Source organism: Daucus carota, chromosome 4 (genome assembly GCF_001625215.2).
Source record: "Daucus carota subsp. sativus chromosome 4, DH1 v3.0, whole genome shotgun sequence".
Classification (NCBI taxonomy): domain Eukaryota; kingdom Viridiplantae; phylum Streptophyta; class Magnoliopsida; order Apiales; family Apiaceae; genus Daucus; species Daucus carota.
Genome location: NC_030384.2, coordinates 28,982,275 through 29,036,932, shown reverse-complemented (window position 1 = coordinate 29,036,932; position 54,658 = coordinate 28,982,275). Strand labels below are relative to the sequence as shown.

Below are 54,658 nucleotides of genomic sequence, written 5' to 3'. Positions count from 1 at the left end.
CGACCGCCCAAAAGCGACCACCAATTCGGTCGGTTTTATTTTGCACAAACGACGTCGTCTTAGCACTTAGCCAAAATAAATCAAGAAATAAAAATAAAATAATCAAAACCGATCGAAATCGGTCGGTTTTATAGTATGCAAACGACGTCGTTCTTCGGTGCCGCAGAGCATTCTCAAGACTTAGCCAAATAAACCGATAAATAAAACTAATAAGCACAAAACCGACCACCATATCGGTCGGTTTTCTGCACTTGATTATGCTATAAACGGTCGGTTATGACCCAATCGGTCGGTTTACTGAGTTACGGCAATGGTAACCTCGGTCGGTTATGACTTTAGTCGGTCGGTTTTGTCGCTTAAATTTTTAAAAAAATAATTTGACGGAACTGGTTTTATATCAGAAAACTCATAACAAACGCAACCATTTATTCACAAGTCGTCTGATAAAAACCAGTCCCGTCATTGATAACTCCCTAAAAAATTGTTTAATCTTCAAAATATTTCAAATTAAAATTTATGCGAACAACAAATTAAACTCACACGCTTTATAAAATCAAACTCAAAAAAATATATCAAAATCAAATCAAACTCAAAATCAAATAAAATAGATGAGTAAATCAAATTCAAAGTCCAAAATCAAATAAAATTAATCTTAATAATATTTAAATTTCAAAATCCTATCAAATTCCTAAGCAATCAAGGGGTATGAATATTGGGAGTGTAACTCATAGAATTCAATACAAGGTAATGGAAGGGTGACTCTTGGGATTGTAACACTAATACAATTCAATGTAGAGACTTTTTAGTTGCTTAACACTTGTGCTATAAAAAGGGCTCTAATCTACCACAAATTAACTACAACTACTACAATCACAATCAAAATTACAATGGCAGTCACAATCAACTACAACAACAACACCGTCACAATCGATGGAGTCTCCTATGGCATTCTCGACATCCCCGATGACATTTGGGTGGAAATGGATTGGGATTATAGAATCCCAATCATGTTCATGCAAATGGATCACTATCTCGAACAGGAGCGGTTAGAGGAAGAAAGGCGGGCAGCGCTACGCAAGCAAGAGTGGTTGATTCGCTTCGCGGGGATGATGACCGCGAAGTTGAAGCAACAAAAGAAGGACGAGGACAAGGAGGACAAGGCGGGCAAAGGCAAAGGCAAGGCGGGCCCTTCGGGGATTTGAAGTTGTTACAGTTGTTTTCAAGTGTTTTATTATGAATTTTATTTAAGTATTTATAAATATATATATGTTTATGGGTGTTCTTATAAATTATGAATATGAATGAAATGATTATATATTTTGCTTCAAAAATGGACTCCTTCTTCATTATCATGCATTCATGCTTACAAACTCGACTAAAAATCGAATTCAAAGAACATTCACAATTAAAGAGAAACTAAAAATCAAAATCAAACTCAAATTCAAAATCAAACTCAAATTCAAAATCATATACATAAAGAAACATATATATACATACATACAAAAACACATATATATATACATACACAAAATGCTAAAGAGAAACTGAGGGAGAGATCGATATACCTTTAAATTGAGATTGAACCCTAATTGAGATTGATATCCAAAATCCAATCGAGACCGAACGGAGTTTAAAATCCATATTCTTCATGTGCATTTTATTGGCGGAGAGGGAGAGATTAGTTGGCAGAGACACAGAGAGAGGGGAGTAGAGAGAGATTTTTGGGAAGAGAAGAGGAAGAAAATAAGTTGGGGAAAAAGAAAGATAGACTGGTGGGGGAGAATCATATTAATCAAAATTACGAGTTAAAACCGACCGGTGCCGGTCGGTTATGATATTTATACAAAAACGGCGTCGTAACCCCTTCCCTGACGAGTTTATGTTATCCATTTTCCACATAAATAAAAAAAATTATATGAATATATTAGGATAAAACCGACCGCTGGCGGTCGGTTTTCGTTTTCGCGATCACACGTCGTCGTTTAAACTCATAATTTATTTAAAAATCAATTAAATTCTTTAAAAACACATAACCGACCGAGGCTGTGGTCGGTTAAGCGTTGTACACGTCAGCCGTAAAACCGACCACTGTTTCCCCGGTCGGTTATAAAATGTCTGGCCTTGCCAGCAAGGCAAAACGACGTCGCTCTGCGACGTAACCGACCGATTTAGTCCGGTCGGTTTTAAGTCGACACTTTTTTTTGGCGGTCGGTTTTAGCCGGTCGGTTTTGTCCTGTTTTTTTGTAGTGTAGGTTTGCTCCAAACGTAGTTTAGTACCTGAACTTTAAACCATGGCAATATGCACTCTAAATTTAACATTCCCGTGCAAGTTGTAATCTATAGTCACTATAACGTCCAAATCTACCGTTAACTTTAACTGTTTGAGAGGTAACTGCGTGTATATCAGTTTCTAATAGCTACTTTACCCCCTGTGATCCCTCAAAAATTATGTATTATATTTTGAAATTATTTCTAAACACACACAACGATGTAAAAAAATTTAAAATAATTTTAAAAATATGTATCTAGATTTAGAATCTGAAAATTTATTTATTTTTAAATAAACGACGTAACTTATTTTAAAATTTTAAAATAAGTACATATTTTAAAAATTATTTTAACTTTTTTTACATCGTTGTGTGTGTTGAAAAATAATTTCAAAATATAATACATAACCTTTAAGGGGTCACAAGGGGTAAAGTAGCTGTTAGAAACTAATATACACACTGTTACCTCTCAAACAGTTAAAGTTAACGGTAGATTTGAACGAAATACTGACTAGGGGTTACAACTTGCACGGGAATGTTAAGTTTAGGGTGCATATTGCTACGTTTTAAAGTTCATGTACTAAACTGCGTTTGGAGCAAACCTAGAGGTTACAAAGTGTAATTAACTCGTCGTAAGTTTTGATGTTTGTTTCAAGAAATATAAGAACTTATCACTCCTTCTGTCTCTCTACGTTGTTTACGTTCACTATTTGCACGCATTTTGAGGTTCCTATAAAGTATAATTTCACAACTTTTTTTCAAAATTTTCTTTTTTTGAATAAAATTTTAAACATTAAACTTTTATTCATGAAAAAAAATTCTTAAAAATATATTATGAAACTATACTTTAAACGAGTCTTAAAAAGCGTGTCAAAAAGTAACGTAAAGAAATGAGGAGTACTACTCTTTTGATCTCTGAGGGAATTAAAGCTATAAGTCATCAATTAGTAAAAGTAATGAAAAAAAGGGTGTTGGCCCTGAATACCCGAATATTCATGATTAATGTCCTAAATATCAGAATCCAAAAAAATGTCCCCCAACTACCATTTAGTAACACCACATCGTCTAGCGTCTTGGTTATTTACCAAAAACTCTACACGATGTAGTGTTCTGTTAAGGTTCCGTTAGATTATCCAAACAGAATGCTACATTGTGTAGCGTCTAATTAGGTTAACCCTAATTAGAACGCTACATCGTGTAGCGTCTTATTAGGTTAACCCTAATATACGCTAAACGCTACACGATCTAGCGTTTTCATCCCAAAACCCTAACATTTTTTCCAACTATGTTATTTTGGACATTATCCAAAAATATTTAAGATTTGAAGCCATTTTTCTGAAGAAAAAAAAAGAACGAAAATAAAAATATAAAGGAGTAAGTTATCTTTTTCAGAGCGTCCACTCTGCTCTGTCAGATTTCTTTCTTACGTGATGTTCGGCAAACGCTTTTAACCCCACTTATGATTTTATAAGTTAGAAGCACTTATTCATACCGTTTTCGTAAAAAATGAAGAAGTATTTAAAAGAAGCCAGAAATACTAACTTTGTTTCATGACTTTTTTTTCCCAAACACTTTAGGGGTCGTTTGGTTGAAGAGAGGGTATAGGGTTGGAATGAAGAATCGGGTTGAGATGGTATAGGGTTGGGGTATCATTTTTAAGATCATGTGTTTGTTAAGTGCCGGAATGAGCATATCTAATTTAAATATTTTTAATTGATTATTGTAATTATAATTAATTTAAAAATATTCTTGAAATAATCTTTTTTTTATATATCTGTGAGTCAACTTCGTTTGGCACTAATAATTTGAATTTAATGACATAAATAAAAATAAAAATAAGACAAATAAAATTGATTCTTCAAACCTATATCCACCTCTTACTTTGGGTATGAAAATCTCATACCTTGTAGGTTTGAGGTATGACCGTATGGGTTTGAAGGAAAGAAAAACTAACCAACACCCGATTTGAGTTTAGAATGAACGAAACCCATAAATGATACTAGAAAGGCGTGAACCAAACGACCCCTTAATCGCTTATAAATTTAAACTTAATATTTAATTTTTACTTCACTTTTTTACCTTAAACAAAAAACACTTATTTTAAGTTGAACCAAAAGACCTCTTAATCAGCTCAATCTCGCATAAAGGCCTCTTAATGAGCTCAATCTCGCATTTTAGGATCATGCTTCAACTGTTAATTAATCTCATTTGCTGTGGCGGTGCCTGTGTAGTGTGTATATGTCCTAACCACTTTTTTAATTTTTTTTTTTGTGGGGTGGGGGTCCATAAAAACGATTAAAAGAGGAGACGTCTGAGAAATAAAATCGACAAAGTATAAACAAAGTAGGATTATTATGTATGGAGATTCTTATGAAAATAATTACATATAACATATCATATGAATAAATTATTAACCAAAAATGTATATTTTACACCGATAATCGTTTTCAATTTTCGTTACAAGATCGTTGATAGAGTAACAAGTGAGTATTTTACACGTAAAGTTAAGTAGCAGTGACATCATTAAACAAAAAAAAAACCGTAATACTTTAATAAATTACTCCCTCTGTCCCTCTCATTTCTTTAATGTTACTATTTTGGGATGTCCCTCTCATTTCTTTACGTTACCATAAATAGTAAGGTTTTTCAATCATTACACCCACTATCTCATATTTAACAATAAAAACTACTATTACACCCACTACTTTCCTCCACTATCTCAAATCTACTACTCCCTTGTCCCTCTCATTTCTTTACCGTTACTATTTTGGGATGTCCCTCTCATTTCTTTACGTTACTATAAATAGTAAGTTTTTCTCATCATTACACCCACTATCTTCCTCCACTATCTCATATTTAACAATAAAAACTACTATACACCCACTACTTTCCTCCACTATCTCAATTCTATTTATTAAATATTGGTAGGCCCCAACACTTTACACACTTTTCATCTAACTTTAATCATTTTTCATACATTGTCTTGGTCTCCGTGTCCCCCTCCAATGTAAACAATTGAGAGGGACGGAGGGAGTATTAAATATTGATGGGTCCCACCATTTTACTCACTTTTCATCTAACTTTACTCATTTTTCATACATTGTCTTGATCTCCGTATCCCCCTCCAATGTAAACAATTGAGGGGGAGGGAGTATGCTCCTAAAACGAAGCGAAACACAATTTAAAAGGTCAATTCAAAATCAGCGAAATTGGGCCGTTCGGATACCAAAGGCAAGCCCAAAAACCAAAGTCCCTAGTGTAGTAAAATCCTGAACCTAGATACACCGAGAATACTCGGACACAAACGTTAGGTGCTTCAACAAAAGCTTCAAACTTTCTTATTGGGTATGATTATTTCCTTCATTTTATTACATATATGTATGTATCCATCAGTTCAAGTTTGTTTCTTTAATAGGTTGTTGCTCAATTTTTCGATTAAATATTTTTTCTTGCTGTTTATGTATATTTTGGTAACTTTGCTGAAGGATTGTTCCTAATTTGCCTTAGAAGTTAGAATATATATTATTAATATGAATTTTAGACTTTTAGTTGATTATTTAGCATATGCTTTGATGGGTGTTTTGTTTTTTATCGAAAAGATTGTTTCTTGATTAGTTTTTAGTGAAGTACTTTATGTAGTGTAATAAGTTTTAATATGTTGAGGAAGTAAAATTAGTTGGTTAAGTGTTGGAAAATTGTGATTTTTGTTGATTATATAGCATATGTTATGATGGGTGTTCTGTTTTTAGTCGAAAAGATTGGTTCTTGGTAGTTAGTAACAGTGTTTTTTTATATTAGTATCTGTTGAAGTACTTATGTTGAATTGTTTTTTAATTGTTGGAAAGAAGTGATTTTGATAATTGTGGTGGTTGTAGCGAGCTTGGAAATGGTGAGACCTTATGGTGTTAAAGGGAGGAAGCGAAAGAAGAATCGTGAAGTGTACGATAAAGAAGAAGAAGAAGTACATGAGGAAGGAAATGAGGTTGTGGATGATGAAGAAAATGTGACGAAGAGAAGTAAGGCAGAAGAAGATGAAGATGAGGCGAAAGCTCAGCATGTTGCTGATGAACTTTCTGGTATTCCGATTGGCCCATTGGTCGAGGATGATAAGAAGAATGGTGTTATTTTTATTCTTGAAAGAGCTTCTTTGGAAGTTGCTAAAGTTGGCAAGGTTACTATTGTAGCTTAAACCCTTTCTTTTAATGAGATTTTGGAAGATCAGATCATGGGTTTGTGTGTACACTTACTGCTTTTAAGTAATGTTCTCTTCTGTTGACTAGTGCAGACTTATCAGTTACTCAACTCGGATGAACATGCTAATTTTCTAAAGAGAAATAACAAAAACCCTGCTGATTATAGGCCTGACATTGCTCATCAGGTTAGTTGCTAACTATAAATCCTTTTATTGTCATTGTTTCAACATGTTTTCTCATTTATATCCACAGTCATACATATATCTGAGAAATCAATTTCATCTATTTCTGTTTAAATGCGTCTTAGATATCATGCTACTAATTTTGTAGATAGTAGAAGAAATATTGTTCTTTAAACTTTCTTAGGTTTAAGCTTGGGGTTGATCTTACAATTTGCTATACATTATTAAGGTTGATTTAAAGTGATGGACTTTTGCTTCTTTTCTATGCATGAGAAGTATATGCGTTATAGAATATTCTTCATTATTGTATTCTACTAGGAGTATTAACCTAAATTACCAGTTTCACTATGTTCACTGAAGAATTATTATCTCCTTTGAGTGTAGTAAAAGTTTACCACTTCATTATCTGATTCACATGTGTCCTAATTATTACATGTCAGGCTATGCTAATGATTTTAGATAGCACACTGAATAAGGCTGGGAAGTTGAAGGCGCTATATGTGAGAACTGAGAAAGGTGTGCTTTTTGAAGTTAAACCACATGTTCGTATACCAAGGACGTATAAGCGTTTCTCGGGGATCATCTGTAAGCTCAACTGTCAGCCCTTGTCAATTACATCAGGGAACATGGTATACATTTTGCGTCGAATATTAACATGTTTGATGACCAATGCAGTACAGTTGCTGCAGAAACTTAGTATATCTGCTGTGGGCAAGCGTGAAAAGCTTCTGCGTGTCGTCAAGAACCCTGTAACCCAGTATTTGCCTGTAAACTCTCGCAGAATAGGTAAACAATCTCTTTTGCTCTTTTTTTAAATACTGTTCTTGATCCTTGCTATATCTCATCATTGATTTTCTGCGAATCAGGTTTCTCACATAGTTCAGAAAAGTTGGTTGACATTGGGGACTATGTTAATGCTGTTAGCAATGATGTGAACCTTGTCTTTGTGGTATGCTGAACTCTAATTTTTTTTTTTGCCGGAAGCTGAACTCTAATATTTGTTTATATATGATAACTCTTAAATTGATAACTCTTACATTGTGTAATTTTGTATATATTTAGTGTAAAATATGCTGAAGTAGAATTTAAATAAATTTATGGATTACAAAAAGTATAAATTGGCTTTCAGAGGTCAAAGGGTTGTTGATTTTCTTATGGGGGATATTCTGTATGACTATCATCTGTAAACAGGTTGGTGCAATGGCCCATGGGAAAATTGAAAAGGAGTTTGTAGACGATTTTATATCAAGTAAGTTGTTTTGAATTTGTATATTATTGCATCCTCTATGATTGGATTTTAATAAACTCATTTGTCCTTTTTTTTTCCTTATTAATTATATCTACCTTGGTTGTGCAGTTTCTGGCTACCCATTGAGCGCGGCATATTGTATATCAAAGATCACAAATGCTTTGGAACGGAAATGGAAAATTTTGTAATTCATTGATTTAAAAGTCTTGCAGTTTGGCCAAGATATAAGAAGTGGCATACACTTTCTATATATCCATTAAATTTTAGTTTATTGTGTTTTTTTGGCATCTGGATATTCGGCTGTTGTTTGCAATGCGTTTTTCACTAATTTTCTTTGAAACTTAGCTCCAGCCTATGATACTCATTCTATTCTCTCCCACCAAACTAGATAACAAGATCCAGACATGTGAGTTTAAGGGTGCCTTTCAATGGTATATACGTGACACATAAGCAAACTATTTGCTACAATGATCTTATTAGTCATTCTAAAGATAATACGACTAAAAACTGAAAATACAAATTACATTGGCCGTGTTGCTCTGCCACTGCATTAGATGTCTAAGACTCTAAGAGTACAGGGAGGACAAGTGATATACGAACTTATAACCTTTTTATCAATTCAGAAATAATTTCACCAAATCAATTCAGATAATTTTTCACCAAGTCTTTCCATTTTCTAAAGGTTAGTATCAGACAAGATGCAAGATTAAGTTGGAACATACTGTTAAAGAGATAAAGAAACCAGGGAATACATGTAGCAAATATGCTAAGTCAGACAGGGTACTTAGCCTAACTCAATCAGGATGTGTGGGTCTAAGAACTCGGGGTGAGACAGGGTCGACAGAGGATAAACTCTTAAACTATCCAACCGTGCTCTACTGATCTGGAACTTAATGCCATTTCTTCAATGTTTCCTCCAACATTTGGTTTAGTCGCCTCCTGGTTACTGACACCTGTTATGAACATATTTGACTGCTCTGCTGCCAGAATGATTGTTAATGCCTTGATAGAGAGGTATAGAAAGCTTGGTTTGACTAGTCGCGAAATTTTTTATTTGATTCTGGCGTCTTTAAACAGCTACAAACTTCTACCAGCTCTTCTTCAAAAACTACATTTTTCTGGCAGCCAGTGATGCACACTAGACCTTCCCTTAAAGTGGTGAATTTTCTGCTGATATAATTACATGATCCATTACCGCGACCATTAAGATGGCGTGGAGATAATAACAGTTCTTCTGTTTATCTTATACCTGATCAAGTCTTGTACTACCAAGATGATTACATGCTACATATCTTGTTCTTTACCATCACGGCCCTTCTTGGGTAAAAATTATGAGTTCATGTCTAAAGAACACTCAACCTTCGATGTACCATATAAAGCAACATTGAAGCCTGTATAACTCACAAGTTGTATCTTGGCAGAAAATGAAGAGAAACCAGTAGTGTGGTAGAGTTGGAAGATAGTATGGTTACCACTATAAAATGCTGCTGGTTAGTTAATGATAGCATGCTTCTATGGTTTTTCTAAAATTTGTTGTAACTTCAGATTTTTTCTTCTATTTTTATATTCAAATCATTTGTTTTAGCAACATCACATTTTTTGTTCTATTTTTATATTTGAATACATTGGATTGGATTTTCTTGAGTTGATATAGGGATTTATTGGTCACAGTTGACTAGTAATTGATCTTTTTATCTGTTGTATGAGTACTAACGATTGACTAGTGCGATAATTACTTAAAACTTAAAGATGTGATTCTCCTCTGCAAAATTTCTGATGGTGAATGTCATCTTGATATTCAAGTTCTGTACTCGCTCCTTGTTATGTGAGTCTCTTGACTATTACTCATTAATAGAATACTTATACTAAAAAGAGAATTTTAGTACTCTGCTTGGGGAGCTAAAATGGATATCTACAGCAGTGACAGACACAATTTTGTTGAATGTTCATTCACGCAGCAATGTGGGAATTGGTATTTTTGATGTGACATCTCTGCTAGGAGAGATCTAACTCGCTTAAGTTCACACTCTGAGTATTGTCCCAGATATTATTCAGACAAGAATTGTTGGTTAGCAGTCTATGTCAAATTTCTTACTTGCAGAGAGGATTACTTGCTGATTTTTTCTTCCTTCCTGATATTTTATGGCTCTTTTCAGGTTAATTTGGTCAAAAATGGCGGGGATACATAATTTGTTAGGTTTCTTGATAGTCTGTCCACAACAGCGCTCAATATGGTTAACAGTCATTGATGACGGACATAGACTAGGTGACGTGGATGGACATAGACTGGGCGACGTTTTCAGTACTGAAGCATTTCTAATACATGTCTGCTAAAATACCTTTGGAGTCCCACCGAAATGATGCAGAAGCAGAGCTTTTTTCTCAAGTGGTTGCCTCTCAGTCTGGAAAATCTGTGTGAATATATAATGTAGGAACAAGTTATAAGGTTGCAAGCAGATGTTCAGTTGGCCAGTCTATATCTGCACATCTGCTTCCTACTCTCTAAGGCCTAAGCCGATGAGCATATTTGTTAAATTTTTTAATAATTGGTTACATGATGATCTGTTAGAATATGAATATAATGGCTTGCTAAGGATGACTAACATTTCAGGTCAGAGATTCAGTTGTTTGTGCTTCAGGTACGCTGCTTAGCATTTGACTTTCTGGAGATGAGTACAATAATGATAATGAAAACGTGAGTGCTGAAATTATCAGTGTGACGAGCCTTTTTTAATGTTGCTTCAGATGAAAGTCCATTGGTCAGGGCAAAAATGAATGTAGGTATGTCACAACTTATGATATAATTATAGCTGATCTACAGTTGTTAAACCTTGCTGGTTAATAAGTAATTTTGACTTGCATATTTGATTGCAGTCCCATGATTTCACAACCACTCGTTTTTTTTGTTAGATTTTTTATTATTTATGTGTGGCTCTGGATTTAGATCCATAACTTATCAGAAAAGCCTCACAGTTTTCTTTTCGAGTTTGTAACAGCTTTGACACGCTTTGCATTTGTCCACAAAAAGTACCTGCTGCAATGTGGAAAACTCTGTCTAATTCTATCTAAGCTTCTTTGTCATCTTTGCTGTAAAAGGTAGATTTAGCGGCCATATTACTCCCAATCAGAACTATCTGCTGGCCCTTTTATGAATGATGGTACTCACAGCCAATAAGCCACTCAGTGATGGGAGGGACTCCACGAGTAGCCCCCTTGCTGCATCCGGAATAAAGCATGGATCCTCAGTATAATCAATTCATCTCCGCATTCAGAGTTAGGCAGAATCAATAATTGTAAAGGCACTGGGAGCCGTATGTGATCAGGACACCTTTATAATGCCTTGTATTTACAATGCGTGTCTGCAAATTGTACACTTGCCAAGTATCTGTCGCCACACATAGCAGCAAGCCCTGGCCAGCTAGTATTATCACTTAATGGTATCAAATAAGTAGAGGCAAAAGTAATACAGTCCACCGGCAGCAATACAAAGCCAGGCAAATCTATAACTCCTCAAATAACTATCCTTGTCGGATAGCTCTTTCATTCTTAGTCTGATATGAATGCAGGTAAAAGTCTTCTCATTTATTAGCTCATTTAATTAGCAAAGAAAAAATTTCATCTTATTCTTGGTTTTATGTTTTTTAATTCACATTTGCACTGCAATATCCGGTTACACCACAAATTAACTTCAGCAAACAAAGTGCTTATCATAGAAACAAGGGTCTTGCATATGCCTAAAGCTTATTATGTTTTAGTTGGAGGCCACAGTTTATGTTTGCAACATGTACTTATGATTCTTTTTAAATTGCCAGACTTAGACATCTGCCTTCGCCCTTCAATCAATCCTCCCATGCGTGACCATGCCTAGTCACGTGACGGCAGGCATGCCAAGAGTTTATTCTGGAATTCGGGCCACACTACAAAATGACTTCTTCAGAGACTTGGTTAGCTGGTTGCTCATCTATCTTATGATCTATCTTATAGCATGGTGCTTCTGGCATGGTGCTTCTCAGTGAAGTTGTCAACTCAATAGCTTCCCAGAGATAATAAAGAAATTGAAAACATGCTATTCACCTTTCTGATGTCCTTTTATGTATCCTATTACCTTTTCTTAATTCCAATAAATATCTTATACAACAGGAATCGAAAAATCAACCGATTAGTGTAGTTCCGATTTCTGAAATGTACACTCATAATTGTTCAAGAATTTAAGTAACTTAAGTTTACATAAGTGCCAAGATATAGTGGAATGTGACAATAAGTTTGTGTTGTCCCATCCTGTGTAGTGTGTAACATTTCTATTTCATTGGACCTCCCTCGCACAAGTCTTTAAAACAAAGGAGTACTCCGGCCTAAATGTGTTGTGTATTGTAACCCACATATTTTTGTGTATATTCTGTATCACAAATGGAGAATAAAGTGGTAGACTTTTAAATGGTGGGCTTGCTTTAGAACTTTGAGCTTTTGTAGCCAAAATGAATAATACATGAGATTGAATCTCATAATTTAACATGTGTGTGTTTTAGTATTTGTCCAAGGTAATTTTGTGACAAAACGAATGACGCTAGCATTTTCAAGTGCTGTTACGGAATTCAACCGTCACAAATCTAATCTATAGTTACATAATTTTAGAGAGTATTTTTTTAATATATGTTAAAAAACATTAGAAATCCTACTTTTCCTTTTGTCAAAAATATAGCTAACCAATTTTTTTAAAATATAATTATATTACTAACTAATATTTTACATAATTGTTGATAAACAATTATTTAAGATTTCTGGCATCGATCCTTTTTCAAATTCAATGAAAATGTAAGTTATACTGATATGCAAAACTTACATATAATAAAAAAATTTTAAATTAACTATATTCAAATGACTTTTATAATATTATTATTTAAAATATAAAATAAATTTACGCGGTTACAAGTTGTTAACTCCTTACTTACAAAAAGTTAAACTTTACAATATTTTAAGGAAAACTCATAATTTTAGTTACAATCTTGTCTTTTAGCTTAACAAATGTAAATTTGTAACACATGCCAGTATGCTTGACACGTATCAATGACACAACAATCAGTTTCTTTTTATTCTAAATGCTCATTCATTAAACAAAATTATTTACATTGAAATATAATGCATGACAAAAAACTTATATGAAATTAATATATTAATTTTTATTTTGACCATTTTTATTTTGACAACCTATAAACTAAAATTCATTTATGAATTTAGGAATCTTCTTATAATCTTATTTGTAATTTAATTCTTTTAGGTGACAAAAGGAAAATTTAGATAAATAAAAAATATATATAAAGCATGTGCCCACAGCTATAAATCAAGTAAAATAAAATATATAGATACAATACACACATAGCATAACACATTTTCGAGTCTCGTCTTCATCATCGCACACACCTAGGGTTTCTTTTAGGGTTTTCAGAGCTCATATATCAGCTACATACACACACAGCTATACACACATATCTGTATCTATACTTCAACTTGCACATCAATTGAGCTGTACTAGTGTTTAAACCTCTGTTTCTTTACTCCAATTGACTCGAAAAGCTTCGATTTTTTCGATTGGATAGGTAGGGTTTATGGATTGAATTTGTTGATCTTGCGATGAAGGTGCGGTTAGGGAAAGGCTGAATTAAGTTGGATTTGAAGGATTTGGAGCGGGGAGTGAAATCGAGTTGGGTTGAATGGCATTGGGAGATTTGATGGCTTCTCGATTCTCGCAGTCGGTGACTCTGGTGTCGAATCATTTGGATCAGTGTAGTGTTAGTGTTAGTGAGGAGGTGGAGGAGCGGAATGGTGGGGATTTGGAGGTGGTTGGGGGAGGGTTTGGGGATAGGAGTGTGGTTACGGTGACGAGTATGGCGTATTTGCCGCAAACAAGTGTGTTGTGTGAGATGAGACATGAGGCGTTTGAAGTTGGTGTGCCTGCGGGGCCGTCGAATACGGGGTTGGTGTCGAAGTGGCGGCCAAAAGATAGAGTAAGTTGGTGTGGTGGTTTTTGTGTGATCTGATGGTTGAGTTGCGTTTATTTCTTGTTTTATTGCACTGGAAACGATTTGGTTTTGTTTTGATTATATATGTTGATAAATTTAGTTGGTTAGTTCGATCTCATATAGCTTATTTTTATTTTAAAACTTCATTTTGGAGTGGTTTAGACATTTTATAGCACTTTTTGGAAATGGTTAAAAGATTCCATTTGACGTACTTTGAACCATCTGTTTAAAATTTTGGTAGTAATAAGTATAATGTCGAGATGTTCGCTAAATAACCCTTGTTTTTTATTCATTATGTTCTTAGCCTTGTGGTTTCTAAATCCTTGAATTTATTTATATGTTCTACAATCTGCATCAGTGAAATTATGATTGGGAGCAAAAAGGATATCTTAGATGTATTTTCTAGGAGAATGTACAATTTTGCTGAAACAACTTCATGGTGTACAATGCACTTTTAGAAAAGTGAACAAAAGAAACCTGATCACAGCGATCTTGTGGGGTTTGACATTCTTTGAAGGGTGAAAAGTTGATTAATCAAGCTACTTGCTTCATCATGTTTCTTAATGTTTTTCTTCTTCCATTAACTTATTTTTTGTTTTACGTAGAGTAGTTTCATTCAAATGTAGTTCCACCTTATATATTCTGTGATATCATCTTGCAGATGAAGACGGGATGCGTGGCTCTTGTTCTATGTTTAAATATCACCGTTGATCCTCCTGATGTAATAAAGATATCACCTTGTGCCAGAATGGAGTGCTGGATAGGTACATTCCATTACCTGGCCTAATTTATCTTATGTCTACTGTGTAGGGTTTTCTTGTGTATATGTATTGTACATGCTATTACTAAGGTTCCACCATGTTGCGGTTCTTTCCTAACATCTAAAATCAAAAAAAATTGTTGTTTCCCTCTATTGATTGTTTATCCTTATGTAATAATATACATTATACATACATGTGTGACTAAATAGCTACTATACACGAAGCTCTCAACTCTTTTAAACTTATATTAGAGAATAATCTCAAGTTATATTGAAGTTATGACAATTAAGTTTAACTCTTTTAGAAATTGCATCCTGAAATATCTGTTAATGCAAATACTTACATGCTTATCTTCCTTATCATCCTCTTCTGGACTTTCCGATCAAAACCGGTAGTTCTAATTTTTTTTCTAAATGTGTCCTAGTAACTTGCAAGTCCTATAAAGCTCCTGCTAAGTGTTTTGCACTTTTAGATTACTACATAAATTGACTTTTAGTGTGGCAAACAATAAGGTATGCAAGTTAATCCTGATCTACATCAATTTATCACAAATGTTTTCTACTTTTTGGTTCCATGTTATTTAATACATGTTGGAGTAACCATAATATATTATTTATATAAATCACCCTCCATCCCAAAGCATGATAAATCAAGTATTTCCGAAAGTTGAACAATGCCCTATGTCTCACTCTTCCTATTCCCATCTTCTTTAGGTAGTTTAAAGTTTTTATTCTGGTGTTCTGCGTCATATTCATTAATCTCAACATATCTCTAGCTTCATTTGATCAGCTAAACTTGTTGTTGCTAAAGGTTTTCTGTGTACTCCTTCGTTTTCTTTTCTTTTTAATTGGACAGCTGATGAGCATAAATTCTTGTTAGTAGTGTACCCTTCACTGTGCCGTGACTTTGTATTAGTTAACACGCTTCTGGTGAAATTACAGTCCCTCCTGTTTCTGCTGTCTTAATCTCAACATTATGTATTAAAGGGGGATACTCTGACTTGAATTATTATATCATTCTGATAGCCTTCTTTGTGATATTTTCACTTTTTTAAGCACTATATGCCATCCATATGCAGATCCATTTTCTATGGCACCTCAGAAGGCACTTGAAACAATCGGCAGAACTTTGAGTTATCAGTATGAAAGGTGGCAAGCAAAGGTTACTATACTGTTTCTTTCTTTTTTTTATCAGTTCTTAACTTTTACAAACTTGTTATTATCCAAACAATTGAATAATTAATATTGTCAGGCAAGATACAAGATTCAGTTAGATCCTACTGTTGAAGAAATAAAGAAACTCTGTAATACATGTCGTAAATATGCGAAGTCAGAGAGGGTATTGTTTCACTACAACGGACATGGTGTCCCAAAGCCAACTGCCAATGGCGAAATTTGGTTATTCAATAAGGTTTTTCTGTTGTTCTGTAACGTATTGCATTCTATTCGATTTTTTTTTTCTTTTATGTTAGACCTTGACGTCATTTCAACATATGGTGTAGAGTTATACCCAATACATTCCATTACCCATCAGTGAACTCGACTCCTGGTTAAAGACACCTTCAATTTACGTTTTTGACTGCTCTGCTGCTGGAATGATTGTAAATGCCTTCATAGAGGTATGGACAACTTGGTGTGACTTGTTGGATTATTGAGGTTGTAATGAAATGGACGTAATTCAATTTATTTTATAGCTCTCACAACTTTTTATATTTTACTGTTAACAGCTCCAAGATTGGACACCTACCAGCCCTTCTGCTGGAACTCCTGCTAGGGATTGTATCTTATTGGCAGCTTGTGAAGCCCACGAGACACTTCCTCAGAGTGTTGAGTTCCCTGCTGATATATTTACGTCCTGCCTTACCACTCCTATCAAGATGGCACTGAGATGGTAATGATCCATCTGTTACCTTTTTATTTGATTAGGTTTTGTAGCAATCAATCATGTTAATTGCTACAGGGTTATTTACCATTGTGGTCCATCATATGTGAAATTCTGTGAGACTATTAATTTATAAAACAACATTGCAACCCTTAATACTTGTTAAGTTCCGACTTCAAAAGTTGGAACAAAATTGGTAGGGTGAGTTAGGAGAAGATGGAACTATCTAAAATTGTACATCTTATGTTATGGTTAAATACTAAAAAATGCGACCTGGTTGGTTAAGTATAGTACGCTTATCTGCTATATCATTTTGTGTTAGCAGCACCCCGTTATTCAAGTTTGAACTTCTAAAAGACTCAATTGGGGTTTTGGAATTACTGTTGACTTCCAATATTAGGTTTCATTTAGTAACGGTGTTGTTTTTCTGATATTTGTTTTTCAATGACCTGTGATACAACTATATAACCTTAATGCGCTGATATATACCATCATATGCGACTCCCCTTTACAGTGTTTCTGATTTTCATTATGATCTTCAGGTTCTGCACCCGCTCGTTGCTTCACGAGTCTCTTGATTATTCACTGATTGATAGAATCCCTGGTAGGCAAACAGATAGGAAAACACTGCTGGGGGAGCTGAATTGGATTTTTACAGCAGTGACGGATACAATTGCGTGGAATGTCTTACCACATGGTACATGAGGGAGTTTGTGATTCGATGTGAGTTTAGTTGCCTATATCTCTGACTGGATGGTATTTTAATCACTTGAGTTCTCATTCTGCAGATCTATTTCAGAGACTGTTCCGACAAGATCTGTTGGTTGCCAGTCTGTTTCGAAATTTCTTACTTGCAGAGAGGATTATGCGTTCTGCAAATTGCTCTCCGATTTCATATCCGGCATTGCCTGCCACACATCAACATCATATGTGGTTGGTGGATTTTTATCTTTAAGAAGAATTGTTAATCTTTGATTTTCTATCTTTTGAACCTTCAAGTAATTGCAGGGATGCTTGGGATATGGCTGCAGAAATCTGTCTTTCTCAGCTTCCAGGATTAGTTGAGGATCCAAATGCTGAATTCCAGGTATCTATTGTTAATTTTACCTTTAATACGCGCTTGCAGAAAACAAGCACATAATTAGAATATGTCTAACTATGTTTACTTGATGCTTACTGTTTTTTCTGTATTTTGTGAGCCTAGCCAAGTCCCTTCTTCACAGAACAGTTGACTGCTTTCGAGGTTTGGCTTGATCATGGATCCGAACATAAGAAGCCACCTGAACAGTTGCCTATTGTTCTCCAGGTATTTTTTTCTTTTCTGTAGTCCACAGGTTCACTAAACTAGGTTATTATATGTTTCTTCATACGTTATGAATATAAAAGGCATTCCGAGGTCATGTTAACGATATGTATGTACTTGACATAATATCTGGCCCTTTTACTAATATTTAACAAGAAGCAATAAATTTTAGTCATATTTAATGAATATCCTTTTTGGTTAGACTTATTGGAAGTAGTACAAGATTAAGTTTCATCTTTTACGATGTGGGGTTTCACTTGTAATTGAGGTTCTAATATTTACTAGGTGTTTCTAAGAGTGGATGTACCTTCTAGTGATTTTGGTGAGGATTGTAATTATATATATAGACACTTCCATAGATTGTTCTGTAAATATATAATCTTATTCTATATTGTACTTATTTATTTCATATATTTTAACTGCTTGTTATTATAGTGATCTATTTTAATTGCAAATAAATAATAATATTTTGAATTTTTTTTTTAAAACTCTCTGTCCTGTGCATTTTGTCCACATTTCATATACTGTTTGCCTCAAAACTATATTCAACGTTTCGTTAATATGGTAAATTAAGTTTTAATTATGTTGATCTATTTGAGAAACAATACATTTCTTTGGTAACTATCAGCTGTATATAATTTAATTAAATAAAAGGTGGAATTTTGATTGTGGACAGGTCGAGTGTGACAGGATGATTAATTTTTTGTTAGTTTTTCAGGGATATATTAGATCTAGGCAGGATTAAAATCAAATCATTTTCTCTTTTACTCGTAAGTCGTAAAACGGTGCAGGCATTAACTTTTAGGACCTTGTCTGTAATGATTCTTTGTTTTAATTATATAATATGATAGAAAATTTAGTAGGGAATCAACAATCACATCTTTAACTTATTTTTTTTTCTTGAAATCCGTGGTATTTTTTGAAAGGAAGTTGTTGGTAACCTTTAATATATGGTATTTTATTTGACGGGGATAAAGCAAAATTGTATACCTCACCTATGAATCTTCAAGCTTCAGCTTTCTAGAAGCAGTTTCTCTTTTCTAATTCCCCTTGATATGTTGTATATCCCTGTATGCTTTATGTTCACTTTTAATGTATTAAGAGATTTTAGTGTTGCCTTTAGCTACAAATTTCCTGACTGTAATAATATTTTCGAATTTGAATAACCAAAAGGGATTCCAGACTAATTAGGAACACTATTTCAATATATTGAGCAAATTATGGCCTATGGGACATATCTTGTTGATGCTGATATTTTTTTTCTTTACTTTAATGAATTTATATGTGAACACACACAAGTATCATTTTGGTATATTAGACTTGAAATGAGACAACTTGAATTGATTTTATATATAGATAAAAATACACTTGGTTTTCTGTATTCTGTTGCTTGTTTCTTTTCCCGTTTCAATCCTGTAAAGTAACTCATATTCTGAGGTTCTGGTATCTGCAAAATTTTGGATCCTTTATCTTGTTTAATGACTTTAGGTGTATAGAATGTTGCTGAATTAACCAGTTATATTATGTTCCTTTTGTGCATCTTACAATTGCAAAATGGATATCACATCCGCAATTTTTAAACGATATACATGCGTATATTTTTAAGTTGACTTCTTTATCTTGTTTAATGACTTTAGGTGTATATAATGTTACTGAATTAACCAGTTATATTATGCGCCTTTTGTTCATCTTACAATTGCAAAATGGATATCAATTATCACATTATCACATCCGCAATTTTTGAACGATACACATGTTTAATGACACCTCACTCTTTCAGCTTAGTAAATTACGTATATGTGACCTGTTTAACTTTCCTGGTCTAAGGATTATAGGAAATTTTGATTTTTGATAGGAACACGGTTATGTGATTTCCATTTTTTTTTAATACAGAAGATTAAGAGATGCATAATTTCAAATCTCTCCTTTCCTTTTTTTCATTGACATGAAAAACATACATAAAATTTTGCACAAGTTATATAGACGGTGGTGCCAAGTAAAAAGGAAAAGAATGACTGTCAAACCTTCAAACTGAGCGTTTGATTTGTGTATGTTGGTCATGCACCATCGTGGAGATGAGTTAGGTCTTCAAATCAGAGGAAAGGCATTTATATAACTGTCAGGAATCATGGTGTCTTGTAATATTTGCTGCAAGATGCACCTATTCTGTAATTCCGTTGGAACAGAAATTAAGAAAACACTTGGAGCCTTCTTTCTTCATCTTGATTTCTGTCAGATTCTTAGGATATATGGGTATTTGTGTTTGGCCACCTTGTTTATAATTGTGTGGTTAATAGCTTACCATTAGTTGAACTCTTTGTTATTATTTAATCTCTTTTTGCTTGTTCCGATATTAGTGATATATGTTCGTCCTAATAACTTTCGATTTGTAATATATTTTTCCCGTCAACTTGTCATTGGCTGTAAATACTAATAATCATGCCAATGCTTAGGTTTTGCTTAGTCAGTGCCATCGTGTCCATGCACTGGTGCTTTTAGGAAGATTTCTCGATATGGGGCCATGGGCAGTTGATCTGGTAAAAACCTCTCAACTTTTACCTCTTTTTTCTTTTTTTAATAATTGGTTTATTAATTCTGAAAAAATATATGTTCTGGCAGGCATTGTCAGTTGGGATATTTCCGTATGTCCTAAAGCTTTTGCAAACAACTACTCCAGAACTTAGACAAATTCTTGTGTTTATTTGGACAAAGATCCTTGCACTTGATAAGGTCTCTTTTGTGGCTTCGTGAATTAAAATGCTCCCCTGGCTTTTAATCACAACCAAATCTTGAAAATGTACTTACTGAATTTTTTTGTCTTGATAGTCTTGTCAGGTTGATTTGGTCAAGGATGGTGGGCATACATATTTTATTAGGTTTCTTGATTGTTTGGAAGCTTTTCCAGAACAGCGTGCAATGGCAGCATTTGTTTTAGCAGTCATTGTTGATGGACATAGGCGGGGCCAGGAAGCCTGCACTGAAGCTGGTCTGATACATGTCTGCTTAAATCATCTTCAGGGTCCCACCTCAAATGATGCACCAGCAGACCCACTATATCTGCAGTGGTTGTGTATCTGTCTGGGAAAGCTGTGGGAAGATTTTACTGAGGCACAAGTTATTGGATTGCAAGCAGACGCCCCCGCTATATTTGCAAATCTACTTTCTGAGCCCCAACCTGAGGTTCACCATAATTTTTGTAAATTGGATTTTTAAAATTGATTTTCTGGATACGTATTAGTAGTTACTTGCAAAGTATCATAAACATTTCAGGTCAGAGCTGCATCTATATTTGCTTTGGGTACGCTGCTTAATGTTGGATTTGATTCAGCTAGAGATGAAGAGGGCGATGAGGATGATGATGAAAAAGTAAAGGCTGAAATTAGCATTGTAAAGAGCCTTTTAAATGTTGTTTCAGATGGAAGTCCATTAGTCAGGACAGAGATTGCTGTAGGTATGTAGCAACTCGTTATTTCTTTACAGCTGAACATACGTGTTTAAGAACTTTTTCCTCAGAACTTGCATATAATAAAATTTTTTAAATCTCCCCCCCTTTAAACATCATTGATTTCACATTTAACTGTGAAATTCATATTTCACTGCACCAAAGTTGACTTGATGTACAAAAATGGCATAACTGGTTACATATATTATATGTGGAATAGTGATATAGTTAAAACGTTAATAAGCATCATATTTTACTTTTTGGTTTTGTGAAATTATTATATTTACAGCTTTGGCACGGTTTGCATTCGGCCACAAAAAGCACTTGAAATCAGTTGCTGCAGCAATGTGGAAGCCTCAGTCTAATTCTGTGTTGAGCTCCTTGCCATCTTTTGCTATCAAGGGTACAGTTAGCGGCCATACTACTCCTAATCAGTATTCACATATTGGCCCTGTTATGAGAGTTGGTGGTGACAGCCAATCAGCGAGTCGTGACGGAAGGGCCTCTACCAGTAGCCCCCTTGCATCTTCTGGAATAATGAGTGGATCCCCAGTTTCTGATGATTCTTCTCTACATTCAGATTCTGGGATAATGAATAACTGTAATGGTGTCGGGAACCATATGAGATCAAAGCACTTGGATAATGCCTTGTATTCACAATGTGTGTCTGCAATGTGTACACTTGCTAAGGATCCGTCACCACGCATTGCAGGGCTTGGCAGGCGAGTACTATCAATTATTGGTATAGAACAAGTTGTGGCTAAATCCGTAAAATCAGCTGCTAGCAGTTCAAGACCAAGTGAATCAATAACTTCCCCTATCAATAGTCTTGCCGGATTAGCTCGTTCATCGTCTTGGTTTGATATGAATGCAGGTAAAATTCATTTACTGCTTGTGATTCTGTAGATGCAGTGCATAGATAATCTGACCAAACAAACGGTTTCTGATGTGAGAGTAGGACTTGAGGATGTCCGCAAATTGTAGTGCACATGCCTGCATGTATATTAGCTCATCATGTTGTGAAATAGATTTAGAAAATGAATAACATGCAGCATAATGCAATATATAACCTGATATCTTCGAAAATAGAAAATGATACATGAAGTGTATGGGTATGATTATTTGCAGACTTCCAGAAAATAACAGTACTGTACTGTTATTATTATTATCAGTTGGTTATCTGGTTAATGGATCTCACTAAATGGCATTCGTGTTAACTGCAGGACATTTGCCCCTGACTTTTAGTACTCCTCCAGTTAGTCCTCCAAGGCCAAGTTACTTGACAACAGGCATGCGAAGAGTTTATTCCTTGGAATTCAGGCCACACCTAATGTCTTCCCCAGACTCGGGGTTAGCTGATCCACTTTTAGGTTCTGGTGGAGCACCTGGGGCTTCTGATCGAAGCTTCCTTCCTCAATCTACTATCTATAACTGGAGCTGTATTCACTTTTCAAAGCCACTTCTTAGTGCAGCAGAGGATAGTGAAGAAATGACTGCTAAAAGAGATGAGAGGGAGAAGCATGCCCTTGACCATATTTCAAAATGCCAGCACACTTGTGCGTCTAAGTGATTTCTTGTTTCCTGTTCTTGATTAAGACATTCACAAATCTAATTTTTTCTCTTAACATTTCTCAAATTTTTGGTCCATTTACCTGGCAGCTGTAAACAAGCTAAACAATCCTATAGCTACTTGGGATACAAAAGTTGAGTCCGGTATCAAGACAGCTCTGCTTCAACCGTTCTCCCCAATTGTTGTTGCTGCAGATGATAGTGAGAGAATCAGGTAAGCTGTTTTTACTTCTCTCTCACTCATTTTAAAGTTGACACAGTCGTTATAGGGAGACAAATCCCATTAATCATTCAGAAATGATGTTTATATATGAACTTTAAACTTAATATTTGGAAATGGAATTTGTCGGACAAGGATTTGTCAAAATGTTGCAAGGTTTAAATTTCTATAGACATCTCAAGACGTAAGTTTTTACTTTAAATATTTTCGTAGTATGGTTAAACTGGCAAGGAATTTCTTGCATACTGGGAGGAATGATTTGGTTAGGCTTCTAAGTATATTAACTTCATAAGTATGCTAATTTTTGTTTAGTATTTAACTTATGTTTCCTTTGTATCTTCATCGTCTTAGGGTATGGAATTACGAAGATGCTACTATACTAAATTCTTTCAGTAATCATGAGTTTCCAGACAAAGGTATCTCAAAGCTATGCCTGATAAACGAGCTTGACAATAGCTTGCTTCTCGCTGCTTCAAGTAATTCCTACTTCTGGGTTTTTCTTCTTGGAGACTTGAAAGGTTTTGTTTCACAATGATTTAATCCTAATTTGCACAATGTAGGTGATGGAAGTATCCGAATATGGAAAGATTACTCTGTGAGAAGCAAACAGAAACTTGTAACTGCTTTTTCTTCTATCCCAGGTCATAAACCTAGTGTCCGATGTGTAAATGCCGTTGTGGATTGGCAGCAACAATCAGGATACATGGTACGTCTGTTTTGAATTACATTGCTATCAAATTTTGTGTTTGTTCGACCTTTATTGATGCGACCTTTACTTGGCAAAATTTTAGGGTTAAATAGATAATACATAACTAAGCTGGTTAAAAATTTGCAGTTTGGTCATGTTGTTGAAAAAGCTTTCAAACACATAACTTTGCTTCATATAATTTTCAATCGAACGATCTTGCTAACAGAAACTTACACGAACGTTAAAATTTATTGACTTTTAACGTTCTCCGTTAAAATACCCGTTTACCCGACCCGACCCAATCTTAATTAAATTTAAATTCAAAATAAAACATAAAATCACGTTTCATTAGCCGCCGTGAATCGAGAGAGTTTTGATTTTGTGTATATGTTGTTGCGTGGGGGTTGGGTTTGACAACAAAGGTGTGGCTGATGGCGGTGGAGCTCGGATTAGTCGAGATGGCGCGGCGGATTCCGCCATTACAGATGATGATGAGATGGGGTTGGAAAGAGATAGAGAGGTGGAGGAGATGAAGGACGGCTGTGTATGCATAATAGTGGCGGTGATAGTTGTTGTTTGGGCTGCTCTTAATCGAAGTTGAGGCGGGGTCGACTGTTGGTAGCCGGAGGCTTGCAGTCGACGGCGAGGGAGTCCATGGCCGTAGGAGATGATGGAGGTTGGTGTTTGTATAAAAGAGCTGCTATTAGATGTTGTAACTGGAGAGGGTGATGCTTATTATTTTTGAGTGATGTTTTTGTATTATTATTCTTGTTATAGTGATCTTTTTGAAAGATGGCTTATTTCCGTTAATGTTTTTAACGGAGTTAACAGCAATGACTGATATGTAAGTTTTTAAATACTTCATTAGTTGACTGTGAGCTTTTTTAACAACATGATCAAACTGCAAGTTTTTAACTAACTTAGTTATGAATTAGCCATTTAACCCCAAAATTTTATGATCGGGATTATAGAAAAATATATCCAGGATTTGATATGTTGTGTTGAAAACTTGAAATATAATTTACCAGCCATTTCTCATTATATGCTTTCAGTATGCTTCTGGTGAAGTATCTTCCTCCATGGTGTGGGATTTGGACAAGGAGCAGCTTGTTAATACTATCCCTTTGGATGCAGAATGCAGTGTCTCAGCATTGGTAGGCTCTATCTTCTGTTTCTAACTAATTACAGTAACACTCACACAAGTGCAGGCACACATTTATGTCAAATGGGCCTTTCTTCTTTGTTATTTCTCCTTGTAAATGATGTTTACTTTTCTTCAAAAATTTTCAGTTTACCGGAGTTTATGTGCTCACTACTCAGTTTCTGCAAGTTTATTTTCTTGTGAACCGTGTAATATAATTCTATTGCTATTTTTGTAAATAGTTGAAAACTATTACTACTATATTAATAATACATATTTGTAGTTATTTTTATGATATATCGAAGTTCTTTTATAATGAGTGTTCAACATGGCTGTTGAACAATAATTATTAGTTATATTTGTGTTGAACCAAGTACCTAAACTATTTTTAAAATGTTACAACTAAGAAAACTGTCTTAAATAATCAATATCTCATATTTCTATACCCTAATTTGGTATTGGTGAAAACCCTGGAAGGATACTGTAAATATAAACATAAATTATTCAACATTTTTATAACAAATGTTCAGTAGAGATGTTGAATAAGTGTGCTAAATACACGCCGTACGATTTTTTTTCCCTAATAAAAGGTTAATTTCTTTTTAATTATTTTCAACATGTAAACTTTTGTAATTAAGGATTAACACTTTGGAAAAAGTTTATACGTTTGTAACTAAAAACTTTTTCATGTGATTTGGTCTCTATATATATATATATATAGAGAGAGAGAGAGAGAGAGGGAAAGGGAGAGGGAGAGAGAACATTTTGTTTGTGAGAATAGTGAGAACAATTGTTCTGCACTTCTTAGAAAGTGCAGAACAATTGTTTTGGAAAATTTTCACTTTTTGAATGTTCTATTGTTCTGCAGCAGAACAATAGTGTTCTCACACTAAAAACTGTTCTCCACTGAGCACGACCATATATATATATATGCATAATCACATGAAAGAATTTCATCAGTTATTAAAGTGCGAGTATCTGCAATATATATCAGATATAGTTACCTAAAAGTTAAAACCATTGTCAAGTTGGACCAGTGGTTAGTAACTTTGTATTTGAAATGATTTGTTAGAAATATATAATTGTATCGTATTGCAGTCAAGTTCTCATATACATCACATACAATAAATTTTTGACAAATAGTTGTGACTCTGACTCTTTTGTTTAGGTTGTCGTACCCGTATCTGACACTCGGGCATGACAGTTACTCCGTGTCGGATCCTTTGACTGAAATGTGGACACTTTGACCCACTAAAAGACCACATTTAAGTTGAATATACAGTGTAAACTTGAAAAAAGAAAGCAAAAATTGAAAACAGGCAAAGAAGATCCCAAATTTGAATTTTTTTTTACAAATTTGTGTTTGATTATAATAACTTGATACTTGATAGTTACTTTTTGTTAAGGTATCTACTTACCATGCTTGTTTATTAATGCAGTTTGCTGTGTCCCCTTACCTGTGTTCAAAAAAATAGGACAGTGTCCCCAATTTTAAGATTTTTTGAGTCCTACGCTCAGATATGTGTTGTGTTTGACACTTCCTAGTGTCACCCGAGTCGGAGTAACATAGGTGTTGTCAACCCAGGACTTATTGGATAGTGAAGCTGTAGGGAACAGGGAATGGTTTTACTAAAAAAAAGAAGGAAAATAGATAGTAATGATATATTACTAACATTCTGTATCCTGAAGACATATACAAGCACACTCTGGCGTTTTCTAGGACTCTTTATAAGTGGTTCAGATAGCAAAGTTGGAGAGAGATGCAACTAGATCTGAACTTTTTTTTTTTTGATCGAATGCTATGGCATTGTTGGTTGAAGCTTTTAATGCCTCCTTTGTTTCACCAGGTTGCATATAGTGACTTCACACAGTATAGGTTTTTAGGATCTTAAAGTTATATCTGTGCTGTGCGTATATGCTTTTGTGTGCTGTTCCTTGTGTATACATGTATGGTGTCTTGTTTCTGTATCTCCCTGCCTTCCCAGTTTTAACTTTTCAACATACTGATGTATCTTATTTTTTCTCTTGAAGTGTGCTTCTCAAATTCATAGCGGCCAATTTGCTGCTGGTTTTGTGGATGGTTCTGTTAGAATCTTTGACATTCGAACACCTGAAATGTAATTATATCCCTGTTCTCTGTTACTTTTGATTGGACATTTACATGTATTTGTCGTGCATGTACTGACTTTGTGATCCCTTCATGAAATCAGGCTTGTTTGTTCGACTCAATTACACACCCAGAGAGTTGTGGAGATTGGTTTTCAACCTGGACTTGATCCGGCTAAGGTAAAATTTGGACTGTCTTATCTCTCTTTACTAAATTGAACCTTGCTCTAAAGCAAAATAGCAGAGAAAAGGAAATGATATTATTGAATTCAAATAACTGAACAAGATTAGCATCAAAGTAACTAATTTTGTTATACATGTTATTTTTCAGATTGTGAGTGCTTCTCAGGCCGGTGATATTCAGTTCCTCGATGTCAGACGCCACAATGATACCTACTTAACAATTGATGCTCACAGGGGCTCACTTACATCTCTAGCTGTTCACAGACATGCACCCTTAATTGCTAGTGGTTCAGCCAGACAACTAATTAAAGTGTTTAACATGGAGGGTGAACAGCTGGGCACAATTCGATACTCCCCAACCTTCATGGCTCAGAAGATAGGATCAGTAAACTGCCTCACCTTCCATCCTTATCAGTTACTGCTTGCTGCAGGTGCTGCAGACAGATGCTTGTGTTTCAATTTATGCTGATGAGATCTTGCTGTATAGACGTCTATCTGTGGAATGACACCGGGACTTGAAAGATCATATACAAAGCATTGGACACCAGTGCATTGTATATATCGAACAAATAGTTGGTAGCACTTGCTTTCCCAGTCAAGGCCACAGATGTGAAGTTGCAAGGTTCAGAAGCTGGGATCTGTACTCTACATATTTTGTTAAGCCTCCGGTGTAAAGGGTCCACAAGGTCGACAATGTTCATTCTGGAGGCTTCAACTAATAATAGAATGTGGGTGTAAATATTCTCTGTTCATGTTCAAAGTTATTTCTGTGTTCTGTGTGTAATCTTTGATTTTCTTCTCTACCCAGTGTTCAATTTGTATAGAGTCAGCAAATATTTAATTATATAATTATACAAAGTTATATAAAGGCATGTTCTTTGTCGACCTATATCATTAGTTGCAGACTTGCAGTCTGCACACAGCCTTAAATTTTTGTCTTTTTTCACTTTTCATTAGCTGAAAAATTATCATCCAGAAGAATTACTGGAGTTGGCAGTTTGAACTCTAGGAATGCAAGAGTTTGTCCAAGCAAAACAAAGTGATACATAATTATCTAGCGCATGTCCATGAGCACACGTTACCGATTTTCTAGCGTATGTTCATGAGCACATGTTACCAACTATTGATAAAACTACTTTTTAATTAGGTGGTGGGATTTTCTAGCGTATGTTCATGAGCACTTTCTAGCGTATGTTCATGAGCACATGTTACCAACTATTGATAAAACTACTTTTTAATTAGGTGGTGGTTTTGACGTAGATAAAGACCTCCATACATGATTGACGTAGATAACACAGTACTAGAAAAACCCTTATTCATATGAGCACCATCGCCAAAATTGTAAGAAAACAACACTTACTAAACCGATATAATTATGTATGGCATATACTTGGTAGCAAGTTCCATTGAATGTCAAGTAATGACTGTAGGCAGCCCTCATCTATCATTTTGGGTTGCTGCAACCTAAAGTTAAAAGCAGAAAATAGAGAAAGGAAACAACAATGCTGCACCATCTTGACAATGATCACACTGCAGATGCAACGGATAACACGAGGAAAAAAGGCACACAAAGAAGCACATCACTTCCTCCACCGTACCATACTTTGAGTAGTTCCCTATAAGCTGGGGGATGTGTTTGTCTTGTACCGTCCATCTCCATTGCCCCACACATTTCGATCCTCAAACAATCTGTATGTAGGTATAAAAGGTGTTTGTCCTGCTGTGAAAGCATCGCCTCTCGGCATTGAACTTAATTGTGCATGTTCACCACAATATAACTCTTTGCTTTCAAAGTGATGAGCTGAGGTTACCTGCTGAAGTGATCCAGTTCCTTGCACAGGTCCATTAGATGCAGTGCTTGATTGTTGCGCTGGATTTGCATAATAACCAGAGGTTGCAGCCCATGGCGGGGGCGGATAGACCAAAGGAAACTGTGGAGACTGAGCATGTGTTTGAAATTGTGGTGGTTGAGGTTGACTGGGTGGATAGCCAGAAGAAAACTGGGGAGACTGAGACTGTATTTGAAATAGTGGTTGTTGAGATTGATTACGTGACTCGGGTTGCAATGGCGGTTGAGGTGCAGGCAGGGACTGTGGTTGTGGCTGAATCATAGCCTTTATCTGTGGTTGTGGCTGAATCTGATGATGTAGTTGCTGCTGCTGGATCTGAGGCTGAGCCCAAGCAGCCACATGGCCACTGAAATCTACCTGCTTTCCAGTATGCTTTTGCTGATTGAATGAAGATTCTTGAGCACTCGGCAATCCAGATGCTTGTTGCATGGTCAGTGAAGATGATTCCAGAATGTGTGTACCTGTACTTGACAAGGTGAGACTTAAGAAGTCAATCATGTCTTGCTCCTTGGTGGTTTTCACGTGATTCAGTGGATCAGTTGAAGCCAATGCATTGCTCAACGAAGGTTGAGTTTCACCAACTCCAACATATTTGTCTTGTGATGGGGCTGGCTGTATTTTTGAATGCCTGGAGTGACAGAACATATGGTCAACAAATTTGTTGAAGGCAACTCACTTGTAAATTAACACAACACACAACTGCAGATCCTTATAAGCCTTCCAAATCAACACGACACACGACTGCAGATCCATATAAGCCTTCCAGTTTTAAAATCAACCATCGCAATTATACTCCAGTCTTGAGAGCAACGTTAGACTTTATTTGTATAGCACATGTGCTGAGTGTATTGCAGGTATTACAAAGAAAATAGCAAAAAATCTATTGCATAATGCTTCTAGTAGGTAAAAGTCACATCTTCCAATCAAATGTGATTCAAAATAAAATTCATCATATACTTGTATGTTTACCAAATCATAACTATTCACACACAGAAATGTGTGTGTTTGTATGATTTGAAAATATGCATTCACTTGGCAAAAAAAAAAAGAAAAAGAAAAGAAAAGAACATATGTATTCAGCCTCTGTCCAGTGGACACTAGTATATTAAGTCACCTCATTCACACGCATCAACAGTATAAAATAGAGATAGTAAAGGTAAGTGAAGGACAAAATAGATGTTTGTTGCAAGTGCAGTGTTTGGTTGTAAAAAGTGTTAATGTTACTGACCTTCTAGCTAGCTGCGCAAATTCATCATCTTCTTCTTCCTCTTCCTCAGCCACATGTTTTGTCTCAACAGTTAAAGGTGCACAGGGTACCACATGTGGAGATGATCTAAACCAGCTATCTTCATCCCCTTTGAGGCTGGAATTAGGCACCTCACTCAGTTGAGGTTTGGAGTTTATCACTTCAGTTGGCAGCACGTGATTCAGAGCTATAGCATCATGTTTAGCAAGCTCATTTTGTATGTTATCGTTCAACTCCAGTCCTTTAGCTAGAAGTTCTTCATCCCTGCCAGTAAATGATAATTTATTCAGAAACTGAGCCACAAAAAGCACAATCATGTCTAGCAAGAGCAGTGATTTTATACTTAGTTATATCAGACAATAAAAGGAAGGGAACTTGCCCAGTTGTAGTTAGCATCGGCATTAGTTTCTTATGATTAGAACGGCACTGTTCAACTAGATCAACTATGACTTCATCCTGTATGGCCTAAAAAGCAAAATACAGATATTATAGGTTACCCAGTAGGCTAGTAAGATTGTAAGAATATGGAAAAGGCAAGTATATTGTACAGACCGTTCGGTCATTTGTATCCACAGCCTGCAACATGGCAGATAAAAGATCCAGAACTTCTTGCATCGAACTTATGCTTGACATACTTAAGGTTAAATAAAGATTGATCAAATAAGATCAGGTGTGATATAAGACGAGATCAGGTGTAACATTATACAAGGGAAGTATGCAACAACAGTCGTATAACAATTAGAAGTCACCTTAGAGTTTCTACTTCAGAAGCCAGGGCTTCCTCAAGTGTAGTTGAAGAACTGCTTGGAATCCCATAACCTGCAAATGCATGTCCAGCTGTTGAATGGGTTACTTGAGGCGTGAAGATCAGCACAGAATCTGATGCACGTTGGGGAAATTCAACTCCAGATCGCTGCCAAAGTTAGTTATCCTCAGGAACATTCTAGGTAAATACTAATAACTAATACATAGAATACTGCCGCTTGAACAAGCATAGATCATTTAGCTAAAAACAGAGAAAATCGTACAGGCTTGTCACTACCACATAGATCATAATATTTTTTTCTACTCTTAATCGAGGTTTAATACAAATAGTGTGAGATCTCACATGTCAAGAATGATTTCTAAATGAACTGGCACTTCCTATCATATTCTCTCTAGAATGAAACTCAAAGATTAAGCATCTTGAAATTATTTGCTAAAAATACTTTCACATACATTTTAGGCCTAAATCCTAACACTTCAATTGAATTGATATAATAAAAACCGATTCCACTCACTATTGTCAATATTTGGTTAGTACCCCAACTTTGGATTCGAAGTGACCCGCTTCAGAGGCTAGAAGTGAGTTTTAATCTTTTGTTAAATTGAATGTTTATGACATTTGACATGCATAATAATTTTTTTTAAATTAGGTTTGTAGGAGAATATTGAATGCATATTCATGCCACACAGAAAATTAGTTAAGAGTTGATACCAAGTTTATGCGACTTACAACCTAAAGTCTCATAACTAAAGAAATGAATATTATACACTCTTCAGGTGAAGCACCGTATTTTTAGACTAATGATCTAATTTACCCGCGAAACAACTGTCACCATACTCACCAACAAACCATAGAAAAATGAAGACACTAACCCTTAATTCTTCGTATGACCAGTAAAATTGAGGATATTTTCCACCAGCTCCGCCAAATGCTTCTTGCCAAGAGTCCAGCAACACCAAGATCTTCTCCCTAACACCCATGGTTGTCTGCAAAATATCATCCGAACATATATCTTAGGCTCCATATATCTGATAACGTAACCATCACACAAGGCTAATTTAGAGTGAAACAAATTTTTAGGGCTGTAAACGAACCGAGTCGAGTCGAGTTTTACCGAGTTCGAGTTCGAGTCGAGCTTTTTTTTACCGAGTCGAGCCAAACTCGATTATCATATCGATCTTTTTTCTTGGTTCGAACTCGAGTTCGTTAACGACCGAGTCGAGTTCGAGTTCTTAACGAACCGAGTCGAGTCGATACCGAGTCGAGTCGAAACCGAGTCGATCGATAAAAATTTCAACTTTTTTTCTTTTCTTGGCTTTGATTTTGTCTACACACTTAAAAAATATTAAAAATTAAAAGTTTAAAATAAAAAGAACAAAAACCAAAAATCTTATTGTTAATCCATTCTTTAAATAATATAAAAAAGATTATTTTTTTAATGTATATAGCTTACCGAGTCGAGTCCGAGTTCGAGTTTAACGAGTCGAACTCGAGTTCGAGTCAAAATCGAGTCGAGTCGAGTCGGACATCTAAAAAGCTCGGATCGACTCGTTAAGCTTATCGAACAGATTTCGTTGTTCGAACTCGAGCTCGTTAACGAGCCGAGCCGAACCGAGTCGAGCTTCTTACCGAGTCGAGTCGAGTTTCTTAACGACCAGCTCGGTTCGTTTACAGCTCTACAAATTTTGGTTCATTCAAATGGATTCGCTTACACATAATGTTTGCAACCACAGAACAGAAGTAGACATTGTCTTATGCCCATAACATGTGATTAATGAAATTCATTCAAATTTACTTGGACAGATATATTGAAATAAGTCAGTTTTTGTGCCATTGCCACATGGCACCAATAAATAATATCATACTAGTACATTTTTTGTTTCAAAATTACCTTAAATTTAAGATGTCAATCCCCCAGACTCAAGCTTATAATGTAGTGGCCACTAGTTATATACTTATTTCATATACGATCATTAATCCCTTGCACGATATGATTTTTATCCCAATTCACACCCCCAAAAATAAGTTAGAAATCCATAACGACTTCTGATTTATGCTTTCTGCTTATGTTTCATAGGCTGATAAGGAACCATCCTTCCATCATTTTCTTCCATTTGAAAAACAGAAAAGCTTCGTTGATCGACTTTGTATATAATTCAGCTGCCCAACTGAACTGTCATCCTCACTGCTCATTGTCGAGCTCACAAGATAAGTCATGCCTTAGCTTTCATAAAGATATTTAGCTTAAAAAAGTCTATTCATGTCAAGCAGATGCATGCATACTAATATACTATAGTACGATCTCTAAATATATACCACAAATCTTCGCAAGTAACCACACTGAAATCTTTTTTTTGAATGATACCAAATTAGGGATATATGTATACACAAATCAGAAAAATGTTAAATACAAAACATATGTAATAGAGAAGATAAAGCAAAAGCAATGGTCGGAGCTTTGTCATCCATAAAAACATAAATGAATGGAACACAGAATAGGGAACTTGCCTTTTTCTTCACAATCTTGATCATATCCTGTAGTACATTCCTTTCGATGATTACAGCATGCACATGATCACCACAATTCTTCACCATTGTCTCCAAAAGCTAAAACAAACACATACATAATGTATAGGATCCAATTCAGTGTGATTTCACAAAAAATGTGTAATGAGTACATTGCTTATAGTTGGTGACTATACCGTCAAGGCCAGTAGGTGCACATGAGGGTTCTTGTGCTGCAACCTTTTTTTCAAAGCCTTGACAACATCTTTTGCTAGCCTGTGGAAGGAATAATGCGATCATATTATTATGAAATTTAATATATGTGATCATATTAAATACTAGCTATTCCTTCATGATGAAGAATTGGGCATGACAAGGTTTTGTGATTTTAGCTAGACCATCCCATTTAGAATAAATTTTAAAAAAAATAAATTAAAAATCCTCATCACCGTCAACAGACTTCACACGAACACCCTCATCCACCAGGGCCTGCAATATTCGGTTTCTGTTTAATTTGTTTGTTTGTAAACTTGTCAAACTTTGCATCTAAAACTTATTGAAATTGGATAAAAAGAATATATAACCTAAAGGAATAAGATTTTAATGAACGAGTCATTTGTTGTTCGTTTAGTTTCACATTCATCGATGTAATAATGTTGATCATCGAGTTAGATTTAAGTCTGACGTTCACTAGTCTACCAGACAATGTCACACTTGTTCAAAAATCAAAATAAGACATTACAAGAAAGCATGATAGTTGAAGGGCCTTCTCAGTTAATAAAAACTAACAGAGTTTTTCATAACCATCTATCTATAAACTGAATAAGACACAATCCTCCACACTGTATTTACTCCACAAACAATGGAAATTAAATATAAACATTTTTTTTTCCTTTTCCCACTTGCCATCATAAATTAAGAACAGAAAGCATTCAAGCCCATATTGAACCATGCATGCATAGAAACAAATAAGTTGTAACTTGTAACTCCCAAATTAAAACTAAGTATAAAAAGATCAACTTTATTCTATATCTTTCTTGAAACTTTCTTTAAAATGAAAATAAGAAGAGACACGAAAACGAATATTAAAATGAAGAAAAGAAAGAGGGCGGCAGAAGAAAGTACCCATGATTGAGATTAATGGCATCACAAATATCAATGTTAATAGTCCAATCTGGGCCACTGAGAAATTCACTGGTGGCTTTTTCAACAAGAACATTTGCTGAATATGCAGATGATGATGAAGAAGATGGATACTTCATCATCTCTCTCTCTCTCCCTCCCTCCTTCCCTCCCTCTCACTCTCTCTCTCTCTCTCCCCCTCCCTCCCTCTCTCTCCCTCACTCCCTCTCTCTCTGAGTCTCAGTAGTATCAATTTTCTTTGTAGGCCAGAAATATAGAAGAATCAGAGTAAACAAGATATACAGATATACGAAAAGATAATATGTATGTATATGTGCATCAGTTTATGATATATGGACGGAGTTTGAAGAGAAGCTGCCACTTCTCATGGAAAGCTCAAAAAGACAAAACTGAGAATTTCTGAGAGGAAGAAGAATAACCAAGTGAAGTGTTACATTTAAAGGGAAGACTTTTGTTCTTTGTGTACTCTATTATATTCCCCCATTATTCCTCTTTTTTGTGTTTTGGTCATCATTTTTTCCCTTTACTTGTCTTTATACAACTTTAGTGGTGGTTCCCATAAATTAAAAGGTTAAAAAGGTCGGGTGATATCGAGTTTCTAGTTTTAAGTCGAAAAAATGTTCATTTGTGTAATAAAATTGAAGTTGGTTTAAAGCTAGAATTAAGTTAGAAACTGATTTAAGATCAAAAGTTAGTGTGAGGTATTCTTTTCAGTGACTTAATTTTTTTAACTTTTTTTTTTTATAAAAATTTCCCATAAGTCATAAATTATCCATAAATCACTTTTGTTTTTATTATTATATTTTTTATAGTCTCTGGTCATGTTTGGAAGTTAGAGGTTGAAGCAAAATTTATGGTTTGAGTTGTTGTAGAAGTTTGACTACTAGAATCCGCTAATATTAGTGTTCAGAGGTTTGAATCCAAAAAACTGATTTTGAAAGCTATTTTGAGGAGTTTTTTGAGTCAGAGGTTTTGGTTTGTATCAGATTTTGGTTTGTATCAGAAAAACCCAATCAATCAACTATTTATCAGACAGTTTTACGAGAAACAACTAATTCAATCTGCTAATCAAAACATCTACTTCAATCAGCTTGTCAAATCATTTAATTCAATCCGCTAACAGCTAACCGCAAATTTTCAAACATAGCCTATAAATCATAAATAAGTCATAATTATCCAAACAAACATTTTAAACTCCTAATTTATCACATAAGTTACATTAAATAATAAGTTATAAACAACAGACTCTAGGTCATTCATCCCGTTCTTGCAAGAGATTGTAGTAACAAATTTTCTGTTATTTTCTTGCAACGAAAGACATTCATCTTAAATTTGTTATGCGCATGTATGGATTTATCATTTATGAGCCCATTTGCACTTGAGACACAGTACATTTTAACGGTAAAATTTGGAGTTTTTTTTTTATTCATAACCAAGTTTTCAATCTTATTTTCAAAAATACTACCTTCTCCAATCTTATTTTCAAAAAGATAGTATATTTGAAAGATTTTAGAGAAGTTGGTATTTTTGAAAATAGATTGGAGAAGGTAATATTTTTGAAAATAAGATTGAAAAAAAAGTATACAAGATAATTTCCCTAAAATTTGTGTATAAATTGTTACTACCATCAATGATATTGAATTTTATTAATTATTTAAATAATAATTGATGGAGTTCGATGATAAATTAATCACCACCATCAGTTTGATTGCTAGATTAATAAATATATTACATATATAAATTCATCATTACATTTAATTTGTTAGATAAATCGATTGTTATGTATAATTACAATATAAAGTAGCAAAACAATTAAATTTATTTAAGGACTAATAGAATATTAGGGGTCATTTGGCAAATCTGAACAATTTTGATATGAATGATTAATATATCTGATTGATCTGAATGAATAAATTATCTGAATTCTGAATGAATAATATTGTTTGATAATTTTTTCAAAATATTTGAATGATATTTTTTTTTTCAAATTTTACCCATTTTTTGATTGATAGTTAATTATGAAAGCTACAAGATTCTACTTTAAAGAGTAAAAATGTAAATAAATTAAAAACTTTTAATCTAAATTAAATTTAATAAAATCAATTAAAATAAATACAAAATTTAAAAAACTCTTCAAAATTTTAATGCAATTTGAACAAGTAACTCAATGTTTATGGTGCGAAGAATTTATCAAGTTGTTGGCTGATTAACCTGAGTGTTGAGTGCCATGACCTAATATAAATGTATATGATTGGGTCATACACGATTTTTGGAATGGATGGATCAGCACATTTCAGATTCGGTCAGCTATGCAAAGTAGAGGCCCAAACGAGCTTAATGAAAGGAATCGCTCAGTTCAGCTCTATTCATACGCGTTCAGAAGTAAACAAATGAGGCCTTAGTGTAGTAATGCTCAAATAGAAGAGTCTGTTCCCCATCTTATTCTTCAAGATATTAATCTTTTCTCTCATGTACTATATCTAATTTTAAATTGTGTAATAAAATTATATTTTATGGATCTAATGTCATGTCGAACTGGGAAGAAACCGAAGTAAGAAAACTTTAAAGTTACAAGAAAAATGAGTAAAAAGCCAATCCCAAAAGCAAAATGTTAGGTCCTATAAACTCACTATATAATATAATGTAGTGATCACAATCTGTAACACAGTAAGACAATATGAGTAATTGGAATCAATAAACTCTTATATTCACAAAGCTTTGAGGGTTACAAAAACTCTCTCAGTGATTTATATTGTATCACTAAGAGCTGCTAGGGTTCTTAACAATATACTCGATAACTCAACTCATATAGAGTAACCCTAATCTGTGTTTATATAGACACAGTTACAAAATCAATCTCTGATTTGATATCCTATAAATCAGCTAATAAATCTATCAATCAAAGATTGCTCCAGTTTTCTGTTTAGTTTCCATAGTCAGCAAATCACTCCTCAGCTTCTATCCTTCCTTGAAGTATATCCGCTTCTGAGCTCTTTCCACGTGTAAACTCTGTCAAGTCTTGACTATGTAAACTCTGATCAGACTTTATCAAACTCTGTCAGACTTTACTAAACTCTGATCAGCTTCCAGTTTAAACTCTGATGATTCCTGTTCTAAAACAAACCTTAAGAACATTAGTAATCATCAATTATATCTAACAATCTCCCCCAACTTGTGCATGAATAAGTTATGTGCAAGTTAACAGATAATTGATGATGTCAAAACATTTAAGTCAAATGCAACAGAGTTTAACTATATAACAGAAAACTTTTAAAACTTACAGATACTTTACTCCTTAGTTGCATAGATACCATTTGCTGTCTTTAGATACTCTCTGAGGAGTTCTTTCTCAGCTTCTTCAAGCACTGCAATCATTTGTCTCTTGATCTCTCTCAGCTCTGGATCTGAAACTCCAGTTTGATAAATTGCAGCTCTGAGATCATAAATCTTGTTCTTCTTCAAGTCCCTATCCAGCCTGATATTGTAAGCTTTATCAGACTCTTCATTAAATGCAAGAGTTCTGATTCCACCTATTGTTTCAATCTTTGCTGAATTTTTCTTCATCTCCACCAGCTGTCCTTTATGATTGAGGTATTTAGGAATGAAAGGTCCAGCATTTTTGTTTCCTGTAATCCCCATCTTTCTCCTGATTTGATCTTTTAGCAGGTTGGAGATGTGTTGTCCTGACTTGTTCTTTACTTGAAATATGTATGATACATATCTCAATTCTTCCCAGTGTTTAGCATATAGATCTGCTTCAAGTACTCTAAACACTGTTCCATCAGACATGAAGTAGATAAGGATATTATCTCCTCTGTCATTCTTTACCAACTGGACTGAATCAAGTTTGTCCATTCTGTCTTGCAATACTCCAGTCTTGGGAGCACAGAGAGATGAGGGGTCATCTGGTCTTGATCCTATACTCTGATCAAATTTTTCATATTTGGATCCCAGCCCTCCTTTATCTCTTCCTGCCTTTTGATGAGAAAATGGTTTAATTGAGCCTTTTTCAAAACTTATTTCAGTCATCAGAGTAGGCTTTGCAAATCCAGCCAGTGGAGTAGTTGTTGGTTTGAACACAGCTTGAGCTTTGTCAGAGACTGTGTCTTTCTTTGCTTCCTTATTGACTTGAGCTGTGTCAGAGGTCAATTTTTCTTTTTGAGGTTCTGCAACATGAGCTTTGTCAGAGATTGCAGCTTCTGTTATCTTCTCCTTTACAACTTGATCCTTGTCAGAGATTGTAGATTTCTTCAGAGTGAATCCTTTCTCAAGATGTTCATCCACTTTGTTTTTGCCCTTAGATGTATACTCATCCTTAGAGTATATCTTTTTGACAGACAAACTCTGATCAGCAACAGTGGTTTCCTTTATCAGTATGCCCTTTTCTTTTGGCTTGGTAGTTGACTTTGCAGGCTCTTGGATCTTTCCAGAGTTTATGGCTTCAATATGTTCCTTTTTCAGCTCAGCTTCCTCTGCAGCAATCAACTCCAAATCCAAATTTGCTTCTGGATTTTCTTGTTCAAAAACCAATCTGGCAAGCTCTTCATCAGTCATGGGTTTGTCTGATCCAGTCACTGGTCTTTGCTTAGATCCAGATGTGATGTTGTGAGTTGGACCAGACTTTGTGCTTTGCTTAGATTGTTTCTGACTGTCAGAGTTTGAAACTCTTCCACCAGTTCCTGCTTGAAATCTCTTGTGCTTTGTGAAGTCATCCACATCATCATCATCATCATCATTCTTCTTTCTCTTCAGAGTTTGATGAGTAGACTTGCATTTGACTTTAGCTACTCTCTCCCCCTTTTTGACATCATCCTCATCAGGAATCAGAATTGATGTGATCAGAGAAAGTGAAGTTTGGATGGCTTCAAGCTGTTTGGACATCTTGTCTTGATTTGATTCTATCATGGTCATCCTTTGGTCCAGAGATTCATTTGACTTTACCAGCTTCTGTACATTTTCTTTCATAGGATTGATGGTCCTTTTCTTCTCCAGTTCATTTGTCTCCTTGACTTTTGCCACCTCTGTTCTTAGACCATCTATTGATTTAGATGTCTGGGCATGAGCAGGATGAAATGTCTTCAGATACAGAATTGTGCCCTTGAGGCTTGACATAACATCAGAGTTTGTAATTTTCTTTTCTGCCATAGATAAGAACTCTTCAGCTTTAGGTGTTTCCAAGGAATGCTGGTGACTCAACCAGAGTTTATCCCATACTTCAGTTGGAGGATCAACCTGAAGATCCCTGGGAAGTGGCTCAGAGTCTGTGTTCAGAGTCTGTAGCCTGGCATTGTACTGGCTAGTTGACTCCCACTTCTGTTGTGTCAGAGAGTCTCCATCATTTTCATCCTTGTCAGTATCTGAACTGGCATCATTCTCAGTATCAGAGTTTGCTTTTTCATCTTCAGGAACAGGATCAGCAACTTTCTTCACATTATCCTGAGTAGATTTTTCTTGAGCTTCAGACTGTGACTTAATGGGCTCTTCACCAGTCTGAGCAAGAGATTGTAAAGCTTCCACAGCTACTTTGTCAGTTTCCTCAACTACATCAGACTTGTAGTTCTCTGGAGCTGTATCATGAACAATGGCATCCTCAGGAATTTTCATTGGTGATTGAGGAATTGGACCATGATCAGAGAATGGATTTTGAGAATCAGAGAAATTTGCTCCAGCTTCAGTTGTAGCTTGTGCATCACATTCTATTTCTTCATCTACTGCAGATGCTGTAGGAGATGCTTTAGGAGATGTTGTAGGAGATAATGGTGTGGCATTAGTGATAGGAACAGCTTGAAGAGGTTCCACCATCAGAGCTTGAGAAGGATCATCAGGAATTGAGCTTGATGGTGCTTGCTCTTCTTGGATAGTGAAATCAGTAATTTCAGATTCTGGAATTTTGGCCCTCTTTGGCTTGTGGGCCCTTCTTTTGAATCTAGCTGGTTTTTGTTGAGGACTTGGCTGAGCAGGTTCATTGGTTGTTGTAGGTGTAGGTTCAGAGTTTACATCTTGTGCAGGTTCAAGATCATCAAATTCATATGCTGCAACAAGCCTCCTTCTTCTTTTCTGCTTTGGAGTAGAAGCAGCTTCAGTGTTTACTGGGACATCAGAGTTTGGAGCGTCAGAGTTTGTTGGTTTATCAGACTTTGTCTGTAGAACTTGTGTATCAACAGAGGTTCTGGTTTTTGTTGTAGAGGGTTGGTCATCAGACTTTGTGGCTGTGGATGGTTTTGTAGTTGATGATCTGGGTTTTCTGGTGACTGTGGGAGAGGTTGGATGTTGTGGTTGAGGTTGTTGAGGCTGTTGTTGTGGTTCCTGAGGAAGGTTCAGCCTTGCTCTAAATGGAGCTGGGATTTGCAGAGGCCTGAGAACTGGTCTCTTCTCATCTTTAGATATGAGATCCTTAAAAGCCCTTTTATGAAGTTTAAAGGGTTTGATCTCATCTGCAGCATCAAAATCCACTTCTCCAACAGTGGCATTAAACAACAATTGACAAAATCTTGAGAAATATATGACTTTCCTATTCTCAAGCATTCTTTCACCAATATTTCTAAGAACTAATCTACCAAAATCAAAAGCAGTAGAATAGATCAGAGAATACCCGATCTGTAGCATGTCCATTGGAATAGCATCCCAGTTTGTAGTTTTCTTCTGGAAAGCTCTGGTAATGCAATCAAAGAAAAAACTCCACTCCTTATTGAGCCAAGAACGCTTCAACTGACCCAGTTTATCCAGAGATTCGTAGTACCCCAAATCAAGCATCATTGTTCGGAGATTTGCATCTCCATTTGTAATGTATGCAGGATGTTCTGGCAAGTTGAGTGCCTGACGAACTGTTGCTGGAGTAACTGCATACTCCTCCCCGTCATAGGAAAACACAATTGATGGTGATCCATCTGCACCACCATTGTCATATGTACCCGTCCTCCAAAGGCTGATGATTTGGCTTCCTGAAAGTCTTGCAGGAGCGGTGAGAGCTGTACCGATGACACTCTGTGCCAAGAATCGCTGAAAGGGATGATAATCTCTTGGGGCTTCAGCAGTGTCAAGGATGGCTGCATAGTTATTAGGAACGAATTCAACACCTGCCAAGATAAAAGCTGTAGTGGCCATTAGAACAGAGATTATGAAAGGAAGATGTTTGAGGAAGTGTGTAGACGAAGATTTGAACAGAGAACAGAGTGTAAGAGTTTTGTTTAGAAGGTGAATGTAGAGAGTAAGTGTAAAATTGAATAATAAGCAATAAAATCTGATCTGAAAAACTCTTCAGATTTTGTTGAACTGAGCACGCATGGGCTTTTTGTTCAATCAGACACCTGTCAAAATGTAACTGGTAGATGAGTGTTAGTGGGATGGAAAAACGAGAGTAGTAATCATGAGTGCAGTAAAACATGCGCAGTAATTAATGCTGATTACACGTTCTCCTATTAAAAATGTTTTGCATGTAAACCCACTAATAATACATCCGTTTGAAACACATTCTCTTCACATTCTCTGAATATTTGAAAAAAAATCAAGATCGAATCTCTCGAATTTTCAAACTCTGAGATTTAAGACAAAGAAAATATATTTGTGCGAACCTCAGAATAAAGACATAATTTCCAGAATGTTCATCAATAAATCAGAGTTTGTTCTAAAATCCATAGCTCAATAATGTGCTTGTGAAATGTGTGTGTGGTCATGTTAAATCAGAGAATATAAAATTTCACAATTTCGTAATTATAAGGTAGACAAGCGTAATTTATGCAAACTCTCAAAATTTAGACTGAGACATACTCTGATGAAAATAATATAACCCTTTTTTTTTTTTTTTTTTTTTTTTTAGGACGCTTCTCAGTGTAAGTGAGGCACGACCTTCAAATATAATATGGCATTAGTATTTCTCCAGTAATCAGAGAATGTGACTGGTCACCATAGATTATAAAATCTTAGCAATTACTTATTACCAGCAAATGTTTGGTTCTTCCCAGTCACTGTCATCTAAGATCTCAAAGGAGTACCATGCTTATTTTTCAGAGGGTTTTGTCTCAGGTAATAAAAATGTCAGAGTTTATAATCACTGTCTAATATATGAGAGAAAATTCAAATTAATCAGTCTCACTTATAATTAAGATATGTGAAGTAGTAGAGTCTCAATGATATTAGCATGCATAGTGAACTAATGTAGCACAAAATTGAGATCAGGATTAAGGAACTTAGCTGAGATTTAAGATTACTCATTCAGAACATGCTTCATGGTATCTTCATAGGTGATTTGTCTCAGAGAAGATAAAAATGAGATCACTTATCAAGATTCAGAGTTTTATAAGCATCAGAGAATATTGTCAGAGAATGTTATCAGAGTAAAGCAAACAGAGTATATTATCAGAGAATGTCATCAGATTTTATCAATCAGAGTATATCATGGCAGATGTGTGAGTAATACATATGGTAAATTTGACAACTTAAATTTTAAAGATCTAACCAATATGTTTACTCAGTTCCTGATATCATTCCTAGCTCATTCACCAGCCTAGTAAAAGTTGCTTCACTTAATGGCTTGGTGAAAATGTCTGCTAGCTGCTGTTCAGTAGGAACAAAGTGAAGTTCAATGGTTCCTTCCTCCACATGCTCCCTTATAAAATGATATCTTATACTGATGTGCTTTGTCAGAGAATGTTGAACTGGATTTCCTGTCATAGCAATAGCACTTTGGTTATCACAATAAATAGGAATTTTAGAGAAGGATAACCCATAGTCCAACAGTTGATTCTTCATCCAAAGAATTTGAGCACAACAGCTGCCTGCAGCAATATACTCTGATTCTGCTGTTGATGTTGAGATGGACTTTTGCTTCTTACTGTACCAAGAAACTAGTCTTCCACCCAGAAATTGACAACTCCCACTTGTGCTTTTCCTGTCAATTTTGCAACCTGCAAAATCTGCATCAGAGTATCCAATAAGACTAAAATCTGATTCTCTAGGGTACCATAGTCCCAATGATGTGGTTCCCTTGAGATATCTGAATATCCTCTTTACTGCAATCAGATGAGGTTCTCTTGGATCTGCCTGAAATCTTGCACATAGACATGTGGCATACATAATGTCTGGTCTACTTGCAGTCAGATAAAGCAATGATCCAATCATTCCTCTATAGTTTGTGATGTCTACTGATGCACCAGTATCTTTGTCTAGTTTTGTTGCTGTTGCCATAGGAGTAGTTGCAGCAGAACTGTCTTGCATACCAAATTTCTTTAAAAGATTTCTGGTATACTTGGCTTGATTTATAAAAATCCCATCTTCAGTCTGTTCAACTTGTAAACCCAGAAAATAACTGAGTTCCCCCATCATGCTCATTTGGTACCTAGACTGCATGAGCTTGGCAAATCTTTGACAGAGTTTAGCATTAGTGGAGCCAAAAATAATGTCATCAACATAGATTTGAACTAAAAGCAGATCATTACCATGATTCAAATAAAACAGAGTTTTATCTATGGTACCTCTAGTAAATCCACTTTCAAGAAGAAATTGAGCTAGAGTTTCATACCATGCCCTTGGAGCCTGCTTTAGTCCATAAAGTGCTTTGTCCAACCTGTAGACATAGTCTGGGTGTTTTGGATCCACAAAACCTGGAGGTTGTTCAACATATACTTCTTCATCCAGTTTCCCATTTAGAAAAGCACTTTTGACATCCATCTGAAATACTTTGAATTTCTTGTGTGCAGCATAGGCCAGAAAGATTCTTATTGCCTCCAATCTTGCAACTGGAGCAAATGTCTCATCATAATCAATACCTTCCTGTTGTGAATACCCTTTTGCCACAAGCCTTGCTTTATTCCTTGTAATGACACCCTCACTGTCAGTTTTGTTTCTGAACACCCATTTTGCACCAACTATGGATCTGTCTTTAGGTCTTGGTACTAGGGTCCAGACTTTATTTCTTTCAAATTCATTCAACTCTTCTTGCATTGCTTGAATCCAATCAGGATCTTGAAGAGCTTCCTCCACCTTTTTGGGTTCTGTTTGTGACAGAAAGCAATGATGTAAACATTCATTTGCTGTAGCTGTCCTTGTTTGCACACCTGCTTCTGGATTGCCAATTATTAAATCAGGTGTGTGAGACTTTGTCCACTTCCTAGCATGTGGAAGTTGACCATTTTCATCATTGGATCCTCCCCCTTGATCCATGCTCTCTTGATTCTGTTGATCATTCTCTGTAGCTCCCCCTAAGTCTGTGCTATCAGAGTTTGAATCAGTATTCTCTGATGAGTTTGAGTCAGCATTCTCTGATGAGGCTTGGGCAGAGTCTGGAACATTCTGATGCTCCCCCTCAGCAATTGCTGTATTTTGTTCACAGTCAGAGTTTGACTGTTCATCAGAGTTTGTTGAATCAGAGAATATTTCTTCATTTTCAAAATGCAGTTCTTCATGATCATCCATATCTGCTAATCCCATAATTCTTTTGTCATCAAATGACACATGTATGGATTCCATGATGACCTTGGTTCTCAGATTATAGACTCTGAAGGCCTTTGTTATCACAGGATAACCTACAAAAATACCTTCATCAGCTTTTAAATCAAACTTGGTAAGCTGTTCTGGATGAGTCTTCAATACAAAGCATTTGCACCCAAATATATGAAAATACTTCAGATTTGGCTTCTTTTTCTTCACCATCTCATATGGGGTTTTGCCAAGCTTATTAATCAAGGTTGCATTTTGAGTGAAACAAGCTGTTTGAACAGCTTCTGCCCAGAAATAAGTTGGCAATTTAGCCTCATCAAGCATAGTTCTGGCAGCTTCTATAAGAGTCCTGTTTTTCCTTTCAACTACACCATTTTGCTGTGGTGTACCAGGTGCAGAAAATTGTTGCACTACACCTCTTTCTTTGCAGAACTCTTCCATTGTTGAATTTCTAAACTCAGTTCCATTATCACTTCTGATGATCTTCACTTTGTCTTCAGATCCATGATCCAGTTGTGTCACATGATCCATCAGATGCAAGGCTGTTTCATCTTTAGAGTGAAGAAAATATACCCAAGTGTATCTAGTATACTCATCAACAATGACAAGAGCATATTTCTTCCTTGCAATGGATGGTACATTGACTGGTCCAAATAGATCAACATGTAGAAGATGATATGGTTTGTTTATTGAGAATTCAGTCTTACTCTTGAAAGATGTCTTTCTCTGCTTGGCTTTTTGACATGAATCACACAATCCATCAGATGTCAGTAGTGATTCAGGGAGTCCTCTCACAAGCTTTTTCTTTATAAGCTCATTTATGGAATTGAAATTTAGATGTGAGAGCTTCTTATGCCATTTCCAACTTTCTTCTGCAGAGATCCTTGTAGACAAGCAAATTGCTTTTCCTTCAGAGTTTGTAGGCAAGTGTATTTCATAAATATTCCCATGTCTGTGAGCAGTTACTGCCACTTTGCCTGTTGACTTGCTTACTATCTCACTGTGTTCTTCATAGAAATCAACATGATATCCTCTGTCACAGATCTGACTGACAGAGAGTAAATTGTGTTTTAGCCCTTGAACAAGAGCTACATTTGATATGATGACATTTCCAAGATTGATGTTGCCATATCCCAGAGTCCTTCCTATGTTGCCATCTCCATAAGAAACACTTGGGCCAGCCTTCTCCACAAACTCTGACAGCAGGGTCTTATTTCCAGTCATGTGTCCTGAACATCCACTGTCCAAGACTAGGATATTCTTCCTGTTGCCCTGCAATCATAAAGGTCACTAATTGTTAGTTTTAAGGACCCAGACTTGCTTGGATCCCTTGGCCTTATTAAGTTTGTTAGCTTTTGCAGCGGTATTATTATCAGAGTTTGAGCTAACAGACTTTGCAACAGAGTTTGTACTGGAAATAGAGTTTGTACTTGCAGAGTTTTTATTAACCTTTAAAGAAGGTTTCAATTGATAATAATCATAATACAAACTATGATATTCTTTGCAAGTATAAATAGAATGCCATAAACTACCACAATGAAAACAAGGATCTTGTGGTTTATATCTAATACTACTTTTTCTAACTCCAGACTTTGTAGGTAAAGAGTTAATGTCCTTGTTCTTCCTGCAAAAATTAGCAAGATGATTAGTATTACCACAGTTATGGCATGTCTTCCTAGGTGCATTTGGAACAGGCATGTAGTTATTACTCTTGTCTATGCCAATTTTGCCATTTCTATTTTTCCTAGGTTCCTTGTTTCTGTCATCAGACTTTACCTCTTTAAGCTTATGTTTAAGCTGTTTCTGAGTCATCAGTCCTATGTTAACCTGTTTGGGCTTTTCAGATTTTAACTTGTTGTTAATCTCTGATTTTGGTCTACATTGTTTAGGCTTAGAGGATTCAACAACAAATTTAACAGGTTTAACCTTAGGTTTTTGAGTTTTAACAAACTCTGTTTTTGATGACTCAGCTTCTGAGTTATCAGTGTAACCTAGTCCCTTCTTCCAGTTTCCACTACCTAAGATATCCTGAGTAGTTTTGCCTGAATTAGTCCATGTTTTAATGATCTCTCTTTCCTTGGCAAGTTCTGATTGAAGAGATGCATACCTCTTTGATAATTCATCTTTGACAATGACAGCATCATCTCTTTCTTTTTGAACTTCCAACATTTGAACTAATTCTTTTTCTAGAAAATCATTCCTTTTCTTTACACTCAGAGTTTCAGATTTTAATCTTTCATTCTCTAAAGTCTGATCTCTAAAACTGATATGTAAAGTTTTAAGAAACAATCTTAACTCAGTTATATCTTCAGTATCAAAGGCAAGAGTAGAGTGAGGTACCTTAGCAGGAGATTCAGTTTTGTTGTCAGTGTTTGCCATTAGAGCATAATTGACTTCTTCTTCTGAATCAGATGTATCTGTCCAGTTTCCTTTCTTGGTGATAAAGGCTTTTTCTTTTTCCTTCTTGGCTTTCTTGCATTCAGATGCAAAGTGTCCCTTTTCACCACAGTTGAAACAGGTATACTTGTCAGCTTTTCCAGCTTTTCCTTCTTTGCCCTCATTCTTCTTAAAGTTTTTCTTGTCATAAACTCTGTCAGAGTTTCTGTCTTTCCTTGAAAAACTTTTGCCTTTGTTGAACTTTTTGTAGGCCAACTTCTTGAAGCTCTTCACCATCAATGCTGCTAACTGCATCATCTCATCATCACTTTCTTCAGAGTCTGAGGGAACATCAGAGTTTGAGTCATCAGAGTTTGATGTCTCAATGTCAGACTTTGTGACATGAGCTTTTCCCTTGCTCTTAGCAGCTTCCTCTTGAACTTTCAGAGCAACAGACTTTGATTTTCCTCCATGTCGTTTGCTCCTCTGTTCCATCTCAAGTTCATGAGTCTTCAGTCTTCCATAAACATCATCAAGAGACATTTCTCCTAGATCAAGATTGTCTCTTATTGTAGTGACTTTCAAATCCCATTTTTCAGGAAGAGCTAGAAGGAATTTGAGGTTTGAGTCTTCAAGATCATATTCCTTGTCCACCAGAGATAAGTCATTCAGCAGTTTGACAAATCTGTCATACAGATCTGTCAGGGACTCACCAGATTTTGAGTCAAAGTGCTCATATTCCTGTGTAAGGATTGTTTTTCTGTTTTTCTTAATGGCCTGAGTTCCTTGACATCTGGTTTCCAGAGCATCCCAGATTTGTTTAGCAGTTTTGCACCCAATCACCCTATTAGACATTGCATTATCAAGGGCACTATGCAACAGATGCTTCACCTTTGCATCTTTACTGATAGATGAGATGTCCTCTGGAGTATAATCTTTCTTTTCTTTTGGAACCATCTTTTGAGGTTCATCTGCAATCCCAACAGAGAGCTTGGTGGGCATATGTGGTCCATCATAAATCCGGTCAAGGTATTCTGGATCAACAGAGTCTAAGAATATGATCATTCTTTCTTTCCAGACTGGATATTCAGATGCCTTAAGGGTTGGGACTCTAAAGGATGAAGCTTGTGATTTTTCAGACATGATTGTGTTTAAGATCTCACTGTAGTAATCTTAACAGAGCTGGCTCTGATACCACTTGTTAGGTCCTATAAACTCACTATATAATATAATGTAGTGATCACAATCTGTAACACAGTAAGACAATATGAGTAATTGGAATCAATAAACTCTTATATTCACAAAGCTTTGAGGGTTACAAAAACTCTCTCAGTGATTTATATTGTATCACTAAGAGCTGCTAGGGTTCTTAACAATATACTCGATAACTCAACTCATATAGAGTAACCCTAATCTGTGTTTATATAGACACAGTTACAAAATCAATCTCTGATTTGATATCCTATAAATCAGCTAATAAATCTATCAATCAAAGATTGCTCCAGTTTTCTGTTTAGTTTCCATAGTCAGCAAATCACTCCTCAGCTTCTATCCTTCCTTGAAGTATATCCGCTTCTGAGCTCTTTCCACGTGTAAACTCTGTCAAGTCTTGACTATGTAAACTCTGATCAGACTTTATCAAACTCTGTCAGACTTTACTAAACTCTGATCAGCTTCCAGTTTAAACTCTGATGATTCCTGTTCTAAAACAAACCTTAAGAACATTAGTAATCATCAATTATATCTAACACAAAAAACTAAGACGTATAAGGACATATACAAGAAATAATATATAAAGGATGAGAGAAATCATATGTTACTGACTGATACTGATATTAAGGAGAGATGGGCTGGGTATCGAGTTGTTTAATATTGTTAGGGGAGAGAAATCTTATGGGCATAAGGATCCATTCATTTTATTGAATCAGATTCCAGTATAAGTGTAGTGATTTCTTCCTGAGATAAAAACAGAATTTAACATGATGGTTAAAGACAAAACAGTTGATTTAGATGAGATATCTATGAGGCATGGTGATTGAGTGTTGTTGTAAATATCTCTATAAAATCAAAGGTAGTGCCCAAAATTATAGTAATTACCATGGTATTAAGCTACTTAGTTATATAATGAAATTATAAAATGAGTTATTAAGTGTAGGATTAGGAAGGTTGTTGAGATTTTCTAGAATCAATTGGGTTTCATGCTTGGGCATTCGATGATTGAGACAATTTATCTCATTCGTTGTCTCATGGAGAAATATCGAGAGTGTAGAAAGAATCTACATATGATGTCTATAGATACCGAAAAGGATTACGATAGTGTGCCATACAAGATTATTTGGAAGTATTTAGAAGTAAAGAGGGTACTGCAATTATTTATAAGTATAATACAAGATATGTATTCAGAAGTACTAGGGACATGAACTCGGGCACCGATTGGTATTTTATAGTTGAAACAAGAGTGCAGCAAGGGTTGGTATAAAGTCTCTTTGTTGTTGTTGTTATTCTAGATGTGATCACTCAGAACATTCGATATCATGTCACATGTTGTATACTGTTTGCTGATGATATTGTATTAGTGGAAGACTCTAAGAAGGAGGTTATGTAAAATTAGAATTGTGGTGTATGACTTTGGAAACAAAAAATTTACCTCTAAGTCGTTCAAAGACAGAATATGTTTAGGCTAATTTCAGCGGGAGAGTCATGAGAATGATGTAGTTAATATATCTTAACTAGCGATAACCAAACTTAAAACTCAGCCCGCAAGGGTTGGTTCGACAAACACTCAAAATTGGATCATAAATTTAGGGTTTTTGATCGAAATTAGGGATTAGACCTACTTAATATATTTAATGTCATATGTATTTTACAATATACATGATTCTAAAAAAATTATTATAAACATATTTTCGTATAATATTTTAATTGAATATTATTGCATATATTTTTATACATAAATTACCGTTGCACAACAATAGAATATATAGACGAAACTTCAAAAACTTCAAATACTTAATAGTTTTTGATAATATACTCATGCATATTATAAAATATCAATTACTTCGTAGAAATTTTATGTAGTAACATGAACCAAACCGCTGTTAAGTGGAGAGATCAAGTCAATCAACTAGTAGAGCTATTTGGACATAGGATGGTAAGATATTAATAAGATTCACGATTATTAAATCGTCATTGCTTATAACTCTAGAATTTTCTACCAGCAAAGTAAAACAAATCTTAATCTCATTCCTACTTTAAATTCCCAACTTATACATCATCTAATTTATAAGGTGCAAAATAGAAAAAAAAATACTCTTATCTTGCATTACGGCCAATGGGACAGGAGATTCTTCATTATTCCAGGACTCCAAGCCATGCCGACGTGGATATACCCACGAAAACTCCATCGTCAGTCGAAACTGTATCCTCAATCTACTCCTTCAATAGTCTAGACAAAAACGTTTAGTCCAATACCCCTGGATAGTTTTTTCTTGTTTCTGAATCTGGGTGCAGATCGAGAGGAGGTCGAAATTTTAGTTCGACTCCAATTTCCTTTTCAGCTCAGTCTCCATGTCAAATCTCTATATTGAGGCGTCATTTCATTCTCAAACAATGTCTAAATTATATTCCAATTGAATAAGTCATTTAATTCAGAATAATGTCCCCAAAATTTTATAATCAAGCTCCAAAAGTGCATTTATGGTGTTGAATGTCAATTACATAACATTGTTAGCAAAACTATTAAATATATAAATAGCTCAGCCGTTTGATCGAAGTAAATTAATTAAATAAATAATCACTAAAACAAATAATCATTAAATATCACCAAAAAAAAAATATACCAACAAGTAAATACTGAAAAAATATCATTCCTCTCTGCCGTTTGATAAACCTAAATTAATCACATAATCACTAAAACAAATAATCATTACATGTCACCAAAAAAATAAAAAAATCCCGACAAGTAAACACTGAAAATTCTCTCTCTCTCTCTCTCTCTCTCTCTCTCTCTCTCTCTATATATATATATATATATATATATATATATATATATATATATATATAAGAAAGTTCTATGGAGACTGGATTATTTGGAGACTGTAGAGACCTAATCCTGGCCATCCAATCATTAAACATCCAACGGCTGCATATATTTTGTCCTGCACGTTTGTTTTCTCTTCCTATCCTGTCCTGCACTTCTAAATCGATGAATAAAAAGCAGTACTTCTAAATCTTGCATAACATAAAATAATAATTCCATAATATTGGTGTTCAATCACCGAAATCCTAACAAATAAAAATAATAATTGCATACAAAACAAAGATGTAGTTGGACACTGCTATGATTGGCACTGAACTCATTGTCATTGTCTTGCAACGAATTGAATTTGTTGCAAGACAAAATAACACTTAGATATATCTCAAATATGCGGGACAAATTATTAATATTACTTTACTAGAAATGCGAGACAGGAATAGTGTAAATTACAAACATAGTTTTGAATTAAAACTAAAAACAAGAAATGCAGGACAAGAATATTAATAATACATTACTAGAAATGCAGGACAAGAATAGTGTAAATTATTAATATTACAAAACTAGAAATGCAGGACAAGAAATGCAGGACTAAGAATATTTAATCATGTCCATTAATTGCCATATTATTTAACGGTAGATCTTGTAGTCTCTAATGACTCCAAAATTTTTGGTCTCCATTGAGCCCAACTCTCTCTCTCTCTCTCTCTCTCTCTCTATATATATATATATATATATATATATATATATATATATGGGTAGCACTCCATAGCATACCCTCTTATATAGAGTTACGTAGCGCACCATTATAAATATATACATAATATATATTTTATTATATTTTTTTTATGAAATATAATTGCATATTCTGATTATTAAACCGAAAACGAAGTTATACAATTTTTTTTATTTCAAAGATCATCTAAAATTATGCAATATCTCAACATGATTCTATAACGGAAAAATAATCATCCAGAATTATTCTGTTGTAGAATCAGTTTTAAAAATATACTTTTTTAATCAAATTTTAAGTGTTAAATTACTTAAAATAGATTTATTTTATAGTATTTTATATTAGAATCACGTTTTATATGTATTCTATAACAGAATTTATAATAAAACTGATGATTTATACTTGGCGCACTATGTAACTCCATATAAGGAGTCCCTCTTTTGAATGTTGGCATATATATATATACTAGCTTATAACCCGTGCAATGCACGGGCGGTTAACATATTTGTTATTTTATTGTATATATTTTAAATTTATCTAATTTTATTGTAAAAATAAAATAATGATAGAATAATGTGGTTTAATAAATATTTTTATTAGGAGTTGGATAAATTTTTCATAGTTAAGTCCGTCAAATGGCTAATTAAAAATTAGGTCGAACATATATATTTTAATGAGAATGTAAAAATATTTTTTTTACATGTTATAATTTAAGGAGGTCTATAAACTCAGATTTAAACTAACCAATCAACCTTTTAATATTTCATTATTAATAATTAATAATATGGTATAAAACATATTATAGTTTAAAGACAAAACCAAATACCGACCCATCATACTAATCTAAATTTAATGTTTTTGTTTAATAGATAATTAAAAACATACTATAATATATTATAAATTCAAAAGCTCCGTGGGTCGAATACCAACCCATTCACCAACTCAACTAAATATTGAAATAATATATAGTATACGATAGATTTGTAATATTTCTTTTAATGTGAGATAATTAGAGTATTAAAAAACAATGTTATTAATGTATTTTGGTTGAATACTATCACATGTTATTTATTAATGATTATATTTAATGATATTATATTTTTATATATATGGCGCCCGTGTTGATCGTAAAAACTCGGTTTTTTTGGTAGAAAATCTAAAAATGATGATGCGTTTTGATTAAAAAGACAATTACTATGTTGCTCGATATTATTTTAGAAGATTGAGGTCTTTTAGCTAATAAATATATAAAAGATAATTTATTTTAATTAAAAAAGAATAATTGGTTATATATATAGATAGGCCCGTACTTCGACCCAAGTACCGACCGGCCGGCCAATATAATAATACTCTCTCTATTTTTTATTATTTGACGTTTAGACTTTTGACCCACATCTTTACGTAACTTTTAATGTTTCGGCTTTAAAAGGATTATTAATTGCTTATATAGATAGGTCCGTATTTTGACCCAAATTAAAAAAAAATTCAGGTAAGCCCGTATATTGGCTCAAGTACCGACCAACCAAACTTTCAATGTTTCGGATTTAATAGTATAGTGTATATATATATATATATATATGATAAAAAAATCCAAATAAGTAAAAGAAGATATATCAAGAAAGCAAAGCAGGTAAGGTCCCTCCCTCCCCACCTATATATAATAAAAATATCCAAACAAGTAAAGGGAGATATATCAAGAATCCCTCCCTCCCTCCCTATCTCCCCTCCCTTATTAGGTCGCTTGATAATCAACTGTAGAAGGGGGTTGAATACAGTTAACTGTAAATTCTCGACTTATGAACAAATACGAAACGTTATAAGACTAGGATTCAATAAAAACTCTTATTAATCTCAAATAAAAGTGTTTATTTAAGAAGCTTGTATTGAGTGTTTGTAATCTTGAATTTATGATACTCAATTGATTACACTATTTAAGAACTCTAATTAGTTTTGCTGGAATCCTCATCCCCTTTCTAACTTAACGTTATATTGATTTAAGTTACAATATAACATTTAAAAAGTCAGGTGCATGGCATGTGATGTTCTTTTTTATGTTTTAATTTTATTTTTTTTGTGTTTAATTTCATTTTTTGTGTTGAATTTTAGTCAAAGTCGGTAAAATTAATTGCCACATCAGCAAGATTCTGACGGCGTCAAAATCTTTTTAACAGAAGCACCTGATTAAAAAATTTAAAATGTAAAGGACCCGATTTGCAGAATCTTTTGTTCAGGGACCTATCGCATAAAACTAGAATAGTTCAGGGACGTGTCATTTGATTTTCCCAAACAACAAAACTTTAAAGTTACTAAGAAAATTTAAAGTCGTCCGTAGAAGAAAAAAATAAGACGTATAAGGGTATGTATAAGAAA

At 34.8% G+C, this 54,658-nt stretch overlaps 3 protein-coding genes across 3 annotated transcripts; 2 read left to right on the top strand and 1 right to left on the bottom strand.

The window, feature by feature from the left end:
• The first annotated feature begins 5,470 nt into the window (after window positions 1-5,470).
• LOC108216431 (uncharacterized) lies at window positions 5,471-8,219 on the top strand. The gene is made up of 8 exons (XM_017389190.2): window positions 5,471-5,612; window positions 6,143-6,438; window positions 6,553-6,645; window positions 7,083-7,227; window positions 7,318-7,428; window positions 7,509-7,591; window positions 7,834-7,891; window positions 8,000-8,219. Exons 2-8 carry the CDS (start codon window positions 6,154-6,156, stop codon window positions 8,077-8,079), a joined length of 855 nt encoding a protein of 284 aa, XP_017244679.1. The 5' UTR covers window positions 5,471-5,612; window positions 6,143-6,153; the 3' UTR covers window positions 8,080-8,219.
• A 5,016-nt stretch (window positions 8,220-13,235) lies between these two features.
• On the top strand, window positions 13,236-28,091 carry LOC108218533 (regulatory-associated protein of TOR 1-like). Its single transcript, XM_017391514.2, has 23 exons — window positions 13,236-13,893; window positions 14,570-14,672; window positions 15,748-15,830; window positions 15,921-16,079; window positions 16,171-16,287; window positions 16,396-16,559; window positions 17,093-17,247; window positions 17,339-17,483; window positions 17,559-17,637; window positions 17,755-17,856; window positions 20,307-20,390; window positions 20,473-20,583; window positions 20,680-21,033; window positions 21,124-21,304; window positions 21,585-22,169; window positions 22,519-22,851; window positions 22,955-23,078; window positions 23,436-23,560; window positions 23,645-23,790; window positions 24,825-24,926; window positions 26,945-27,030; window positions 27,124-27,199; window positions 27,351-28,091. The coding sequence occupies exons 1-23, from the start codon at window positions 13,600-13,602 to the stop codon at window positions 27,669-27,671; spliced, it is 4,029 nt and encodes a 1,342-aa protein (XP_017247003.2). The 5' UTR covers window positions 13,236-13,599; the 3' UTR covers window positions 27,672-28,091.
• Window positions 28,092-28,499: 408 nt separating this feature from the next.
• LOC108215820 (TOM1-like protein 6) lies at window positions 28,500-35,188 on the bottom strand. Its single transcript, XM_017388405.2, has 9 exons — window positions 34,695-35,188; window positions 33,767-33,845; window positions 33,573-33,671; window positions 31,937-32,050; window positions 31,048-31,211; window positions 30,851-30,932; window positions 30,678-30,763; window positions 30,281-30,562; window positions 28,500-29,680 (listed from the first exon to the last, which is right to left on the bottom strand). The coding sequence occupies exons 1-9, from the start codon at window positions 34,832-34,834 to the stop codon at window positions 28,819-28,821; spliced, it is 1,908 nt and encodes a 635-aa protein (XP_017243894.1). The 5' UTR covers window positions 34,835-35,188; the 3' UTR covers window positions 28,500-28,818.
• Window positions 35,189-54,658: the final 19,470 nt, after the last annotated feature.

Bases quoted from the DNA above. Each gene is read 5' to 3' on its own strand.
- LOC108218533 (XM_017391514.2), top strand. From the start codon at position 13,600: ATGGCATTGGGAGATTTGATGGCTTCTCGATTCTCGCAGTCGGTGACT. The intron at 17,248-17,338 runs GTACATGAGGGA...CTCATTCTGCAG, and splicing joins GTGGAATGTCTTACCACATG to ATCTATTTCAGAGACTGTTC. The intron at 23,561-23,644 runs GTAATTCCTACT...TGCACAATGTAG, and splicing joins CTTGCTTCTCGCTGCTTCAA to GTGATGGAAGTATCCGAATA.
- LOC108216431 (XM_017389190.2), top strand. From the start codon at position 6,154: ATGGTGAGACCTTATGGTGTTAAAGGGAGGAAGCGAAAGAAGAATCGT. The intron at 6,439-6,552 runs GTTACTATTGTA...TGACTAGTGCAG, and splicing joins AAGTTGCTAAAGTTGGCAAG to ACTTATCAGTTACTCAACTC. The intron at 6,646-7,082 runs GTTAGTTGCTAA...ATTACATGTCAG, and splicing joins GGCCTGACATTGCTCATCAG to GCTATGCTAATGATTTTAGA.
- LOC108215820 (XM_017388405.2), bottom strand. From the start codon at position 34,834: ATGATGAAGTATCCATCTTCTTCATCATCATCTGCATATTCAGCAAAT. The intron at 31,212-31,936 runs GTTAGTGTCTTC...TAACTTTGGCAG, and splicing joins GGTCATACGAAGAATTAAGG to CGATCTGGAGTTGAATTTCC. The intron at 30,933-31,047 runs GTGACTTCTAAT...TTTAACCTTAAG, and splicing joins TCTGAAGTAGAAACTCTAAG to TATGTCAAGCATAAGTTCGA.